The sequence below is a fragment of the Vigna angularis genome, chromosome 8 (assembly GCF_016808095.1).
Source record: "Vigna angularis cultivar LongXiaoDou No.4 chromosome 8, ASM1680809v1, whole genome shotgun sequence".
Classification (NCBI taxonomy): Eukaryota; Viridiplantae; Streptophyta; class Magnoliopsida; order Fabales; family Fabaceae; genus Vigna; species Vigna angularis.
The window spans coordinates 12,739,928-12,812,016 of NC_068977.1; the positions used below are offsets into that span (position 1 = coordinate 12,739,928).

General features: G+C 34.0%; 2 protein-coding genes across 2 annotated transcripts; one reads left to right on the top strand and one right to left on the bottom strand.

Moving 5' to 3' along the window:
* Window positions 1–7,643: 7,643 nt before the first annotated feature.
* On the bottom strand, window positions 7,644–35,440 carry LOC108343821 (ultraviolet-B receptor UVR8). Its single transcript, XM_017582215.2, has 11 exons — window positions 35,288–35,440; window positions 35,057–35,201; window positions 34,826–34,948; window positions 34,662–34,722; window positions 33,695–33,813; window positions 32,375–32,460; window positions 24,066–24,267; window positions 18,325–18,378; window positions 9,668–9,781; window positions 9,328–9,384; window positions 7,644–8,039 (listed from the first exon to the last, which is right to left on the bottom strand). The coding sequence occupies exons 1-11, from the start codon at window positions 35,314–35,316 to the stop codon at window positions 7,842–7,844; spliced, it is 1,188 nt and encodes a 395-aa protein (XP_017437704.1). The 5' UTR covers window positions 35,317–35,440; the 3' UTR covers window positions 7,644–7,841.
* A 9,197-nt stretch (window positions 35,441–44,637) lies between these two features.
* LOC108343948 (uncharacterized) lies at window positions 44,638–50,350 on the top strand. Its single transcript, XM_017582405.2, has 3 exons — window positions 44,638–44,826; window positions 45,058–45,205; window positions 50,078–50,350. Exons 1-3 carry the CDS (start codon window positions 44,772–44,774, stop codon window positions 50,160–50,162), a joined length of 288 nt encoding a protein of 95 aa, XP_017437894.1. The 5' UTR covers window positions 44,638–44,771; the 3' UTR covers window positions 50,163–50,350.
* Window positions 50,351–72,089: the final 21,739 nt, after the last annotated feature.

Sequence of the window (72,089 nt, forward strand, 5' to 3'; positions counted from 1 at the left end):
TGTATTGATATGAACTAATCGGTTAAATACTTTGGACAATTGGTTAAGTCTAGAAGTTGGGCCTTTTCAAATATTCAAATTTTCAAATGGGCCTCTTTCATTACTTATTCAAGGGTGTTGCTCCCTCCACCACCCCAAGTGCTCCTGCACCTCCCCACTATTTTCATTTATTCCAAAAGTACTCTACACCTCTCCACTATTTTCTTTTATTTCAAAAATACCCTACACCTTCCCACTATCCTCAACAATCTTTCTATTTCTCTCTCTGCATTAATGGAACATTTATATTCTCAACAATCTTTCTTTTTCTCTCTCTGCATTAATGGAGCATTTACATGGCTTAGATTTGAACTTGTGATATATTACAAAATATAAAATAACTTGAATATTATTTACATGACTCAAATAACTTGAATAAAATATTTAATTTATTAGATAAATAATATAAAAATATGATTAAATACTTAAAATATAAAAGAAAAGTTATTTGTTAAAGATTTGTAATTTATTTAGTTATTTCGTTATTATAAAGTTAGTATATAATAATAATAATATATTATTATTATTTACTATTAATATTATTATGTTTATTATTTTGTATTTGCATATAACTTTTAAGTTTATAAAGTGGAAGTGGTAGAAGCACTAATATTGAAGTTTCTCTGAATTTTATATTTTGCAATATATCACAAGTTCAAATCCGAGCCATATGAATGCTCCATTAATGCAGAGAGAGAAAGATTATTGAGGATAGTGGGGAGGTGCAGGGTATTTTTGGAATAAAAGAAAATAGTGAAGATGTGTAGAGTATTTTTGGAATAAAAGAAAATAGTGGGGAGGTGCAGAAGCACTTGGGGTGGTTGTTAAACTCTTTGGCAAGTGCACCAAATCGTTCAAGTAATAAACCGTGGTAAGACCAGGTATCGTTTTCCCAAGAGACTCGTAATACTAGAAAATTGTGCGATTAACAACTCATCTAGACTCAAGAACAACTCATCATTTAAGAATATGTGCAAAAAGATAAATTCACAAGTAATTACAAGGTTGGACTTTGGTATTGAAGGCACTTGGAAATGGAAAAGACTAGAAATGGTATGAAATGACATTGTTAAGGTTAGTTTTCACCAATGTACTCTTGTGTATAACCAATTTCATCTCCTCTCTATCAATTTACTAAAGTCAATCCACTAAAACACTCTAGCCCTAATCCCTTAGGTGAAAGAGCCTAGGTTTTCCTTATCAAACTCCAATCCCTTGGACAATCTAACAAGCAAACCCGCATCAAGAACTAGGATCTAAGACAACATGTGAATCATATCCCATCCCTGGCTCAATGACCCACAAGGACTCTTGTTTCAGTTCAAGATTTCATATCCCATCCCTGGCTCAATGAAACCCCAAAATCAAGTCATGAACGTCCCCATTACATGCAAGCTTTAAGATCGGAAACAAGAATACTAGTAATAGATAAAAAAGGCATTTATAAATACGAAACAATCATTCATTACACAAGAGTTCATAGGCTACATCTAACCCTAACAAGATGAATCTGGTTCTCCATTTCCATGGAGAACCCTAAAGCTTACAAACATGGAAGATGGAAGAAGAAGGAGACCCAAAGGAAGAGGAGGAGATGTTCCCACAAGCTCCTCGCGCCCTCCATGAGCTCCAGACGTGAAATCGCACCTCTAAAGAACCAAAGACCCTTTTTTCTTTCTACCTCGTGAGTATATATACTGCCCGAATTCTCGCTTAAGCTAAATTATTCTCGCTTAAGCGAAAATGAACTTGTTGGAGAAGATAATCATTCTCGCTTAAGCTAAATTATTCTCGCTTAAGCGAAAATGACTTTTTCAGCAATAACTTCCTGGATCACCGAGGCTCTTCAATGTAATGCAGGATCTTCCTAACATCGAAATAGATAAAAAAACAAGGGATTAGAGTATTATTTACGTAATGTAGCCCAAAATATAGATAAATACTAAAACTAAATAAAAGAGAGGATTTAAGCAAGTAATAAGCTAAAGAAGAGTTGATTTTGCTACTAAAATGATGCTTAGATAATGGTAAGAATTAGCATTATCAGTGGTGGAGGGAGCAACACCCCTTATTCAAATAGGTTAAAGAATTTAATCGATTAATTTGTTCTTTAGTTGTTTTAGAAACTAGATTCTAAACCCTATATGAGAGAGAGATTCTTTGTGTAACCCTGATTCTACAATGGCCTCTTCATCTTATTCTCACCGTGGTAAAAGAGCTGCACCATTTGTGAGGCGTGCCAGTCCCAATGGATGGATTAGTGATGAAGAAACTCTGTCAAAATTCATGTGCTACATGAAACTAATGGAGGTAACTTCTCACATGTTTTTGAATCTGCAATTCTTTAGAAATGAAGGGTTTCTATTTCAAGAGTGGCTAGCGTATCAAGGACTTGGCAAATTTGTTCAAATGAAAGGGCTACTATCCAAACCTTGTAGAAGTGTTCTATGCAAATATGAAAGTTGAAAAAAGTTTCATCTGCTCAAGAGTGAAAGACATTAATGTCAAAATTGATGAAGAAATGAGGACTTCTTTTGCTGGTCTTAAAGCAGAGGGATACAGGTCACACTTAAGCACTTCTAATATAAGCAAAATGGACATCTATAAAGACTGTTTAAGATTTCCAAACAGGCCAAGGGCTTTCTCTCTTTTCCTGAATGGAGGCATGAAAAGAGAAGAAAGATTATGTGCATTTGTACTAGCTTGGATAATATTACCTGGAAAAGGTAATCATGATCGGTTAACAACTAAAGATGTATATTTGATCCATGCTGTGAGAACCAAAATACCAACTAATTAGGTATCAGTCATTAGTGATCAGATGATCAACATAGCAAAACTACGTACACATTGTCTACCTTATGGTGTATTCATAAGCAATGTGTTAAGGCAATATCACATTGATATCACTGGTGAAGTCAAATTGGGATGCAACAAGGTGAATGAAATATGGAAACCAACACTACACCATATAAGACTAAAGAAAAATGAAGATGGTTGGGTATTCAAGGATGAGCGTTTGCCTATAATGGAAGAAACTATACCTTCAAGTGTCGATGAAACTCCGTATAGTTTCATGCCAAAAATTGAGTTTCAAAAATTTGTTGTAGATCAATTCCAAAGACATTCAACAAAGCTCTCAAAAATTGAAAAATCGGTGACCAGAATTCACAGAAAAATAGATGAAGCATTGGAAAACAATGTTTTTGGAAAATCTTCAGAGGATGGTACAAATGATATTGAGGACCAAACGGAAGACGAGTTTATGGAAATCTCAGACTCAGATTAGGAAATATAGTCTAGATTAGGTCCTGTTTTGGTTCTGATTTTGTTTTTGATTGGATTATTGTAAATTTGGCCATAAGGCCTTATCTTCTGAACAATATTACTCTATTTCTATTTTGAGCTTTACTAGTTAAATGAAATATTATGTTTGATTTCATATGTTGTGTTTACTTGTTACATGCTTTCTGATCGAATGATTGGATGAAATATGTGTGAATGATTGAATCTGTTGTGTATGAATGCAATATGATATTTTTACTGTCATATACATCATTGCTCATTCATACTCATTTGATATCTCAATTGCATCACAAATGTTGATTATTTCTGGACTAACACTCAACACCGTTGAGAAAAGTTGTATTATGCAGGTTTGATACTGATTTTGAAAGCTGTAATGATCTTATCTGTGTTACTGAACACATTCGCGAAATGTAATCGATTACAAAGGATATTTAATCGATTAACATTTGCCCAGCAAGATTTTAATCGAATAGATTATGAACATAATTAATTAAAAATTGTTTCATGGTTTGTATATTTATATCTGCTGATGTAACTGCTTAACATGGTCAAAGTGTTATTTTATAAAAATTGTTTCATTGGTTTGTATGTCATTATAAAATTAAGGCTTAATACCCTATTTTATCCCCAGTTTCGCTCGCAAATGTCAAATTAGTCCATCCTTTAAAAAATGCGTCAATTATGTCCTCACTTAATAAAATTTGCATCAATGAAATCTCTTCCGTTAAATCCGTACAAACAACGTTAATTATTTTGCATCAAGATAATTAACGCCGTGTGTACGGATTTAACGGAAGGGATTTAATTGATGCAAATTTTATTAAGTGAGGACGTAATTGACACATTTTTTAAAGGATGCACTAATTTGACATTTTTGAGCAAAATTGGGGACAAAATAGGGTATTAAGCCTAAAATTAAATAATATATCATCACAAACAAAAAAACTTAAATTTAAAAAAAATTAATTTTTTTTAAATAATTATAAACAAAAACAGTTATTTCAAATTAAATTTAAATAATTCAAATATTTATATAATTATAAATTCCTTATATTTCATTCAAAAAATTAACAAAATATCTTAAAATTTTAAAAAAAAGTTAAAAAACTATAAAACAAATCAAACTATAATTTCTATAAAATTAAAAAATTCAAATAAATATTAAATATTTACAAACTAAATTATTTCATTCAAAATAAATATAATTAATTCAAATATTTATGTAAATAATTAATAAAAAAATTTAATTAAAATAAATATGAAAAAACTATAAAAAATAAAAAATAATTCAAAACAATAAAATTTAATCAAAATATAAAAAATTAATTAATTAAAATTGTTGAGATTGTTGATAGGGGGAGCAAAGGTTTTAGCTCAACCCACAATCTCAGTAATATCTGAGTTTTTGATGATGACAACACATAATTAATAACATATGTATATTCTGTGTTACATGTTCCATATTTACATGTTATATGCTTTTGATAACTGTGTTAAATTTGTTCAAGCATAAAAGAGAGCATGTTTGTGTTGTTCATTGCATATCATTGTGTTACATATGTGTTTTTATGTGTGAATGCATGACATTTGATGTTGAAAAGGAAAACCACAAGCACTTATGTTAAACATTAAATGTGTGACAAAATAACAGTTTTAAGTCGATTTCATTATGGGGTGAATCGATTAAAACTCGTGTCTTTGCACAAACTATTTTCAAATGTGCTGTGAGATTTTTCAAAGAGAAAGTTTTTCAAAACTATGCTTAACACTGTTGCATAATCGATTGCATGTGTGTTGTATTCGATTAAGTTAGTTATTGTTTTGAGATACTGTTAATGCTTGACATATCTGTCTAATGGTCATATTTTTTATTGTGTTGACCAAGCATTAAATGATAGTCGATTGCATTAATTGCACATTCAATTAATTACAGTGATTGCTGGTAACTGTTATAACAGAATTATTGTGTTCGAATGCATTACTAGTTAAGTCGATTAAAATGCGTCTGAGATGAGTTATTCTATAAATTGACGCAAATTTGATTTCTGTAAGAACTTTTGTGATTCTAACATTATCATATCTTTTGCAGAAAGCTATGATCTTACAGAGAGTAAAGAAAAGCTCCAAGAAACAAGAGTGACCGTAGTGATCAACTACTTGTGATTTCTTGAAGAGCAAGATTGTTGTGTTTTTCAAAGGCTGATCAACTTGCACATTTGGGTGTCATTGAGAGATCATATTTTACAATCTTTTGAAGATTGGTTTGAAGTTCCCTATTGTGATTACCGGAAGAAGAGCATGCGATATTCTTGACTTTGAGAGTGTCTCAAAGGGTTTAGACAACAGAAGAGGAGATTCTTACTGCTGATCTTGTTGTGTATTGTCTATATTTTGATTAGAGGGTTAGAAAGATGTTTTATATTTTTGACGTGTAGTCGCTATAAAAGCCTTATTGTAATTGATCATTATAGTGCATTAGCTTCCTGCGGTTGGAAGGACACTAGATGTAAGCTTGACCGAACCAGTATAAAAACATAGTGTTTGAATTTTCTCATCCCTACTCTCTTTATTTAATCGACTACGTTCTGCATTCATTCGATTGAATTTCCGTTGTATTGAAAATCTTTTACCTTACGATTTAAGAAAAGTATCAAGGCATCATTTTTGTGAAAAGATTTTAAAAAAGTTTTACATTTCACCAATTCACCCCCTCTTGTAAGAAATTGAACCCTTCTATTTTAATAAAAATAAATATAAAAGCACTAAAAAAATAATTTAAAAACATTAAATTTAAACTTGAAATTTATGTAAAATTAAATCATTAAAATAAAATATAAAAAATCAAATAATTAAATAGGATTTTGAAACGCGAAAGGGTTATATGGGATGTTGAAAACTGATTCTACTTTTATCGGATTTTGATATTCGATGTAGACTTAATCGATTTTCAACATTTGATATAGTCTTTTCGTGTTTGAAAAACCGATTCAGTTATTCTAGTTGCAGATCAGTTATTATCTTGTCCAAAACACGTTGTAATCATTCAAATCCTAACTCTACAATCTTATTCTATATCTAGAAAAATACTATAAAATTGAAAACAAATAAAACAAACCAAACGCATCAATCTTTGAGTAGCGAAATCAGAGGAAAGAAGAGCAACACAAATGGAGAAGACGAAGAACAGTGTGTGTCTGAATCCACGAATGAAACGAAGTTCAACCTGCAAGAAGAAGAAGACAAAGTTGGCTGTGTGTGCTGAAAACAAAGCAGAGAGTGGAAGCAGAGCAAAGAATGGAGGCAGAGATTACCGAGACGAAAGAAAGGATGGAAGGAGAGAAAGTGAAATCCAATGCAAAAAGAGAAAGTGAGTTCTACAAGAAATATGAAAGCGTGAACAATGAAGCAGAGAGAAAGCGGTTTTAAGAATCTTTAACTAGATTCTTTTTGTTTTATAAAAATTAAAAACGTTTTAAATAAGAGTGTAATTAACATTTTGGAAGTGCAAAGTGAAACTTTGGAAGTGCAGGATGAAATCGCTCTGCATTTAATAGATTGTGCATTTAGTAGATTGTATGAGTCCTCAAGACACTTCCATACATATTTTGAGTTTCCCTATCAATTCAAGTTATATCATATTAAGAGAAAAGAAGGGGATGATAAAGAATAATTATCTCGTTGACGTAAAAGTAACTAATTCCTCTCATAATAATATTTATATTAAATTTTATTGCATTATTTTAGAATAACACATTAATCTACAGTAAAATATTTTGTTTTTAATATAACAGAAAAAATACGGTATTAATATAATAATTTTAATTTTAGTAATTCTATTGGACTGAATATGTGTTTTATCTTTATAATTATCACATATATTTTATTAAAGAAGAAACCAATATAGAGATATAATTAATCATATAAAAATTACTAAAAATTTTAAATTTATAAAACCAAAGCAAAAAATAAAAAACTTCCTATAATTTAACTCCATTTTAACAAAATTAAAAATTTTGTACCACAACTATAATTTTTTTTTCTTATCATACTAAAAACAAAATATGTAATACTTGTCACTAAGAAAAGACTAGGTTTTGAGAAACCAACAAATTTAAGTTAGTTGATGTATAGTTTTATTAAAAGAAAACTTAATGTCTCTATTGCATTCAAAGGCAATGTTTTAAATAAAAAAACGATCTTATGCCAGTAAAATATTTTAAGAAATAACATAAGAAAGTATTAAATAGTTATTACCAAAAGAAGATCATACCAAACTCAACACAACAGAGTTTCAAATGAGTGATTAGCCAGCATCATCCACTTCTTCAGCTTTTGCTTTATCTTATACCAGTAAGAAATAACACAAGAAAGTTTTAAAATGGTATATCTATTGAAGTTACTGGCAAAAGAAGATCATTCCAAACTCAAGACAACAGAGTTTGAAATGAGTGAGTGATTAGCCTTTTGGTTTATCTTTATGATTTATGAATGAGTTAAGATGATCTGTTTTTCCATTGTACTATTGCCAAGGTATGTCTGCCACCACAGGCAACAAGTTTGGCTATCCAATGTCCCTCAGCTTCAGTGGCAGTGAGGTTGTGTGGAGGAGGAAGGTTTATAGGTACCTCCATTGGTTGACCAGTCGTCACTTTCCTACCATATCCAAGACGTCCATGGTCACCTCTACCAAACTGCAAACAGTTCAACCCAACAAATAATATACTTAAATCACTGTTTTTTAATTCATTCAAAATCTCCATTTTCTTAATGCACACTAGCAAGAACAAAGAAGAAAAGAAGAGTCCAGATTCTATACTGGGTTTTTTGATATTGTTCTCTGCTGGGCATTAACAATACATTGGTACTTTAAAAATCTTTTTATATATTTTAAAACATCAAAATCAGTGTCTATTAGTATATATTTTTAAGGTACAGCAGAGGATCAGCACAGCAAAAATCCAATAGAGAATCCAAATTCAAAAGAGAAGAGAACAAGGGGATACTGAATTTCAAGTGTTTATATTTTCAGACATATGTATCACAATACATCACTACTGACTACCTAACATAAAACACAAAACCACACATTTTAAGGATAGGTTGAATTGCAATGTTGAACCCTTTAGTTAGTGATAAGGGATTCCAGTTCTCCTATTTTTCTTGTGATTATAGTCATTCCATTTTGGAAAATCACAACTTTTGGTTCAATCTTTAATATTTAATTTTGCATACGTTTTATTTCTTTTATTTTGGTCCAATTGAACATTAGATCTAGCATGTTCAGTCAAAGTCCTAAACAAATACTTTAACTGTCACTAATTAAAACCTGAAAATAAGACAAATAATGGTAAAACGTGTTCAGTCATTCTGAACTTTGTAAATTCAGTTTTAATCTGTAAAAAATTTTGTCCATTTTTAATAATACTTAATTTTGAAAGGAATCAATGTTAGTCCTTGGTGATTTAAACAACGCTAAATAAGAAAAATGGCTTAGTGTTTGAAGAACCAAAAGTAGTGCATTTAAAAATAAAGGAAAAAAAGGCTGGCTTAGTTACCTTTTAGTTATATTATTCATTCATTTATTTATTCTTGTTCAATTTAATCCCTTTCTTAATAAAAGATTCAATCAAGTATCTAAATTTTAAATATATAAGTGTTAACTATTTAATATTCAATCAGGTCCCTCAAATTTTTAAAATAAAACAGTAAGGCTCTTTCGTGTGTTGAAATTGATATATGGATTTTATAAACTGTCTATATGGGAATTAAAATCTACAGTATTTGTTTACTAACTATTTTAATGTTAATTGGATTAAAATTGATCACAATATTACGTTTTAAAAGATTGAAAGACTTGATGGAATATTTTACCAATAAGAAGACAAAATTGAATAATTAATATATTAAATCTGTTTTTGAATGATTCTATATGACCAAATCATAGAAAAGAGAAACAAAGATGGCATAGAAAATACTTACAGAAAACATGCGGCCATCGCGGGTTAATGCCACTGAGTGAGTACCTCCACAAGATACCTGACAACAAATCAATAATCTTCATATCAGAAAAATGATTACCCATAAAATTTCCTCCCTTAAAGTGTCATGATTAGTACAAGATATGAAGCAACAACAGGTTCATGTGATGTGAGAAGCTAAATATACATCTTCAGAATTAAAATAGTTTTAGATATTTTGGTTCTTCATTTTGGAGCATCAATGATGTCAAAGTTAAAGGCTAGAAATTTTTTGTCGACATTACCAAGCCATGACACTGACGCACTATGTTTTGTTAGTGTAGAAAGAAAAAAAAAAGTACCTGCACAATATCTTCTCCAGCCAAAAGTTGAACCTTCTGGGGTACCATTTTACTGCTCTTGTCACTATCACCAAACCCAAGCCTGCCATGTTCCCCCCTTCCCCAGCCATATACCTGAAATGATATTAACAAAGATAAAATTATAGCCAAATCACCACAAAAATATTAACAGAAACAAAAAGACCAGACAGAAGGAAAGAGTGGTAGTATTAAGTATCAAATATCAACAAAGAAACAAAAAGACAACTGAAAGGTATGGCCCCTCTTACTCCTTTACTACATAGAAACCTATAACTCCATGGAGAATGACCACTTGCATCCAATGGGCTTGTGATAGGTTCAAGGGAAACATTTATGTTAGAAGAAATAAGAGGGACAGACGGGTTGGGTTTGTTGTATCAGACTATTATAAAGTCTGTTTGGAAGGATGTTTTCTTTAGTTTTCGTCATTCTTGGTATTCCTGTAAAGAGATAGGTGAGGAGAGTCTGGTCCTCTCGAAAGACCAAAGGACTGTGTTGTGTTTGGTTCCTCCTCATTGGTGAAATCCTTTGGTGTTGTTCTAATAAAGACTCCAAGATTTTGTGGGTTTATTTGTATCAGGTCTGAATACCTATCAGCTTGCAATTTAGAGGAAGAGGAACAAGGGACAGAGTTTCATTCGGTAAAGCTGCACACTTAGTTAACAAGTAAACTGGGGTGAATGTGATGCATAACAAGGCCCAACGTGGAATGGGTTTGCATAAGATGAATATTATGGGAAAGTTAGAAGGAGAAGACAACTGACTCGAGGGACTAGAACTAATCAGGCAAGAAAAGTAAACGGGATTTGTTAGGAACCCATAATTGAAAAGAGAAAGAAGAGTAATATTTTTTATTGTATAGAACAAAAAGAACACACAAATAGGAGAGCACTCTCTCCTCCAAGGGTTTCCCCTTCACAAAGAGCTAAAGCTCAATCTACAAAATTATCCAAAAGTGCCTAGCCTACCAGGACCCCCAACTATATAAAGGAAACCTCACTCACCCTAACAACCTAACTAACAACTACTCCTTAATTTGTTTCCTCCTATCATACACATTATATCCTATCATTACACGCCGCTATAGAACAACCTTGTCCTCAAGGTTGGAATAGTGAAGCTTGATCCCATGGCTACAGCCTGCAATTTCAAATCTGGAGGCTTGGGTGGTGGTTGACATGAGAGTGGCTTTTGTATACCAGATTCTTAACCCAGTAATGTGGAATCCCAAAATTCCAATGTCATTGATGTTCCAATCATTATCACTATTAGGATATTTATCCTATTTTATCATCATTATAGTGTGTCAAGGGTTACCCTATTTATCATGATTATATTGTGTCTAGGATTACTCTATTTATTATGTACTTTTGTATCAATTTATTCTTATAAATAGAAGATCATGAGAGGCATCAATCAAGCCCTCTAGAATTATTTTAAAGTTTAATTCTCAAGTTGGTATCAGAGTGGGTCGATCCCGCTCTGGTTTCTGTCTCGTAATATCTGTCCGGCGCCATAGTCTGTCGCCGCCGGCCACCGTCGTCCGTCGCCGGCCACCGTCATCCATCGCTATCACAGTTCCGTTCGTCTAAACCCTTAGGGTTTTCTTGTTCCTCGCTGGTACTATTCGTCTTCTTCAGAAATGGCGTCTGGCAGTACTCTTTCCTTCTCCGGAAGTCCATCAATTACCTCCGAGAAGCTAAATGGAAAAAATTATCTATCATGGTCTGCTGCCGTTGAAATGTGGTTCCTTGGCCAAGGGCATTATGACCACCTTGAGCGAGATGGAAGCCATGTGCCTACTGAAAAAGCTAATCAGTGAAAACAAGCAGATTTCCAGTTGTGTGCCCTGTTATGGAAATCAGTGGAACCCAAACTTCTTGTATCTTTGAGGGCTTTCAAAACTTGTCACTCCTTTTGGGAGAAAGCCCAAAGCATTTATGTCAACGATATTCAACGTCTCTATGACACTACGAACAAGCTTGCATCTCTTAAAATGGCAGACCATGATATGGTGTCCTTCATGGCTGAAGCCCAATCTGCTGTCGAAGAACTCAGGATGTTTTTGGAAGCGGACCCATTAGAGGATATAAAAAAGAAACTAGATAAATTTTACATGGTGTTGATCTTCGTGCCCTACATCCCAATTTTGATCATCTCAGAGATCAACTTCTAACTAGTCATGAGGTCCCCTCCATGGAAACATTGACCACTCGCCTTTTGCGTGTCCCGGTACCTCAAACTCAAGAAGCGCATGAACTAGTGGAACCATCTGTCATGGTTGCCACACAAGGAAGAGGAGGACGTGGCACTAGAGGAGGAGAACGAGGAGGTCGGGGATGTCCTCAATGCACATACTGTAAAAGGATGGGTCACACTCAAGAGAATTGCTACTCCTTATATGGTTTCCCTTCCAAAACCGCCAATATTTCGAAGACTGAAACTTCCACTTCGAAGACTGAAACTTCCACTTCTATGTTTTCTGAGGATGAATATCAAGAGTATTTAAGGTTAAAGTCCAACAACTTGGCACAACCATCTCAATCTCCCAGTACATCAACAACCTGCGTTTCTCAATCTATGGAAGGCCAAAATTCATGGGTAATTGACTCAGGTGCTTCTGATCACATTTCTGGTAATACCTCTTTGTTTTCATCTATTTCCTTTCGAGAAAAACCTCATTTCATAACCCTTGCAAATGGATCTAAAACTTCCTCCAAAGGAGTCGGTCATGTTTCTTTGTCTCCCTCCCTTAATCTCAACTCTGTCCTTTTTGTCCCTAATTGTCCTTTTAATTTAATTTTCCTAAGCCAGTTGACCAAAATGTTAAATTGTTCAATAACCTTTGATCATAAATCTTTTGTTATACAAGAGCGTGGTTCGGGGAGACAGATTAGAGAAGGATATGAAGCTGGCGGATTATACCATTTTGGATCTCGTCCAAGGGTGTCCTGTGTTGCCGCTCCTAATCCTAAAGTGCTACATGATCGACTTGGCCATCCTCATTTGTCCAAATTAAAAAAGATATGTCCTGAACTTAGTGGTCTCCAAACCTTAGAATGTGAGTCATGTCAATTAGGAAAACATGTTAGATCTTCCTTTCCTAAAAGGTCTCAATCAATATGTAATTCTAGTTTTTCCATCATTCATTCTGATATATGGGGACCTAGTCGTATCTCCTCCTTTGGTTTTAGATATTTTGTTACCTTTATTGATGAATATTGAAGATGTACTTGGGTTTATCTTATGAAAAATCGTTCTAAATTGTTAGCTATCTTTACATCCTTTTTGAATGAAATCAAGAATCAATTTGGTCAAGTAATCAAAATATTAAGAAGTGATAATGCAAAAGAGTATTTTTCATCCTCCTTTTCTGCCATCTTGAGTTCCCATGGTATCTTACATCAGTCTACTTGTCCTCATACACCGCAACAAAATGGTATAGCAGAACGAGAAAATAGATACTTGGTTGAAACTGCTCGTACCCTTTTGCTTAGTGCCCATATTCCTGTCCATCATTAGGGAGATGTCATCTTAACTGCATGTTATCTTATTAATAGGATGCCCTCCTCCTCTCTTGATAATAAAGTCCCTTTCTCCATTTTGTTGCAAAAGGTTACACTCAGGTTTATGGTCTTGATTATTGTGACACTTTCTCTCCTGTAGCCAAGATGACTACTATTCGCCTCTTCTTTGCCATGGCAGCTATTCGTCACTGGTCACTTCATCAATTAGATATCAAGAATGCCTTCTTACATGGTGATCTTGAGGAAGAAGTTTATATGGAGCAACCTCCTGGGTTTGTTGCTCAGGGGGAGTCTGGTATGGTATGCAAATTGCATCGATCTCTATATGGCCTCAAGCAATCCCTATGTGCTTGGTTTGGAAAGTTTAGCTCCATTGTTCAAAAATTTGGGCTAAAACGTAGTGAAGTAGACCATTCAGTTTTTTACTGTCATTCTTCTCTCGGGAAATGTGTTTACTTAATAGTGTATGTTGATGATATTGTCATTACAGGAAATGATGCTCTTGGAATATCTCAACTAAAAGAGTACTTGTGTAGACATTTTCAAACCAAGGATCTTGGAAGTCTCAAATACTTCTTAGGCATTGAAGTAGCACAATCAAAAGATGGAGTTGTAATCTCTCAAAGGAAGTATGCTCTTAATATATTACAAGAAACAGGCATGATTGATTGTAGACCGGTAGACAATCCCATGGACCCAAACCAGAAATTAAAGATAGAAGGTGAATTATTCTTCGATCCAGAGAGGTATAGGAGGCTGGTTGGAAAACTGATTTATCTCACTATTACAAGGCCAGATCTATCCTTTGCAGTTGGAGTGGTTAGTCAGTTCATGCAGACTCCATGTGTTGACCATTGGAATGCTTTCATTCGCATTCTAAGGTATGTAAAGAAGGCTCCCGAGCAAGGATTATTATATGAAGATAAAGGAAGCATTCAGGTCTCTGGGTATTGTGATGCAGATTGGGCAGGTTCACCTATTGATAGACGGTCTACTACAGGATATTGTGTTTTTCTGGAAGGAAACATTATTTTATGGAAAAGTAAGAAACAAAATGTAGTAGCTCGATCAACTGCTGAAGCTGAGTATAGGGCAATGACGCACTAACATGTGAACTTATATGGGTGAAACAATTCCTTCAAGAGGTTAAATTCTGTGACATCCATACTATGAAGATGTATTGCGACAATCAAGCTGCTCTCCACATTGCATCAAATCCAGTGTTTCACGAGAGGACTAAACATATAGAAATTGATTGTCATTTTGTTCGTGAAAAGTTGTTGACTAAAGAAATATGCACTGAGTTTATTGGGTCAAACGATCAACTCGCAGATGTATTGACCAAGTCACTAAGGGGTCCTCGGATTGAGTTTATTTGTTCCAAGCTTGGTACATACAATTTGTATGCTCCAGCTTGAGGGGGAGTGTTAGGATATTTATCCTATTTTATCATCATTATAGTGTGTCAAGGGTTACCCTATTTATCATGATTATATTGTGTCTAGGATTACTCTATTTATTATGTACTTTTGTATCAATTTATTCTTATAAATAGAAGATCATGAGAGGCATCAATCAAGCCCTCTAGAATTATTTTACAGTTTAATTCTCAAACATCTAAGTTCAAGCATGAATTCTTATTCATATTACATAAATCTGATTTTGGGAAAAATTGTTGCTTGGCTACATCTCCACCTTCAACTCTCTTTATTGTTGCATCCCCTTCCTCCTCCATCATACTATATTTTTCTGTTAAAAATCTCCCTTTTCTTTTGGTTTTTTCGTCCTTACAGAGGGTGTGATTCTTCATTGCTGGTCTTTCTTCCACAACTAGAGCAATTTGCATATCTCTAATTAAGTCCTTTAAATCATGTTGTGGCAACCAATTGTGAATGTTAGATTGCAGCCCTGCAAAGAAATATCCCTGCCATTGATCTTCTGGTGTTTTATTTGCTTGTGACACTAATATCTTGAATACTTGGATGAATTTTTCCCCACTCTCAGTCCATGTTACTGCTGCCAAACTCTCAAGTAAAACTCTCCAGGCATTTCCACCATCTAAGGGTTTCTTTGCTTTCTTGATATCTTGCAGACTATTTTTCTCACCATCCATACCCAGCTTTACCTCATTCACAGACCCTTGGCTATCCTCCAAACTTCTGTCTGACTTCTTGAAGTTTTTCATAAGAACTCCAATAATTTCCTTGAGTTCTTGCTGCCCATCTCTTAGCTCCTCAATTTCCCTTCCAAGAGTGGACAAGGAAACACCAGTGAGATGAGTACAGCAGGGAAACAGGGGGCCACTACTACAGGAATATCCAAGACTGGCAGTATTATGACAGGGGATAACCGTAGCAGAGGGATAAGAAACCTGCCTTACCCAGAATACATCTGAAGGAGGGAAGAGGAAAGGTGTTTTCATTGTGGAGGTCCCTATAGTCCAAGCCATAAGTGCCCTGAAAGGAGTATGAAGATTTTGATTATGGTCGAAGATGAAGAAGAAGGTGAGGGGAAAATGGAGCAGAAGTGTATGGAGCTGTCAGCCTTCTCGACAAGAGGATTGACTCAGACAAACACTATCAAATTACAAGGATGGGTGAAAGGAAAAAGGGTGTTAGTGTTAATTGATAGTGGCGCCAACCACAATTTTATTTCAACAAAATTGGTGGTTGAATTAGGCCTGGAGGTGGAAGAAAGCCCTCCCTACAAAGTATGCTTGGGGGATGGCCCCACGAAGACTACTAGTGGATGTTGCCCCAACATTTTGGTCGTCCTGAAAGGAGTAGAGGTCAAGGAGAAATTTTATCTCTAAACTCAGAGGAGTAGATCTGATACTGGGGGTATCATGGCTAACTTCATTAGGGGAAGTCAAGATCAATTGGAGAAAATTAACTATGAGTTTTGCCCAAGGAGAAAGGGAGGTGATGATTAGAGGGGATCCTATTTTGGCCGGGAAAGTGGTGGCTCCGGAGGCTGTTCTAAAGGAAACAGAAATTGAGGCTATGACTTTAGTTTGGAGTCTGGAAAAAACAGAGCTGGAAGAAAAAGAGGGAAGGGTGGATGAATTATCACCTAGGCAGTCCATAGAACTTAAGAAGATCTTAGGATAGCATGAGGAGATTTTCAGGTAACCAGCAAAGCTACCACCCAGGAGAGACCAGGATCATAGGACCAATTCCCAGATTTGAACCTTGAGGACAAGGTTGTTATGAGGCCGGCGAGTAATGATAGAGTCTTAAGGGTTTATGTCAAGAAAAAGGGGGGAGTTGGTTAGGCAGTTACGTTAGGAGATTGTTTTAGGAGTTAGCTAGGATTTAGCTATATAAGTGGGAATAAGTGTTTGTCAGGGGATACATTTTTGTATTGTTTGAAGTTGAGACAGGATCTGCACATCCTGTGAGGGAGGAAGACAGACTTCCTTGATAGTGTTGTACAATTGTTGTGTTTTCTGAAATAAAGAAACAGGATCTTTGTTGTGTTTCATTTTCTGGAGTTAAACCAGAATAGTGTTCCAGGTTTCTTGCTCTTAAGGTTTCTTGCTCTTAAGAAACCTAACAATGTTTGTCCATAAAAATATTGTTAATGGACAGATTGGATGGTTTTTAACCTTTTATTATATGATTATGAGTAGAATAATTTTTTTAAAAGCATATTCAATGGATCAAAATAAATTATTTTTAATGTATCCATTAGGATGCAACTAAAAGTTTGTCCAATCTATTTGTTTGTATCCTACTCTTTATCCTCTATCTCCTCAATAACACAACTACTCACCCTTATTCTTAGCATGATTCGATGCCAATGAAGATGAACTGATGTGGCTTCAATGTTGACTTGAGCAGCATGTAACATGACTGCAAAGGCATGTGCATGGGAGGGACTGTTGCTAAGAGGTTTGCCATACGACATTGTTAATATGGTTATTAAAGTTATCAAGGATAGAGAAGTCGGTTTTGACCTTGTGACATAGTCCTTGCAATTTCCATGGTTAAGTTATAATTGAGATGTCTTATCTAGGCAATGCGTGTACCACATATCCATCTTTCTCAGTCCTTAATAATGCACCTCCTTGTCACTTTTCTTAATCTCCCTTCGTGCCATATCGAAACAACAAATTAACGACTCTATAAAAAGAGGATGAAAAGAAGAAAGAAGTGAAGGCTGAAAAGGAGGGACTTCTTATAGAGACCATGATGACATGCATAACTACCAATCAACAAGGAATTTGATTGTAATAGATAAATAAAAGATAATGATGCATATTTCTCTTTGGTCCTACCATTGGTATCCTCCAACCCATCAAATTGAAGGATAACTATAGCAGCACCAAAGAGACTGAAAATAAACAATATTATTTAAAACTTCCCCTATTTACATTTCTTTAGAAATGCATTTACTTTTAAGATGTACTTTTTATTCTTTCATAAAATATAATAATTTGTAGTAACATATCTAAAGAGGATATAATATTGTTTTGAATGTTTATCCTTGGCCCCTATGCTTACCAATTTTTATTTGACTAATTTTATAAGAATATTGAACTGCAGAGATCCAATTCCAAACCGAACCAATTCATTCAAAATTGGATTACTTTGGTTCAGAGAGGGAGTAAAGCCTATTTTGTAGGCTTAAGCCTAAATCATTTTAGAAGATCATATCATAGTATAACCTAGATCCATTAAAAGGGTCACTCATCATATTACACGAACCAAGTCCAATAGTGCTGAATGTGAAGGGGTGTACTGGGAAAAACTCAAGTCCCAAAATGACTAGAGATAGTGGCCAAAAAGTATATATATATAAGTGATGACAATCTTTACCTTACATGTCGTTTTGTAAGGTTATGTTAGGTCTAAACAACTTTTTAAGAGGATAGATCATCTAAATTGCTTCTATTAAAAGAGTATAACAAGCAGCTTACTTTATTACAAAAGCTATTTTCAAAAACAATAATTTATATATGGTTTTCTCCTATAACAGCTATTTTCAAAAGAAACAGAAAACTAAAAAATTTAAAACTATGAAGTTAAATGTAGAGTTCAAATATTTGAATGGTATATCTTCAAATTAAAATTTAAAACCAATAGATTCTACACACAAAAAGAGTACCTCTCCTTCTTCGGTCAATGCAGTAGAATGCCATCCACCAGCTGCAATATCAACCTAGAGTTCCAAATAGATTTAATAAAAGAAATTAGATATTTAAACTATAATCAGAGATTGAAAGTTTGTAGGGTACAGATGTATAACAATCCTTAACTCCTATGGACATCCAAATATAACCCCAAGAGAAAGAATATGTTAGGTTTCACTTCCTTAATTGATGGCTAAGGGAACCCCTGAAGAATAATAAGAGAGAAGAGAGAGATATTTGAATTTCCAGCCCCTTTTCATTCATTCGAAAGGCTATATATAGCCATTACAAAAAATATTCATATCATAATTGGTTACAATCAAAGGGTCTTCCTGATTTGTTGGGCAAGGAAATCTACAAAATCAAAAGCAATCTACCAAAACGCATAATTGAATTATTCTGGGAAACATGCTGACAAAGAGGGATTCTATGGAACATAATCCTTCAAATGGGCTGGTGTGGTAGTAATCCTTTTGGGCCTTGCCTTATTCAGATGGCCTATTGTTTGCTTGCTAACAGAATACCACTGGAAGCAAGGAGCTATACCCGCAAGTTGGTAAAATGGAAATAAATGAAAAATAAAAAGAAAATTAAAGGGGCTTTGGTAGAAGAAAAAAAGAAAACATATGAGTAAAGAGATAGAGCGATAAGTAGAGATAGTGAGAAGTAGTACATTGGATCCCACCAATTTTAAATTATCTTTCCTCTTGTTCTTCCCCACCAAACTACTTATACTAATTCTATCTTCATTCATCTTATTAATTTCATTAATACCAAACAAAGGCTAAGCATTTTTAATAATCTAGCATTCTACCTACATGCATAAACTTAATATTTGCTTGTGCACCAAAACAGCTCACAAACACACGCTTGCAAGCGTGGACACACACACACACACAAGTTGTAACACTGATATATGCCTGTGTTCTAAAGCATACATCTAATTCTGAATCACACAAGTTTATAAAGAGGAATATTCAGATATCACCCAATAATTTGTCTCATTAATTATCTATTTGATTTGAGATAAAGATTTCTTTTCATTTCCTATGTCCTTGAACCATAATAAAAAAGGATCTTGTTTTCACTTTATCTCTTGTTTTAAACGTGTAGCAGAGGTAATGGTGAAAACAAATTCTTGTTTTCACTATTTATTACACAAAATCATTAAAATAAAAAGTATGAAATGTGACTTTTTTATAATTATTTGTGAAAAAAAAATCTCAACCCAAACATACTATAATACACATTATATTGTTGTCACTTTGCTGACATGCAACTAGATACAGACTGAGGAAATAAATTTGACACCACAACTCATTAGAAGGATAAATTTACATTATTGAGTATATATTATCACACATTTTAAAACTACAAGGAAAATTAGGCAAGCCATCCTAGCCCCATGGTTGTTCTATAACTTATATTTCCTCTTCGCCAATGGTAGTTTAAGAAGCACTACAAAAGGTATGACAGAATCATCCTTTTGTTAACCATTGTAAAACAAACTTGACAAAGGAAAAGGGAAAACAAAAGGGGCACAAGAGGTAATATGCACACAGTTATATTCAATGTTGTCAAACTCAAGGATAATAAAAGGAAGGGGAGATAAAAGATCCTCAAACTTGACTTGTAAGAGTTTACGAGGATATGAAAAACTATATTTACAGACCTGTGCATGCATTAAAAATAATATAGACAGCTAAAATAGATTGCCATGTCATAATTTACTCATAATAACTAATAAATGGCAGAAAGATTAGAAGAACATATGATAGGTTTCTGAATTGGAAACCTATCTAATTAGCACTAACACACACTCAACAACCAGAAAAGAAGTATAAACTTTATATTTCTCTATTCAGTATAGCAGCCAAACAACCTCCAAGGGAGCCAAATTCTCCCTCCACAGGATAAACGTGATCTTGTCTATACAGTATACAATTCCAAAAAGTGTCTATTACTCAAATACATCAGCTCTTTTATAGGAGCTTTATTTCCCGCCCAAGCTATGATTATAGTTATAACTACCTCATGCCTCTCCCCCTCTTTATTCCCTTTTTTCTTCCTTTCATAAACTCTCCATACCCTATCAACATATTACTAAGAAAAATTATAGAACAGAATATAGTTGAAGTCCAAGGCAACAATTGATGATGATAAAAGCAACACCAACGGTGTTGATGAGAGAATCGGAGACGGTGACACGAACCTTGTTGATGGTGAAGCAATAATGACAATAGCATTAGTGCTGCAATGACGACCATAATGATGGGAGTGTCATCAATTATGGGCGTCATCGAGCATAATTGTTTGGTTTTTATTTGCTATTGGGAATCCTAGGAGATAAAGAACCATCCTTTTTAATTTTTTAAATCGGGTCATCACAAGCCCCATCTAAAAAATCCCAACACATGAGTTGGATAACTCAAACCCTAGGGTTGACCAACAACTCACTTGAGATTAAAACAAAGAAATATATTTCCATAGGGCTTAAGGAACCCCTCTCATAGTTCTGTATTTATATATATGAAGGTTGATACAATAGGAAGACTAAAAGGCAAAAAGGCTACTTGGACAAATAACTAGGGGCAGAGGTTATCGAACACTCAACCTCCTGCCTTAGACTTAATGATGACATGGATTTTCAAGCTATTTCAACACTCCCCCTCAAGTTAGAGCATATAAGTTGAATGTACCAAGCTTGGAACAAATAAACTCAATCTGAGGTCTCCTTAAGGACTTGGTCAACACATATGCAAGTTGGTTATTTGATCTAACAAACTCAGTACATATTTCTTTTATAAACAACTTCTCACAAACAAAATTACAATCGATTTCTATATGTTTAGTTCTCTTGTGAAATGCTGGATTTGATGCATTGTGGAGAGTAGCTTGATTACAGCAATAAATTTTCATAGTCTGGATCTCACAGATGTTAAGCTCTTAAAGAAACTGCTCCACCCATATAAGTTCACATGTTAGTGACGTCATTGCCCTATATTCAATTTCAATTGTTGATCGAGCCACTACATTTTGTTTCTTACTTTTCCATGAAATAACGTTTCCTCCAAGGAAAACACAATATACAGTAGTAAGTCGTCTGTCAATAGGTGAACATGTCCAATCTTCACCACAGTACCCAGAGACTTGAATGCTCCCTTTTGTCTTCATATAACAACCCTTGCCCAGAGCTCTTTTTGATGTACATTAGAATGCGAATGATAGCATTCCAATGACCAACACATGGAGCCTGGATGAATTGACTAACTACTCTAACTGAAAAAGATAGATTCGGCCTTGTAATAGTAAGATAAATCAGTTTCCTAACCAGCCTCTTATATCTCTCTAGATCAAAGAATAATTCACCTTCTTCTGTCATTAATTTCTGATTTGGGTCCATAGGACTGTCTACTGGTGTACAATCAATCATACATGTTTCTTGTAATATGACAAGAGCATACTTCTTTTGGGAGATTACAACTCCATCTTTTGACTGAGCTACTTCAATGCCCAAGAAGTATTTGAGACTTCCAAGAATCCTGGTTTGAAACTGTCTACACAAGTACTCCCTCAGTTAAGATATTCCAGTAGTCTCATTTCCTGTAATGACTATATCATCAACATATACTATTACCTAAACACATTTCCCAGAAGATGTATGACAGTAAAAGATCAAATGATCTACTTCACTACGCTTTAGCCCAAATATTTGAACAATGAAGCTGAATTTTCCAAACCAAGCACGTGGTGATTGCTTGAGACCATATAGAGAGCGATGCAACTTGCATACCTTACCAGACTCCCCCTGAGCGACAAACTCAGGAGATTGCTTCATATAAACTTCTTCCTCAAGGTCACTATGGAGGAAGACATTTTTGATATCCAATTGATGAAGTGCCCTATGACGAATTGTTGCCATTACAAAGAAGAGACAAATAGTAGTCATCTTGGCCACGGGAAAGAAACTGTCACAATAATCAAGGCCATAAACCTGAGTGTACCCTTTAGCAATTAATTTTGAGCCGATCAACTTCACTGCTAGGGTCGACTTTAATTGCACACACCCATTAGCAGCCAACTGCCTTCTTGCCCGGCGGAAGGGGCACGAGCTCCCAAGTATTAATATGGTCATGAGCATGCATTTCTGTAATCATGGCTTGTCACCATCCAAGATGATTAAGTGCTTCATTCACATTTTTGGGTATAACCATAGAGGACACTGAGCATAAATGAGAATAATAGGCAACTGAAAATCTCTGATAGCTAAAAAAATTATAAAGGGGATGTGGGTTTCAAGTGGAACAATTACCTTTTCTGAGAGCAATAGGCCAGCTTAAATCATCGTCACCAAGAGTCGTGGTATGAAGTGACGAGGGAGAAGAATCTGAAGTAAGGGATTCACCATTTTCTTGGAGAAGTGGACTCTCCATCGAGGTCTTGTATCGAAAGATATCAATATGTGGAGATGAGGGTTCAAGAGGCTTTTATCAAGGCTTAGATGGACACGGACATTGGAAATATTGGACGCAGCTATGGGAATAGGAAGGACCTATTATATGATATGAACATCTTGAACAGAGGAAGAGGGAGAGAAGTAATAGTTACTCATTTTCAAGCTCCTGCTTTAGACTTAATGATAACATGGATTTTCAAGCTAATTCAACAAGCACTACATGATGCATGACCCGCTGGGTAATAGTTACTCATTTTCATCACCATGGCAATAGTTACTAATTACTTCTCAACAATACAATATATTGAAAGAATGGAATTGAACGAATGAATATCTTTTATTGATGGTAATATCTAAATAAACAAAAGTAAACAATAATTGGGAGTATAACCTCCATCAATTATTTGGGAGCATAACCTCCCTCACAAGACAATAATGTCTGTCACAAAACTCAATAATCAAAAGCATGCCCTTAACCCTAGACTCTAGCTTTATTTATACTAATTATTTCCCGCCCCATCTCTTACTAATTATTTCCCTAGAATATATCTGCATTTAATATAAATATCTCTATATTTAATATAAATATCCCCCATATATTATCTTAGCATAGATCCTTAATTATAAATATCTTATATTGAATATTTCCCTAGGATATATATTTATTTACTCTAATTAACTTATACTAAATATTCTCTCCTATTGTGGCTCCTTTTACTGCAATTAGCTCTCACCCCCCCTAACCACTGCGCAGTTAAGATGATGATTCTTCAACCGTTCGGCTCAGGTCCTTCCCTGCTTCCCACCGTTCGGCCTGATCGCTCCCTGCCTCCCACCGTTCGGCCTGGTCGCTCCCCTTTGTCCACCGTTCAATCTGACTGTTCCCCCTTGTCTACCGTTCGGCCTTACCTCTCCATGCCTTCCACTGTTTACCGTTCGGCCTCACTTCCCTCCTACCTTTCTTCTCCTTCTCATTACCTCCCACCTTATACCCTAACAGAAGCTCACACAACTTTCTATGAACAAAAACTCCTGATAAATTACTTTACTTCCTTTTGTTCGGGCATAAAAAAAAAATAATCTATTGTGTCACCTACTACTTGCTATAAAATTTAAGAGTGAGTTCCAAAAATCATCTTGGAATGTCATATTCCTGCAGAAATATGCATCAGTGTTCACATACCAAAATATATTATTTATTCTGTCTGCTGACGCAGAAGCTGAAAATAACAAGGTGTTTTCAGAGAATGATATACTAACCAGAGTAAGATCAGAAAGTCCTTGGACAGGAATGGGTTGTGATCTAGGTTGAGTATCTCCAGTTCCAAGTTGTCCATATTCATTATTTCCCCATGCCCATAAAGTTCCATCCTCTTGAAGAGCCAAATTATGAAATGCTCCAACAGCAATGAGCCTCACACTTTCAAGACCTTGAACCCGAACAGGAACTGAAATCTGTTTTCTGTAAGATAAAGCAAAAATATTATAACTCAGCAAAATGTAGAAACTGTTTGGTTACTAAAAATGCAGAAAAACATCTGAATAAGTAAATTAAGTTCATATTTAGATAATAGGAACATAGTATTATAAAGAAAATGAAAAGAGAAACTGTTAGGTTTCTTGGCCAGATTTATAATTCAATTTAAGAAATTAACACACAAATCTTACTACACAATGTAAATAAATAATACTCTAATTCTGAAAAACATAATTCAAGAAAACATCCAACAGCTTCCAAGGGAAGAAATTCCCTTCTAGGACAAGCCCTGTTCTAAAACAAAATGCACACCACCCCGGGAACTAGAACACCCCCTCCTTAAAAGACAAAAGCTGCCTAACTATGAATTAAAACTTCCCTTAACTGTTGTTTAAACTCCTCCTAACTATCCCTAACCACTTCATACTAACTTCTATGTTTTATTTTTGCCAAACTATCTAAAAACTGTCTACAAACTGTCTAATACATTACATATCCTATCATTACTCGCCGCTGCAAAACAATATGTCCTCAAGGTTGTAGTCTAGAAATTGGTCCTTAATCATTGTGACAACTTCCCATGCGACTGCCTCAAGGCTTCCTTTTGGCCGTTGGCTTAATCCTTGAATCTGCAAAAATCTAACTTTGACAACATAATATTTTGCAAACAAATGCTTAATAAACAGTATGACTCGGGTTCCAAAATCAACAAGTTTATTACTAGAGTTTGCTAGCAATCGATTTCCATAACAGATAAGAAACCCAAGACAAAAGGGAGATGGTCTAACTTTCTTGTCCTTCTTGCATAGGGCCTACTACTTTGTCAAGAAATACTCCACCAATTGGTTTTCTAATGTTGGGTATACTAGAGACACCAATATCTTGAATTCTTGGATGACTTTTTCCCCCTTTCCCTGTCCTTATTACTGCTGTCATCCTCTCTAAAATTTCCACACTCCCCTACTGCCAAACTCTCAGATAACATGTTCCCTTTGTTCCCTTCAAATATCCTTAGTTGAGGTGTTGCAAGATCTTCCCAGAAAGGTTCTGAGATTTCTGTTGCTAGGTCTTGAACCCCTTGACTGCATTTTTTTCCATGTTATTGATGGTTAGGAATACTTTTGTTGTTCCTGTGATATTCTGGACTTCAAAAACATTTGTTGTCCCAACACCAACTACTACCTTTGAACCATCCACATTCAAAACAACCTCATCTTTTACTTTAGTCCCAGAAGTAATAGTTAAAATGTTCCCACCACATTCGGTCGTCTTTCCTCTGTCTTCACCCTCCTTCACTGTTTTGACATATTCACCAAGACCTACCACACTATCCCCCTAAAACCAGCAGCTTTTGCAACTTCATTCTAAAAAGCAAGAGTCACAACATTCCCATCACAGTCTTGGTCTCCACATTCCTCTTCACTGATATCCTTTTCTCTTTTCTTCTCCCAATTGATGGAATTATCTCCTCCATTTGAAGGTTTCTTGGCTTTCTTGATGTCTTGTAGATTATCTTTCCCAACAACCATACCCTTCTTTACCTCTTTCTTTCCTTTCATGATGTCATGAAGAAGTTCCCCTCTCCCTCCTTTCTTGCTCTGTCAATAGATTTATCCCTTCCTTTAGAGTCCCTTTTCTAAATCAGGACATCCAGAATCCTATTACATTCCCTTATCATTTCTTCCAATTATTAGAAACTTTTCTCATCTCTTGACACCATGCCCTCACCTTTTCCAGTTCACTGGTCCCCCTCTCCAAACTATTGAATTCCATGCTTTCCCTCCTTCTTGATCCGGTAGGTCAAACCAATTTGTTAGGTTTCTTGGAGATAAGAAACCAGATTTATAATTCAGTTTAAGAAATTAACACACAAATCTTACTGCACAATGTAAATAACACTCTAGTCCTGAAAAATATAATACAAGAAAACATCCAACAGCTTCCAAGGGAAGAAATTCCCTTCTACACATGACAACACCCCTCTCTCCTTAAAAGACAAAAACTAGCTAACTACTAACTAAAACTTCCCCTAACTGTTGTTTAAACTCCTCCTAACTACCCCTAACCACTTCATACTAACTTCTATATTTATGTTTGCCAAACTATCTAAAAATTGTCTACAAACTGTCTAATACATTACGTATCCTATCAAAAACACTTTATGTAGATAGAAAAATAAGTGTGTAGAAGCAAAAGTGCCAAAGTTTTTCGTGGCAAAGTGCCATCTTTGCTACAATTTGAAGCATTTGTTTGGAGCAGAATTTTAGTTTTGGAAGCTTCTTCAGCATGTCACTTTATACGTGTGATTTTGCAATCTAATTTTAAGAAAAAAAATACGAATAGATACCTTCAGAGATTAGGAATTGTGGTAATTAAAGGAATTATCTATAGAACCTTCTTAATTAGAGAAAATATCTATAGAATCTTCCTATTTAGAGAAAAATCATGTATGATCTTCTAGATTATTTTTTAGTACATTGTTTCCTTATTTCCTTTTTTAGAAGATTAGATTGCTACAAATAGGGGTAAGGAGAATATGATTGATATGAATGAAAATAATAAAATCATTCTCTTTTTCAAGTTGGTATCAGAACTCCCGATCTTGGGAGCTTCGTTTCTGCTGCAACAGTAGCCACCGCCGTCGTTGCCCGACCACCGTGTCTGCCTTAATCTAGTCCTTCACAATCTAGTCCTTCACCACCACTAGATCTTGATAGGAAAGCTTATAAAGAGGAACTCGAGCACTTAAAAGCAACGGTTGAATCCATGAGTAAGCCCTATGGATCATGTACTCTGTCCATGTAAGGTAAGATTTGTCTCAATATTGCTGCTCTGGGAATATAATTTTGGACTCATCTATTGTATTAAAGGATGTTTTACATGTTTCACAATTAGCTAATAGTCTTATCTCTGTGTAAAAACTCAAAGGATTGAAATTGTTTAGTAACATTTTTCTAAACTTATTGTGTTTTTAAGGACCTTGCCACGGGGAACACGATTTTAACTGTTAAGGAGCATAGTGGGTTGTATCTTTTGGAGTGTAATGACCAAAGCAACACAAAAATCATGAGTAAACAAGCTACATCTGAGACGTGAGTAAATGCCCAAATATTGTTACATAATCATGGGCTTGGGCATCCTTCATTTAATCTTATCAAGTCCTTATTTCCCATTTGTTTAACAAGGAGTCTGTTGAGTCTTTTAATTGTGATATTTTTCAGTTGTCAAAACACCATCTTGCATCTTATCCTATTAATAATAAAAAGAGTACTCCTGCATTTGATTTAATTCACTAGGGGACCTATAACAAAATCTATTTATGGAGCCAAATTGTTCGTTACCTTTATTGACGATTGTACACGTGTCATGTGGACATACCTTATGAAAAATAAATTAGAAGTTTTTCAAATTTTTGTTAATTTTTTCCATCTTGTCCAAAATCAATTTGGAAAAAATATCAACAGAATCAGGTCTGAGAATGGTATTGAATGTGAATCATGAATTTCTCAATTTTTTGTCTCATAATGACATTGTTCATGAACTAACATGTGTAAACATCTCTCAACAAAATGGGGTTGTAGAAAGAAAGAATCGTCATCTTCTTGAACTAACTAGAACTCTTCTTTTTCAAATGTTTGTTACAAAAATTACTGGGGGAAGCTGTGGTATATGCCACATATCTCATCAACAGGTTACCCACTCATATCTTAAATGACATTAGTCCTATAGAGTCTCTATTGTATTTTGTTCCTTCTTCTCCCCTAATAACGAATCTACCTAGTTGAATCTTTGGATGTGTTGTTTTTATTTTGTCATCATCCTAATCCTAGTAAATTAGATCCCAAAGTTCTTAAATGTGTCTTTATTGGGTATCATTCTAATGAAAAAAGGGTACCAATATTATCATCCTCAAAGTCATTGTGTCTTTATCACCATGGATGTCACCTTTCATGAAACACAATCATTTTATGTCAGTCCACCACTTCAGGGGGAGAAAGCACTTGAAGTGGAGGAACTCTCCTTCTTGTCATTACCATGTTTATCTTTGCAGAATGCCCAAGATCTGAGCAATGAAGCTATCATAGTCCACAGTGAGAAAGACGAGGAAGAAGACAATTTTTTTGGCAAAAAATATGAAAGAAGAAAACAACTCACTTCAACTCTAGAGCAAGGAAAATTGTCTAATCCGGAGGTGAGGATCCTTGAAGATATTAGTGAGGAGGTAAGTATTACTGAGGATTTACCCATTGCATTGAGAAAGAAAGAAGATCATGTGCTAAATATCCTATTTCGCAGTATGTTTGCACTAACAATCTCTCTAATAAGCACAAAAGCTTTATTGTTGCCATTGATGCCACAGAAATACCTACCTCAATCCAGGAGGCCATGAAACTTGAACATTAGATTCAAGCCATAAAAGAAGAGATGAATGCATTAGAAAGAAATTCAACTTGGGAGATTGTTGATAAGCCAAGAAACAAGAAGGAAGTCGGGTGTAGATGGATATTCACAATGAAATATACGGCAGATGGGACAATAAAAAGATATATAGCTAGATTGGTGGCAAATGAATATACCCAAACCTATGGGATTGACAATGAGGAGACATTTGCCCCAATGGAAAAGCTGAATACAGTTCGAGTTGTTCTCGCTTTGGCAACTCATTTTGGATAGGACTTACACCAGTTGGATGTGAAGAATGTATTTCTTCATGGAAATCTAGAAGAGGAAATGTACATGGAGATTCCCCAGGTTTTGAAGTGAAAAATGAAAGAAAAAAGGAATGCTTCTAATACATTGTCGTTGAAACTATCAAATTAAAACTACTTTACAAGGTACCTTCAGTATTTCCAATTTAGTAGTCAACAAATTAGATAGGGTTAAAGTAACCGAGTCGTTTCCCAACAAATACGGAATTTATTTTCAAATACATGACTCTTATGAAGACTTTTAAAAGTCAATAGAATGCAATGCAATGCTTAATAAGTCTATCCTAATGATATTAATGTTAAAGAATGTTGTGAATTTAATTAAAGAACAAATGAGAAATTTAAAAACAATAATAATCAAATAGGCTAATTCCACAACTTTTCCAAAATAGATTCATCATCGGTTATCCACATATTATTGTTCAATTGATCATTGTTTGAGTTTCAAATTAATTAAAGTACATTTTTAATTAACTCAAGGGCGATTTTACAGTTAATCAAAGTAGATTCTCAATCAAAAGTAAGACCTTTCTAGATTATTCACAATAAATTCAACCAAAATACATTCTCAATCAAAAGTAAGACCTTTCTAGATTATTCACAATAAATTCAACCAAAATACATTATCAATTAAATCATATTGTGTTTAATCGTAACTATTCTTAAATCTTCTAACCAAATTAAAAGTTAATTAATCAAAGTACATTCTCAATTAATTATTGTTAAAGTACTTACCACTAATCAAAGTACATTTTCAATTGGTAGCAAAAACTCATTCAATCATATGAAAGTTCATAAATTCAATCAAAGTACATTCTCAATCAAACCTAGAAACCCTTGAACTCATATGATCAATATGCATGAAGATTCAAACATCTTATAATGTAAAAATCATTACTATTAACATGATTGAGAAATGAAAGACATAAAACAAGGATAACCCAAATCAATAATCAAAAGAAACAAATACATTAATTCAACATAACCTCAGAATCCATAATAAAATTATAGTGGAATAGCTCTAGACGCTTATCCCTCCATGAATGGAGTGAAATACATGATCAAATAAAAGTGAGAAGAGTGGTGGATGATTACTTTCCAGTGGAGGAGTCTGGGTAAATGCATGATTGATTTTCTGCTTCCCCTAGGTTTTTTTATATAGGAATTGTTTGGACTTGGATTTTGAATATTCTATTGATAAAATCTTTTATCTGTTACTATAATATCTTCCAAATAATTAACAAATTTAGATAATTATAAAAATATTTGGGAGATATTTTATATTGATAAAATCTTACTTGATAATGTAATATCTCCCAATTATCTTTTAAATGATCCAATATCTTCAAGATATATTTGATTATTGTGGAGATCTAAAAATATTTGAGAATATCTTTTATAGATTCAAAAATATTTGGCAAATATTATCTTTTGATATTTACTAATATAGTTAAATAAGGTAATTATTTAACAATATCAAATAAAATATCTTAAGATATATTTTTTCCAAATTATCTTTTATCATAAAAATTTATCAATTATCAAATCCTTTTTGTAGAAAATATAAAAAAAAAACCGCAAGATCCAATTTTTGTTGCCTCTTCCCTCTTTTTGGCTTAGCCAAATTTCTTCACTTTTTCATGTTTTGCTTGGCTTGACTTCTTGTGGTCTTGATTATTTGCTATTCTTGAATTTATCATTAAGGTTTTCATGTTTTGGTTGGATTGACTTCTTGTGGTCTTGATTATTTGCTATTCTTGAATTTATCATTAAGGTGTCATGAAACTTTAACCAATTTATTTTCATGCCGTAATCAGTTCAACTTAGTTGTAGTTGTACTAACACACCAAAATAACCAAAGAATATTTATGAAACTAAAAAGCTATTTTTATCCTGTTTAATAAACTCAATTATAACAAATATTCTTTTAAAGTATAAAAACTAATTAAGAATTCAATATTAAAAGCTAAATGAGATCATAAATATGCACTCATCAGCCTCCTAAAGAAAGCATTATATGTCTTAAGCAATCCCCTAGAGCATAGTTTGGAAGATTTACAAAAGCAATAGTTTCCTTGGGATACAAACAAAGCCAAGGAGATCATACTCTATTCATAAAGCTCAATATTAGGGATTGATAGGAAAATTGATTTATCTATCACACACAAGACCAGACATTGCTTATGCAGATAGTGTAGTGAGCCAATTTATGCATGACCCAAGAGAGAGACACTTGCAAGGAGTTGACAAAATTCTCCAATACTTGAAGTCAAGTCGAGGAAATAGGCTATTATTCAAAAGGGAAGACACATTGACTATGCAAATATATACTGATGTTGACTATGCAGGCTCTATTACTGACAGAAAATCTACTTTTGGGTATTGTGTGTTTCTTGGAGATAGCCTGGTAACGTGGAGAAGTAAAAAGAAAGATAGAGTATCTCGTTCTTGAAGCTGAATTTCGAGCTCTTGCTCAAGGAATGTGTGAAGGACTATGGATGAAAATCATTTTGGATGACCGTAAAGTCAAGGTGGATAATCCTATGCAACTAGATTGTGACAATAAATCTGCCATGAACATAGCCCGTAATCTAGTACAACATGACAAGACCAAACACATTGAAATTGATAGACATTTCATCAAAGATAATCTAGACAGAAGCTTTGTGATTACAACTCATATTCCTACAGAATGTCAGATAAAAGATATTTTTACAAAAGGACTCCCTTCGAGTAGATTTCAAGATCTTATGGGCAAGTTGGGAATGATTGATATTCATTTACCAACTTGAAGGGGAGTATTGTAATTAAAGGAAATATCTATAGAATCTTCTTAATTAGAGAAAATATCTATAGAATCTTCTTCATTAGAGAAAATAGGTATATGATCTTCTAGATTATTTTTTAGTATATTGTTTCCTTATTTCCCTTTTTTAGAAGATTAGATTGCTACAAATAGAGGTAAGTAGAATGTAATTGATATGAATGAAAATAATAAAATCATTCTCTTTTTCAAGTGGAACCTTTATCACTTAGATTTTGTTGGAAAGTCTCATATAGCTGGTCTCAAATTTGGAAGTGCGACTTATATCTATTTGTTGGACAACTTTACCTAATATCAATTGGTTTTATGGTGAAATATGGTATGGTATCAAAGCCTATAATTCATCTTCATACCTTGACACTTAGACTGCAACTTATATATCAATTGAGTAACTTTGCTTAATGTCAATTGGTTTTAAGATGAAATATGACAATTTTAACCATTTTCATTGTTGTTTTTTGTTTTGTTTTTTGAATAGGACTCTTTATCTTGCTTTTTCTATGCAGTTCACTCCTTTCATCTCAACAAATTTATTTTTTAAATCTAAAATGAAAATTACATGTCACCCGGAGGCCATGGCTGACCCCATGTCCAAACATGGCCTTCACACGTAAGTACCACTGAGTGAGTTCCTCCTGCAGCAACCTGCACCCCGAATGAATTAGAAAAACATTAAACTAAGTAAAACCCATGCCATCCAATTTTCAAATGATGCATCTGTTACAATACAAATGTGGAAGTACCAATACAAACTCAAACAAAGAAAGCATTTATTGCACAATTACTTTACCAAAAAGAATCAAATTCGACTTATTAAGCAAGACTACATGGGTTAACGGCATAACAAGAATTATAATCAGACATCATTCAGATTCACAACATGAATAACAAATTAAAATGAACAATTAAAACTTTCTGGAGCTATAAATGATTTTTTCCTTGTCACATCATCATCAAAAAGTCAAGGTGATAGAATTACTCTTGCTAAGGGCAAAGCACATATCACAATTTTAACTTTAAAAATTACTGGGATTAAGCATTTAAAATAGAACTTAAGAATAGGTAAACTAAAACAATTATAGGTTTACCAGTGTATTGCTTACTGGAACATAGGCCATTGTAGTTTGAACATGTCTCACAGGGCCTTGCATGGATCAAGAAACTCTCAAGTTTAGAAGGAAATGATTTCCTTCACTTATTATATCACAAACATACATCCGATATGTATACAAAGATTTGTTGGATAGTTTTGGAAATAAGAACAAACTATTCTAGGGAACAAATCCCTGAGATTGCAGGATTGTTGTGCTTGTCATAAAAACATGATACAGAAAATATACAAAATCAAAAACAATAGGAATACTATCTGAAGGTTTCTAAAATATATTTTGACAGAAACTAAAGAAAATCTCAGATGTATACATCGCTTTCCAACATATAAGAAGCTGTAGCTTGATCTTCACTTAAAATATATGTATAAATACAGTATTTTTTTCTTGCTCTGTGGTAAGGTTACTAGTAAGCATTGAGCAAAAGCAACTTAAACATCTCGAAACTAAATCATTGGCATGTCTGACATTCTATTAAGGTTACATGGGAATTGTACAATAATAACAACAAATTACAAGGACTAAAAGCTACCATAACGTTCTGTCATAGACAAAATATTGACAGTGTCACTCACATCCCCTTTTCACGAATTCAAAAGGATGATGAAAGGTAGATGAAAACTTTCATACGAATTATAGTGGCATAAAAAACTAATGATTTGAAGGAAATAAATGCACATCTAAAATTAAAGATTGGCACAGAAACAAAAGTAAAGGCAGACCGTTTTTGTTCCACCATAGCATTCAAGGCATTGGAATACATAAATTACCTGCCGAACAACAAGCTTAGGAGCACAACGTTGAGGGATCTCTATATCTCTCCTTAAAGGTTTGCCAGTATCATCCTTGCGCTCAGGTTCTTCACCACACTGCCCATATTCATTTCCACCTGAAAACAATTATACCAGCTCTTAGAAGTTTTATAATATATACATCAATTAAACTGAATCAACACTCTTTCAGAATTTTGGACAGCTAAAGGGAAAAAAATAATATGGCCTTCCACACAACTTCAAATTTTTATCTTAACATAAATTAATAGTTAAGAAGTATGTAGTACATGTACACAATTCATGTAAGTATACAGTTTGTCACTTTATACGTGATTATTACGGGACTTCTTTTAAAATAATCTGGTACGCAGTAAGTCAGTAACTATATTATGACATGGTTATTTTGTCCAAAGAGTCGTTGAACTAATAAGTGGATGGAACGGTATAGATTTAAAAAGTAATGAAAGGAAGGCATATTGCAATCTAAGTGGAAAACGAGAAGACATTTTGGTGTGTTTGGATGAGCATTGGAAAAATTAATTTTGAAGTGATGTGATTTTAGTTTGGATGATTTTATAATTACAAGTTAATTGTAAAACTAAGTATAAAATTTCTATCCAAAACAAATCCTATTTAAATTTGCACTGATTCAGAATCAATTCATCAGCATGAGATTAAACATGAGAAGATTTAATGTGATTCTAGAAAACCTAACATGGAGCTAAACGCGCAATTAGTATGCTTAATGACGTTGCCACTTTTTGGACAATGCTAACTCTACTGATCACAAAATAATAAGAATAATAATAGTAGTAGTAATAGTAATAATAATGATAATAAAAAAATGATGATGATGACGATGATGAAGATGATCATGATAAAAATAGTAAGAACAACAACGTGATGGAGAAATGAAAGCAAAAAGGATTTATGGTGTGGAGTGAAATGAATAATAGAATAATACCCCAGGCATAAGCTCTGCCCTGATCATCAACAGCCAAACAGTGCCATCCCCCAATAGCCGCCTAACAACCACAAGTTATTCACTATCAATATTAACAAAATAAGCACACCAAAAAGAATGATAATCATGAATTGAAGAGAATGAACGAATGGATAGATGTATACCTGGACAATCTTAACACTGGAAAGAGCCTTGACCTGGCTGGGAATGTTCTCAATCTTGTTCTCAGACTTACTCTCAGCTGGATGCCCAAGTGTGCCCCTTTGGTTCCAACCCCAAGTGAACAACTACATCACCCAAGTAACCACCACCCCACCAAAAAAGATGAGATTTTGAACGATACACACGATTTATAACAACGAAAAAGAGAAGAAGATACAGAGAGATTAAGATACCTTGCCGTCCTCACCGATGGCGAGGGAGTTTCTGCTGCCGGCAACGACGGAGCGGAAACGGTGAGGTTGGAGAGCTTCGACGAGACAGACCCATTCTTTCTCTTCGTTGTTGCCGATTCCTAGTTGACCATCTTCACCAGAGCCCCTGAATGAAAAGAATCGATCACACACGCTTCTTTGAACGAGAGAAGAAAAAGAAAGAGGAAATGGTGATAAAGAGACAGAACAAACCATGCAATAATACAGGAATGGGAATCCATGAAGGTTGGAGCAGAGTGAGAGAGAGTGTCGAGAGAGTATCCAATAAAGAGAAGATTATCACAAACACTTTGCGTGCGTGGAGCTTACGAGTTAGCGTTTCTGTACACTTTTTTAAAATGAAATCACTCAACTAAATCCATTAATGGACCACTAATTTATTCTCACGAATCTATCTCGATTAAACTAAAGGAATCATATAAGCAATGTTCCAAACGTGAACATATATTTGAATTTGTACCTACCCTTTGTCCGACTACAAAATAATAAATAAATATAATTATAACGAATATTTTAATAATATCTCACAATTAGTAATAAATATAATTATTTTCCTTTTAATTTTGATAATTGATAATACATTTTGATTTTGATAAGATATACTTACTTTATCTCATTTTTCTTTACTTTCTTTTTATCTTTTTACAAACTCGAGTTTCATAAAATATTCTCCAAATAGATATTTTTTAATTCTATTTATTGATTAACATTAAGTCATTTAACATTATTTAAGAGGACTCGCGCTCTAATTTGATAAGAACATTCAATCCCTCTCGTTGGACTTGTGATTTTATTTTCGAACCACAAACTCTTATGGTTTTTACGAGAAGTATAACCATAATGTCATCCTCCACCAACATGTACAAGCCTTCAGCTAAGCATTTTATCCACATAGATATAAAAGCACACAATAAACATGAACTTTAGCATGCCACAAGAAGCATTAACACATCAACAAAAATACTTAGATATCGTTAGTTTCCTTTTTATCTTCCAAGAGGCTTCTTCGAGTCCTCACACCACATCGAGATCCTAAGAGAAAAGGTTTAGGGAAAAAGAGAAAACATAGTGAAATCTTGAGAGAAGAGAATGTAGTGACATGATACCTTATAATATGACATAATATGGCTCGCCTATGCTCCTTAAATGACACAAAGCTTGCATTCCCAACGTGCTCTAGACCTTTGTCCCAAATATAAAGCAAAATTCTACTATAGTTATGTAAGCCTTTATACTTCTGAAAAAGGTGACAATGTATCAAAGTTCAAGTCTCGACAATATTTTTCTTTTTTTTTTCTTCCACATGTCTCTTTAGGGTCAACTACACACATTCTCAGCATACAAAGGAGCACTTAAGTGTTTTAGACTCGCTCAACCCATATGGTATAAGATCTCATCTGCCCAACACAACCTTATGGCATGTAATGCTCATGAGTGTTTATTGCTCTTAAGCGTCTACTACTTATCTAAGGATGGTGAGTGATTTACAAAATGTAAGCTCTCAACCTAATTCACTAATTACTAATGATATGACAAATTCTCAACACCTTGATCTTATCAGAGCAAAAGTGTACAATTAGCTCATAAGTTACAACTTCACTTAGTAAATGATTTACAAAATGTAAGCTTTTAACCCAATTCACTAATCACTAATGATATGACAATTTCTCATCACTTTAATATTTTTTAAATAGCTTCATTGATCTTCTCGTATATTGTTGCATCCTTTAAATAGTTGTTATATTTTCTAGTATATGAGAATTCGAATTGTAGTGCTTCATTATATTCTTTATGATATGGAATGACTTGGTCAACTCTTTAATTTGGTTTTTTAGCTTGAATCTTCAACATCATTCTTCAATACTTCAATTTTGAATATGTTGATGCTCTTTAGGATATCTTTTTCCTTTTATGAATGAGCTCAAACTTGATTTGAATGATGTTCTTTCTTCAATATCGCACATGTCCTATTAAGGAAACTATGTAAATATGTTTTTGCATTTAAATTGTTAGATCAATAATATTTTTCAAGAAATTAAACAATTCATTTCCTAATTTACATATGATTTGAACACTTTATTAAAAAAAAATTCTTCTAGAATGTAATTATCACAATATAATTTTCTTAAATGTTATAGGTCATAATTACTTCTCAGTTTCAAATACTCATTAATGTATCAATTCACATGATCAATCAGAGATTAACTCTAACTCGTTTAATGTAAAACTAAGTTCTATTGTTTAGGTTGTTTAATGTCTTAATAGTCTAATGACTTAAATTACCTTGGGTAATATAACCCTCTAAGTCTTCTAACACCTTAGTTGTTTAATGTCCAAACCTAGAGATAATATTGTTGTTGGCGCAATCAAATTAATACCATTAGACTATAGCAACTATAGTATTACTAAGATAGTAGCAAAAAAAAAAAAATAGAAAAGGTAAATTCAAACATAAGTCGTCTCTGAACGAACACGTAATTGATTTGTATCAAATTAGTTCTTATAAAACGTGTGGCCATGGGTGACCAAGCAGTTGAGGCCAACGTGTGGCCGAACACTTGAGGCCAAGATTGGCCAAGTACCATTAAAGCCATGTGTGACCGAGCAATTAAGGCCAAGGTAAGGACAAATAGTTGAGGAGGAACATTAGAGGCAAAGATTGGTCGGGTACATGTGAGGTCATGGGTGGTTGAGCAGTTGAGGCGAAGGTAAGGTCAAACGATTGAAACCAAGATTGGTCGAGTACTAGTGAGGCCAAGGTAAGGTTGAATAATTGAGGCCGAATACTTAAGGCCAAGGTAAGGCCGAAAACTTGAGGCAATGATTGACCGAGTACATGTGAGGCCATGGGTGGTGGAGCACTTGTGACGAAGGTATGGCTGAACACTTTAGACCAAGATTGGTTGGTACTTGTGAGGCCATGAATGGCCGAGTAGTTGAGGCCAAGGTGTGGTCAAACACTTGATGCCAAGATTGGTCAAGTACCTATGAGGCCATGTGTGGCTGAGTAGTTGAGGCCAATGTAAGGTCGAACAATTGAGGTCAAACACTTGAGGCAAGATGGCCAACTACTTGTGAGGCCTTAGGTGACCAAGCAGTTGAGACCAAGATTGGCTGGATACTTGTGAGGCCAACGTAAGGCCGAACACTTAAGGTTGAACACTCGAGACCAAGGTAAGACCGATCACTTGAGGCCAAGATTGACCGGGTACCTATGAGGCCTAAGGTACCTGAAAAACCTTATAAGTGGGGGGAACATTTTGTATAGCACGTTTGTCAAGTTTTGGATTTGTTAAATGAGTTCTTAACCGTTGAACTTGTAAATGATAATAAAAGCTAGTTTCTGTCAACGTGTTATTTAGAATGTACACTGTAGAGTTTATAAGAACTTCCTTAGTTGAATAATAAATGTTTAATGTAGAAAGTTCTTGTATATAAAAGTAAAAACGCAACTACAAATTTTATAAGAGAATCATTTAAACAAGAGAGAAATAACAAATGTATAGGTATTTTTATACTAGTTCATTGTATTAGGTTACATTCAATATGCTCCATAAAGTGTTCCACTATAATTTTCAACAAGATTACAACTGAGTATTTGTATCACTCCTAGTCTTCTCATTCAGCGAATAAACTCCTGTTACCCTAGAGTGGATGAGTATTCTCATCATTCATAGTCTTCTCAATCAATGAATAACCTCTTATTACCCTAGACTGGATGAATATTCAAACCACTCCTAGTATTAAGCAACCTTGCTTAGATTTCCTTAACTCAACTAAGTTCAACATGTGTTTTAATTCTCTTCAGAATAGCAATCAGCAATTGCTTACAAGTCATTCAGACTATTACTCTCGTTGAGAGGATGTGATTACAATACAATGCAGTCTAAACACAAGCAAATGTTTCTCTCTTTTCTCTTTCTTTCTTTCTTATAATCAATAAGCAAATATTACAATAAAGCTCAAACGTATTGTTTTTCTTGTTTTTTCTTCTTCTCTTTTTCTACTCAGATATTCTCTTTTTCTTGAGCTTTTTTTGTGCTTTTTTTTGAACGCTTCTCAAAAGATGAATATTTTCATTGTATGTTATCCTCTTGATTTTTCATCTAAATGATCTTCTATTTAAAGACTCTTGGGTAAGTGTCCGTTAGACTAAGTTCTTGGCAATGATTCTTGTGTCTTCTCTTTTTTTACGTATAACAGTCGTATGTTAAAGTTAACTTGTTAGAGTGTGCATATTTTTTAGTACTTTGCTTGAAGTAGGTTGTACTTTGTTTTAGACATCGTCTCTAGTGAAGAACATTCTGTGAATATCTCTTTTGTCTCTAACATCCATTTTGATATTTTAATTTGAAGTTTGTGGATGCATGTAGAGTAGATTATATACAAACAATAGAGTAGATTGTGCGAGCAACAGATATGTCTTCTCTCGTATCATTTAAACGTTTAACATTTAATGTCATTTAATGCTTGCTTAGAACAACAAAATGCTTTTTAATTTTCTACTGTTAGGGTAGCGTTTAACAATTTAGCTTTTCTTCTAAAGATACCAAGTGTTGATTAAAGACTTCATTGTTGGACGAAGTAACAGTTTAACTCATGGTATCGTTTAGATTGATGTAAACGTTTTTTGTGATATTGTCTTTTTAAAGCAATAGTGTTTAGCATGTTATATTTTCTTTGGTGTTTTAAGTTTTAGTCTTTTAGAATGTTTTTGTCAACGACATTGTCATGACATTGTCTCGTTTTCCCGAGAGTTAAACTGAATACCCCTTGGGTATAGTGAGCTTTATGCGTTTAGCTTCAACTCTCTTAGACGCTTTGACTTAACAGTCGTTTAACATAGTGTCTGGGTGTTTTGACTTAGTTGTTTTCTCATTTCCTAAAATCCTAAGTTTTTTCTTAACATGTTTCTATGTTGGAGATTTTGAACCTAAGTCTTGTGTTTCTTCTTATGATATTTTCAGATTATATTATTTCGTTTAATTTATTTGGTTAAACTTCAAAACATGAGAGCGTTTAGGTGTATAGACGATTTTGTCTTAACAAGGCCATGGATGACTGAGTAGTTGAGGCCAATGTTTAGCCCAACACTTGAGACCAGGATTGGTCGAGTACTTATGAGGCCATGAGTGGTCGAGCAGTGGAGACCAAGGTAAGGCCGAATAGTTGGGGTCGAACACTTGAGGTCGCACACTTGAGACCAAGTGTAGCCGAGTGGTTCAAGTAAGTTAACACTGAACAAAAATATTGAGGCCAAACGATTGTGCAATTTAGGTTTGCCAAAGTACCGCTCGCTGGTTCCTTATGGCTACAATGGTGGATACTCACTCAGCCCCACTGTGGATGCCAAAATATTTTGGGAATGAGGTTGAGGTCCCTTACTCAAAGCACTTCAAGTTGTCCTGAAGACGGATGAGCTCCTTAAAGGTCCTCCTTCATCCAAGTTACGTTGTTCATTCTTCTTCCTTCTTTTCAAAGTCATGCGTGTGGGTGCTTTTCAAAGGCACTCCGACGCTCAAGTTAGTAATATGACTGATTGGTTAGCACAACAACTAATGCATATTATATGCATTCTCTCTTTAAGTCATACATGTGACCTTTTTTTATAATAGTTATGATGGGCCTTTATCTTTCGCTGGCCTAATGACGGCCCAATCACACCTTAACTTGCATTAGGGGCTTAATGACTCATTACCATTGATAATCTAACCATCTTGTTAGGTCATACTGGGCATGACCTAGAGGAACTTGGCATAGAGCATCTCATCCTTGAAGAAGGACGGCTTAGGTGGCTGGCCTATGTGGACGACCTGGGTGGTCGGCTTAGGTGGTCAGTCTAGGTGGTGCTCGGTTCCAAAGGACATCGTACGGTACAAAAACCTAACAAAAAAACGCTAGTCAAATAAAATAATTGAAGTAATAAAAGAAAATAAAAGATTAAAGAATAAAATAACAAAAGATAGAAAAAAAAATTTATAAAAAAATTTAAAGAGATAAAAACAATGATAAAGAAAATATGTTGATTTCACAACTTTTTCAAACTAGGATTCATTATTGTTTATCTAAATATTATTGTTCAATTAATTATTATCTTAGATATTCAAATTAATCCATGTAAATTCTTAATTAATTTGTTAGTGTTCTCACTATTAACTAAAATACATTCTCGATTAAAAGCAATAACTTTATAGATTACTCATAGTAAATTTAACCAAAGTACATTTTCAATTAAAAATTGTTATACCTAATCATGTCTATTCTTTTACCTCTTATATTAAGTAAAAATCTAATTAACAAAAGTACATTCTTGATTAATTCTTGTTAAAGTTTTTACCACTAATCAAAGTACATTCTCAATTGATAGCAATAAATCATTCAATCACATATAAGTTTCTAACTTTAATCAAACTAAATTCTCAATTAAAATTAACATCATGCTAACTTGCTATAATGAAAAAGTAAATTCTTTTACTTGATTAAGAAAAAAAAACATTGATAAAAATAATTCACAACAAGGATAAAATCAACCTAGAGGCTTAACACTCCATGAAATGTTGAAATAACATAAAAAAAATATAAGAAAAGAGGGTGGAGAACATGAAAGAAGAGATAAAGGAAGAAATTTGAACCCCAAAGGGTTCCTCAAGCTCTCCTATGTGTTTCCCTAAGTCTCTTTATATATAAATTGGATTAGACTTTGTTTTAGGCTTTTTTTGTCATTGTAATCTTCTTTATGATAATGTAATCTCTTTCAATTATCTTCTAAATAATCCAATATCTTCAAGATATATTTGATTGTTGAGATTTAAAAATATTTGAGAAGATATTTGCTAGATTAAAAAGGATTTAGCAAATATAATTTTTTGATATTGATATTGTTAAATAAGGTAATTATTTAACAATATCAAATAAAATATCTTAAGATATATTTTCCCTAGATTATCTTTTATCATAAACATTTATCAATTATTAAAGTCCTTTTTTAGAAAAAATAGAGAAAACTACAAGGTCCAAAATTTGTTACTTGTTCCCTTTTCTTTCCTTAGTCAAATTTCTTCACTTTTTCATATTATGCTTGAATTGACTTCTTGTGATCTTGATTATTTGATATTCTTGGATTTATCTTTAAGGTGTGATGAAACTTTAACCAATTTATTTTCATACCTCAACGAGCTCAACTTAGCTTCAGCTACACTAACACATATCAAAATATCCAAAGAACTTTTATGCAACCAAAAATATATTTTTAATATGTTTATGTATCTCATGCTAAATAAACTCAATTATAACAAATCTTAATTAAAATATTCTATTAAAGTACAAAACTCATTTAAGAATTCAATATTAAAGGCTAAATGAGGGCATAAATATCCACTCATCACCTCGTGATTACCATTTGTGTACTAGTCTAACACACAGACTTGTCTACTACCTAGACTCGTCTAACATTTAAGACTTACCCTTTGCCTTTTCGAGATTTCTTGTTTATAATATCATACATAACGTTCAAATACCATTCATTAAGCACATAAAAAAACATAAGTACAAATAATATATTTTAATCTTCGAACCATATTGATCAATTACTTAACCTCATTATATCGATTAAATATTCTTTCTTTGTCATCTAACACTTTCACTACTAACCTGAGACTTTCCCATCTATTAAAGTGACTATTTTGTTATCATTAAAACCTTATTGGTTAATGTGACTTGTCTATTTTAATACACTAGAGGAAGAAGAGTCATCTCTTGAAAAGGAAGGGGAGAAGAGTGGTAACTTCTACCTCACCACTTGGCTTTAAGGTCATGGTTCTCTTAGTAGGATTATAAGAAGCAATTTGTCACATCCCTAAACATTTTATAAAACTTGACTTTTGAGAAGTGTCATTAGCCAAATTGGTCTTAAAGGGTGGCTCTTGGTGAGACTTGGAAGTGGTCATTCTATGAGTGACTCCTCCTTCCCCCTCTTTTCTTTTAATTGAGTTTCTTTAGGACAAATTGCAAAACATGTTCAATAGTGGAATATATGTTGAATGTCTCTTCTCAAACTACTCACAAACTTAACTACTTGACTTCATCATTTCATCATGTCCGTAAACCTTAAGTAAGGACTAAAAAAAGATTTTCTTATAATAAAAATGAATAAATCTAGGTACGTTAAAAACTTAATATCCCTTCACGAAGTTTTAATTGTTTATACAAATTTAATACCACTAAATTATGATATATTCCTCAAACTCAACTAGTACATCATCCTTTTTTAAAGCATTAATGTTAACAAATTATAAATTATAAAGTCATAATATTTATTAAATTATAAAATTTAAAAATAACATATGATATTAACTTAGTCAAGTGATTGTCAGAGCGGCTGCAGCAGAATAGTTAGCATGAAACAACAAACTAAGAGGGGGTGAATTGGTTCTTAATAAAAACATGTGTCTTTAAATTTCTACTCAATTAAGCTTTCTTAGCAATTTATAATAACAAGTAAACAGAGTAAGGTTGAGAGAAATTTGTACAGATGATTTTATTCTAGTTCGGATCTTACCAATCCTACGTCTAGTCGCTTATCTCAAAACAAGATATACAATTTACTAAGCACAAAACAATTACAAACTACAATCACAAAGATACAATTTGTAAAAGTTTAGAAAACACCTCTCTTGATGCCACAAGAGATTAACCTACACTTCCTTTGAATCTTCACAAAGGATGAAACACTTCCTCTCAATACTTCACGAAGGATGACTTCCTCTTCCGAACACTTCCTTAGACACACCAAGGTCTATTTATAGACTCAAGCAAAAGCTCTTCCATTTTTGTTTTTAGCCCATTCTGACGCTTGTAATCAATTAAAATAAGTTTTAATCAATTAAATCATGTAAGACAAAAATAGGGATAATTTCAACCGCTAGAAATTCCAACGGACGACTTTAATTAATTATTTCAAGCTTTAATTGATTAACACTAATTGATTAAACCACCTATAGATTATTCCAGTGTTATTTGGATTTTCAACATTTGCAGCAAATAATCAATTATTTACTATTTTCATCGATTAAGATTAATTGATTAATCTACATTTTAATCAATTATTTTACTTTTCACGTGAATAATGTTTTTCTTCCATGAATCGCTATAATAATTTTATCAAAATACTTTCCTTTTTCTAATTTAAGTCTTAAACATATTTCTAAAATAATTACAAAAACTTTCTCTCATAGTATAAGTTTTTAAATTATTTTGATTCTTTATTATTCTTGACTTGATTTAGAAATCATCAAAATTTTATCATCTGTTGATTTGTTAATAGTGATAGGATAAGAATTCTCTCATCAAATTAACTCACATCATACACTTAATAAAAAAATGAAGAACATAGACCCATTAGAATATATAAATATTTAGTATTCAATAAATCGTTAAAAATTTAATAAAAATTTAATTAAATTTGTTTAAATTTATCAGAAAATTAAACCTTAATTAAGTTTTTTTTTTCTTTTAACTTTTTCACTCAAAATTCTAGCAAAATCCCCGTGTATTCTATATTTTCTTTTCTCCTTTCCGCTGAGAAACCTGTGTTCTTCATGCTTCAACAGAGTATTCTGCAGTGAACCAATTAACTTCTAAAGCACAATCTCAATCTCATTGTCATATTCAAACCTCAATGGGTTACATTCAAGACGCACGCGAAAATCACGTTAAGAAGAAAGTGGAAGAAGGTACCACCTATTTTTTACTTCGTCCACAAATTCTAAACCCTAAACGTACCGATTACAAAAAGTGCGGAAAGTTGTGATTTCCGAGGAAGAAACGAGAAACCTTTTAGTTAATCGTTGGTTTAATTGAAATGGGTAGTTCTCATACGTATCCAAGATGGGGTCATGGTTAATATCAAGTTTTTTTTTTTTAATTGGTGAAATTAATGAGCTGGTGTATCATAAAATTTGCAGCTTTGCGCAGCAAAATGAAGCAGAAGGCACTGAAGGAGTGTGATCGTTACACGGCAAAGTATGCTGAATGCGCTTCCGGGAAAACACTGTCAGTTGTGTGGCGTTGTCGCCAACAAGCTAAAGAGTTGAATGATTGCCTTCATCAATTGTAAGCTCTGTTATGAAATGAATCATTGTTTGATTTCTTTGATTGAGTTCTTGGATTGTTTTGTTGAGAGCAAGAAAAGTTAATTTGATTTGTAGACAAGTTGAATGCATTTGTTAGTATTAAGTTATTTTAGATTGTCATTCCATCATGAATTATCGTTTCTCATGTATATAGTGAAAATTATACCACATACAATATTCAGTGTTGCCTTTCTATTTCATTCTTCATTCTCCCTTGTGTCTGTGCATCTTATTCTGTTTCTTAGAATTCTTGATATAATTGCTTAAGCAAAGTTTTAAGTTCTTAATGCTGTTCAGTAGGGTTTAATTCAGTGAAGATATATTGAAAACTTCTCAGGATAAGGGATAGGTACTGTCGAATTCAAAGGGACATGACAAATTGAGTTTTAGCCTGTTTTAGAAAAGGATAAAGTTTTGTTCCTCATTTGTCTTTTCAACTGTCCTGTTTCCATTAATGAGTATTAACACCGCCATGTTTCCACTCTATTTCTTGTAGTCAAATATTCTTATGCTGTTTTCACTGAATGCAATATGAATCATTGAAAACAAGAAACACAATGAAAACAAGGTATTTGTAATTAGTGATGAAACTAGAAAATAGAACAGGAAAATATTTTTTAAGCTAAATGGGCCTTAAAGACATTGCCAACCTTTATTTTGGTTCACGTCTATCAAGTTCATTTTTTGTGTAAGGATGGTTTTTTGGATCAACATTACCAATATTAATTTTCTGTTCAGAGTAAATTTCGATATTTTTTTCTAATTGGGGATGCTTTTGTTGAACCTTGGTTAGGACTGTTTCTGGACAATGTTGGCTAGGGGAATTTTCCTACCACATCAGTCAAAAAAGTCGGCCAAAAAATAACTTCAACCAATAAAATTGAAAAATAACTTTAATTGATATCAACCAACATATTGAATTTGGTTACATCTTTGATAGACTACTTTGGTAATAAAATTCTTTGTAGTACTAATGTAATAATACTCTCATCGTTGTAGGATCAATTTAAGGGTTTTGGTTTCTTATCAAGTTTACTTACCTTCATAGATGCTGAAAACTTGATGACATATATTCATGTTTTTGTCTCTTGTGTACATTAGTCATTAGAATCCTCCCTTTTCCTTGAATAACTTTTGTTAATTGAAAACATAGGAAAAACACTATAGAGGGAATAGTGTTTTTAAAATCCTTTTACAAAGCATCGTCTATTGACTTGTAAAGGAGATATATAATTGTAATATGTTTAGACACTAATTTTAACAAGATAAGTAAATGGAAAACGTTTTAGATAACAAAGCAATAAGCCACAAATTTTATACTAGTTCACTCAACCTAAGTTACGTCCAGTTTTCTCTTAAGAACTCTTAAGGGGTTTCCCTAATCGTTTACAAGATTACACGATATTATCACCACTTCTAGTTCCATAGCCAACACGACTAGTCTGAGTGTAAATTTACAAGTATTCTAACCACTTTTGGTTTCAAGTATTCTAACCACTTCTGGTCTCAAATATTCTAACCACTTTTAGTCTGAAGTATTCTAACCACTTATGGTCTTGACCCTATAGACAAGTGTTTTAATTCTCTTCAGAATTTACAACACAAAATGTGTTATTAGCAAAAGTAGAGATAATAACTCTAAAGGAGAGGATATAAACAGTACAAAGATTTATGTGATTTGCTCAGGTTTTTCTCTCAAAAGAAATTTACAATGTCAGACGATATATGAGCACAGGAAGCTTGAGTTCACTATATTTCTTATTTTATCCTTCTTGTTATCATTCTTGTCTTCTCTTCAAGCTTTCGTCTATATATAGCTTCTCTTAAAAGATAACCATTAGACAAGGAAGTTGACTTTAGGAGAGCAGTTAGCCTTTAGGTAGGAAGTCATACTTTAGTCTTCTTTGTAGAGGTCAGAGCTTTATCATAGCCTTAAGAAAACTGATCTTGTACGATGTGACAGAGCAAAAGGCTTCAAGGGAAACATTCCCATAATGTTCTTCTTTCACAACGTCTTTTTCTTGGGTGCAGTGATTTTGATCATATCTTTTTGCTTTAGTGATATGCACAAATATCAAGAACAAAGTATATAAGCATCAACACATTTAATCGTACATGCATTAAATGTTGGTAAGCATTAAACTGTATTGCATGTTCAAATCATCTTATCATTTTTCACCGTCATTCATAAATGCATCGTTTGATAAAACATACATGTATAATCATCTGATAGTATAATTATTAGATGCTTCTTCAAAGGTTATAGCATTTAGCGGTCATTCATTAGACAATGTATTCTTAAGACGCTTTGCTTTATATAACACTAGAATAAAAAATTTCTTTTAGCTTTAGTGTTATAAAAGAGATAGACTTTCTTGTTCATAAGACGCTTTGCTTACTCATATAGTGTATTAGATAATTCTAAAAAGAGACGCTTTCTTTGCTTAAACATTGTTCATAGTTGTAGTTCATTAGATAGTTTGGTCTAGGAAATGTTATTATATTTCTTTCTTTAGACGCTCTTTCTTTTAAAAGACATCTTTTCATGCATAGCATTATTTGTTTAAAGGTTTTTGTTAAACTGCAAAACCTGGGTTGCTTAGACGATTTATTCTCTTCAGGATCTTGTCTTAACATTAATTTGGTCATTTGTACTTGCCATCAAATTTGTTCATCATTGGAGATCAAGAAAAGGAGACACTTATGTGTGTGTAAGAAAGGATGTTTTACTTTAGTCTGTAATGTATTCTTTTGTTACCAGTTTATAATTATACTTGAATAATGTGTTAGGAATCAAAAATAGAAATGGGAAAGAAAAGAAAGTGTAAAAGCTTGATCTACAAATGATGAGCTAATAATGAATCCTCTACCCGCTTAATTCCCCTGTTTATATCTAATAAATTCTTATAACTAACTAATTAACTACTCTAACTGTCTGTTACTTATTTCCCTTTTCTTCTAGCTAACTCCTAACACTATGTCCACGTTGGATTAGCTTGTAGCTTATTAAAGCTTTTCAATTGAGATAAGTATTTGATTCCTAACTTAGAAAAGTCCTGATGAGAGCATGTTTAGGAAAGCTTTTTCCCTAACATTTAAGCTGCTTTCTAAAAAAAAACTAGCTTAAAATAAGCCTGCTGTTTGGGACATCTGCTTAAATTTTGAAAAAGGCTTTTGTTTTTTGGAAAATAAGCAATTTTTTTAATTTGAAAAATTTGTGATTCATAATTGTTAGAATAAATAGTCTTCAATAGGATTTATTGTAAGGTGCTATGTGCTTTGTGCTGAAACTAGTTCCTAGGTGTATCTCTTTGAATTCCCTTATTTTCCCTCTCATACATTGTATGTGGTGTATCCCAAGTTATTGTAAATATGAAATCCTAAGAGAGGGGAAGTTACTCTTATCTAAAAGCTGTTATTTTAATATCCAAACAAAATTAAATCTTAAACCACTGTTTAGCAAACTTGCCCTGACAAAAATTGTTTATGATTAAAAACAATTATTCATACGATGGTTTATGGAAATAATTTAATTTTCAAAGTTGGCTCAAACATATCCTAAACCTATAGGTGCTTTTGAAAAATTAGATGATAGAGCAACTTTTGAAAAAATTGAGGTGTATACGTTGGTTTGTTTTCTCAATGATAAATTTAGTTCATTTTATCTCATTGGTTCGTTTTATCTCAATGATAAATTTCTGGAAATTGGTTCTTTAATAAACTGGCTTCATCAATAACAGTTTACGAAATGATAAAAGGCTCAACCTCCTAATAAAACAAACAACTGTACCATTGTCCTGCAAGAGGCCCTAAAGGACTAAGTTAAAGTACCTTGAGGAATACAATTTTTATTTAGCAGTGTTGCAGTGAGTTGTAAACTTAGCAAGTTTCACCAGTTAATGTGACTAATAGGACGTTTTCTAGATTTGCTTGTTTTATATGTTTGCAAATATCAGCCCAACTATTAGAAGAAGACATTTAGGTTCATTTCTTGGTATCCCAATTTTGACATTCTATCTGTTTATCTGATTTAAACCATGTATGTTTCTGAACATTCTTGTCAATCTTTTACTCAGACAAGATATGTAAGATTTACTATATTCTTTGGTAAGAGGAATGATACATAAGAAAAACATCATACCTATTGGAAGAGTGATGACAATAAGGTGATTATTATACACTACAATTTTAAAAACAGTGTTATACATGTGTATATATACATTGCACGGGTTCTTCATGTTGTCCATGTTAAATCTTTCTATTCATTATGTGTTTGATAAAAGAGGGAAAATACTGCATTTTGGATCTTCATTTAGTGGTTCAAAATAATGACACTGATAATTATTAGCTATCCTTTATTTTCAAAATAACCACACATCTAATGTACTTCCCAATTATATAAATAAATACTTCAAAATTTCCATCATGTCAGCGACCAAAGAGGAGAAGCATCAGTAAAGCATTAATTATTGTTTATCATTCTTCTTATTCATGTAAATTTGATCTCTTGCTGCTATTATCATCTTCAGCTTACAACCAAAGTTGTATGTTGTGAACTATGGGAGATGCAGTTTAGTATAATTGTGTTGCTTGTAGACAACAAATTTACTTTTTGAAAAACTGATTTATCTTTGTTGTTGTTGTGTTATTCGTGCAATCAACAATACATTTTATAGACTCACATATCTCTGACCATTGTACTCAAAACAGATAAAAATGAGTAACACATTAACTACTTAAAAGACTCTAATGATTAATACATTAATTTTCCATAAGACTCCTACAGAAGTTTATTCCAAATCAAACATTGCAATGTATGTGGAATTGATATCTTCTGTTAATTCTTTTACAGCACCAATGATTCTGTTTTGGAGGAAATGAAGAAAGAATACATGTTAAAACAAGCAGAGGGCTCTAGTAGAATCCAGACCGCTTGATTGCAATGTGTACGGTACAGTTTATCAACATAATCTGACATCTTCCATTTCAATTTTTTAGACATTTAGGATGAGATGTTCATCATTGTGACGTATGTGGACCTTCATTATTACTCAAACCTTTTGTTTTTGCGAATTTTGTATGGATAATAGAACATTAATGCAAAGATATTGGTTTGTTACTACAACTTCTATTCAAAGCCATTTTTAATATGGTTTAAGTTACGAAGGATTGACTTTGAATGTGCTTTGTGAACCAGGAATATTGCAAAATAAATACAAAAACTATTAAATAATATATAACTAGATATTATATATAAATTTTTTTTATTTTTTAGATATTTTTTATATTATATATAATTTTGTTTCTCAATAGCTATGGTATTATTTTAGTTTAGAAAGTGGTTTTTGTAAGATTGAATTATACTAAATCTATTCCGTAAGATAATAAAAGTATATTCAAGTCAAGTTCATTAAATTATTATGTCATCTGCGATGGAGCTTCTATTATACCACCCACATATTTTTAATTATATTTGATTCTAATACCAAAAGAGTATAAAGTGTAAATAGATCAACTATGATGGTGTTATGAAGTTGATTTAATATTTCATTCGATTGGAAGTATATTGGGATGGCAAATAGGTTGAGTTTAAATTTGTTATTAACAATAAGTGCATATTTCTTTTTTTTGTCATGATATTATTATTTATTGTTGAAAACAATTATTAACACCGAAAAGTTTTTTGAATGCATAGAAGGTGGATATTTCCATGGTAAAATGATTTATTTTTAGATAAATACGTGCAATTCAAACAATTTTATTTATCTTTTTCATATTCAGTTTGTTAATAAAGGGGGAAACGGACAAATATTACAGTTAACATATTTTAGCATTATGCACCTAAAAATGTCATTATAGTTATGGCAGAATTTATGCTTTGGAATATATTTTTATTTGAATTTTAGTATAAAGAAAGTGTTTTTTTTAAATAATTTGAATAATTTTATTTTTCAAAAAATATGATAAAGATGTTTGGTCTACCTAAAACTACTTCAATTTTATTCTAATTGCTTCATCTCCAAGGGAAGACATTGGCATTTTATGCTTGGTTTACCCAAAATTTAAAGGGGATTTGATTCCACTTTTGTGGTAGTGGATAGATTTAACAAGATGGCTCATTTCATTCCATGCCACAAAGTTGATGATGCTAGTTTCATTGCCAAACTCTTCTTTAGAGATGTGGTTAAGCTACATGGTGTACATAAGACTATAGTATCAGATAGAGATACTAAGTTTTTGAGCCATTTTCGGAAAACTCTTTCGTCAAGGCTAGGAATCAAACTTCAATTTTCAACCTCTAGTCATCCGCAAATAAATGATCAAACCTTGGGTAGGATTTGATCATTTAAGCTTTTCACTAAGATACCAAGCAGTTGACGAAGACTTCATCATCGGATGAAGTAGATCGTTTGGCACATTGTATCGTCTAACCTATGTTAACATTTCTTTAAGTTTTTCTCTATTTCATTCAAGGATGCATTTAGCAATATGTCTTTAAACACAAGCTTTTGGAATATCATTTTAGACTTTTAGCGTGCTTTTCAAAAACTTCGTTTGACACTTTTATCTATCAAGATATATCGAGAGTTCATTTGATCATCGCCTATCAATATGTAACATTCATTGCATTCAGCAAGACTCTCATTGACACATTAATTAGGGAAATCGTTTAGTGGTGTGTCTGTTCATACCTTGATATTTTACTAAGGCTTTCCTTAAGGTGTTTAGATATTTCAGAGCATTTTACAAACCTTTTATATTTTAGTCGTATTGTTATTCTAATGACAACTCATATGCTCATTTTGTTTAATGTTGTTTATTAAACTTCAAAACATATGAAAGTGTTTAGACAATTTAGTTTTATAGACGATTTTATTTTAATAGTTATGGTGGTGATGTGGTGTTAAAAGAGAGATTGCTATACTCTTGATCTTAAGATGAGTAATATAGCTAAAATTGGGCAACATAACATTATTCAACATCAAAGATGATTACAAGGGAAGAGACACATTTATTTATAGGCTAAAGGTGTCTCATAAAGACCCTAAAAATAAAAACTTTGCATGTCAACCCTACCATGCAACTCTTGGCCAAAAATGGTGGCCCTTTGAGGAGTGAGCAAATGTCCACAAATCATCTCCAATGAAAGAAGGACATGTGACCACTCATAAAGCAAAATCTTCTCCATTTCTAAAGTGCCATGTAGTAACTACTAAAGCAAAATCGTCTCCATTGGAAGCATGAAACATGACACATACTTTCCACATAGTTTGAATGTTCAACTAAGAAAAAAAATCCTACAATAATTAGACTTTAATACAAACCTTAAACAAACCTACACTACATAGCCTAAATTATTCTTTATTCTCCATGATGACCCAAGTGAAGAAAAGCTTGATTTCACCTTTTAATGTTGGCTCTTCTTGCAAAAACTTGGTCATGCTTCTTGTAATAAGACTCTTGACTAAAAGTTTGCCATCAAGTATAAACAAATAACAAAAACAATAAAATTTAAGGAAATAAAAAAATGTAAAGTTTTTAAACATATTATAAAAATCATATTATGTGGAATTATTTTGCTTTAGGTAGATTTTACAATATCACATTTTAAAAGATTTCTTGCAATTTATGCTTCAAAAGTCATAAAACTAACTTTATATTTTTTATTTATACGTTAACTTTTTTAAGTTTACAATTATTTCGTTCTTATAACTTACGTTGTTAATTAAAAGCTAAAATCTTAAATTTCATGTGATAGAGATATTTTATAAAACTCAAGTTCTAAGTTAATTATTTTGACTATGATATAAATTGAAGATGCTAAAAAAGTATTAGTTGTAATTTCTTCCACTTTTCATTTTTACAACAATAAAATCGTCATGAACTTTTGTAAGACTTGGAAAAATAGGGTCTTAGAAATAAAGTAGTTGAAAGGAGATATAATTTTGGTGGATTTAGATATTTAAAAGGGATATTATTATATATAATTAGATATTATGACTAGATAATAATAATATATATAATTGATAGACTCATTATAATAAATTAAAATAAAAAGTATTATTATAAGTGAGAAAATATTAGAGATAGAGTTGATTTTTGGATAGTGGATTCTAGACGTATGGTTGTTCATTCTGATTGTTCGGATCGTCAATTGGAGGATTAATTTCAGAGAAAACAACCTAAACGAAAAGAGGAAATTATTCCCGCGTAACACAAAATCTACACTAGTGTTTTCGTTGTTGTGAAGTCGTTCACCGTTAGATTGGACTGTTTTTTGGACAGTGAGTTTCATACGTACGGTTCTTCATTATGACCGTTCAGATCGTCAATCGAAGGTCTAGTTTGGGAGAAAATAGTCTCGCATCAGCAACTTTGTTTCAGAGAATTTTCATCTTCTTATTTCTCATTTGTAAGAATTATACTTAGTTAGTTTGACTGATTGTAAACCTCATTTGGTGTTTTTATCGAAGACTCTTTTGCACCCTATTATTGGGCGTATAACATGTCAATAATCGAATCTAGATGATTCAAGTGATGTATTATGTGTGTTTGAGTATGTTTACATGGGTATGTGATGCTTAAATGCATGTATGATGTGTTAACTATGTTCCCACGTGATCTAGGATTGATGTATGTATGTTTGAATGCTTGAATCATGTCTAGGATGTGTTTGATTCAGTAATAATCGATTATCATTAGTTATAATCGATTATATGTGCATTGGTTTTGAGTGTGGTTTCGAAATAATCGATTATCTAGGATGATATTCGATTATCCCTTCCCGTGTGATGTTTCTGGGTAAATTTCACTAAGATAATCGATTATCTTAAGTGATAATCGATTATCACAATGAATTTTGGTGAAAAATGACGAATTTGATGAAGAATGGACGTGAACCAAGCATGAGGAGTTGTGGAACATGATTATAATCAGAGATTGAGGTTAGTGGCTATGTTTAGGGTCAGTTTGACTTGTGGTTGACAGTGAATCATGAGTGAGTGATGGGATGTACTTGAGTATGTGATTAATGAGCATGAGAGTAGGGAATAAGTTTACTTGTTGTACCTCGTAAATCCTGGTTCTGTATGCGGATAAGTGCTTCATTTTGCCTTGTGTGTGTCTTGTAGCAGAGGATACAAGTGGGTTATAGGAGCGGCTACAGTCGGTGAGGTAGGGTACAAGAGTGAGATGGACTCTTTCCACTATGGTATTGTGGTACGATGATGCTCATGGTATTGTTCATGACTAGAATAGTCATGATGGTGGTGTATCTATGATGATGATCATGGTACTTGAGATGCTCCAGGTTATGTTATGTTGATAGTGATGTTACTATAATGGTTATAGTAAGTAGTTAGCATGAATGCTTATGAATGGATAGACAAAGGGTCTATACGTGAGATGTTAGTGATGGCATTAAGGATCGATAATCAAAGTTCAAGGATTACGGATCGAGGATCGAGTAATTCAGTATGATTGAATTGTTTATGTTATAGGTTTATGAATCCTATTGTTATTACTACTATGTATGGGATGTTTGATTACGGTTGATATAATTAGAAGGTATGTATCTTGTTGTGTGTTTGATTATGGTTGATAATATCAGAAGATATGTATCTTGTTGTATGTTTGATTATGGTTGATATAATCAGTATTTATCTACCTTGTTGTCATGATTATTTTATCGGTAGCTAATCCTATACATGTTTGTGTGTTTGTGAATGAAATTGTTGAGATTGTTGATAGGGGGACCACAGGTTTAGCTTAACCCACAATCTCAGTGATATCTTAGTTTTTGATGATGACAACACATAATTAATAACACATGCATATTCTGTGTTACATGTTCTATGTTTACATGTCTGATGAGTCAATATTTTCTTGACTTCACTTAACTTATTGTGCTAGATTTAATTAGGGAATTGTGTTTGAATGTCCAGTATTTTCCCTTTTATGCTAATTGTGCTTAATTTGACCAGAAATTCTTATTTTAATTAATTTGAATTATCTGAGCTTATTATTTTCATTATTGATTGCAGGAAAAATTTTGGAAATACATTTTGGGACATTTGGAGGGATGCCACATAATTCAAGAGTCTCCACATAAACATTTTAGAATTAATTATTTTGTAATTTAGTAGTTTAGAATTTTTAGATCAAATTTTACACTTTAGATTAATTTTTGGCAAAGTAGACTAGGCCCAAAAGTGGGGGTAAGTGACTTGGCACCCTAGGTTTTTGGTGCAACACTACCCCACATAAAAGGGGTGAACTTGGATTGGAGGGGCAGCCAGCCGCCACCCTCACTTAGCCTTTTTTTTCTGGCTGGAACGTTTTTATTTTGAAGCGAAAAATGTGAATGTTGTTACGATTATCGAAAATGAATTGTTGATTTTGATTCCAGTGGACAATGCTTTAATTTTGCTTCCAGCGGTGATTTGATTCCAGTGGTGATTTCATTTTGCTTTTAATCATGGATGGCCCAACGCTGCACGTTACAGAGAATTTCAGCGATGATTTCATTTATTTTGGCTTTGAGAATTGGAAATGCTTATTTCATTTTGAAAAGCAATGTTACGTGGAGCAGAGGTGGAAAAATTGATTTAATTTTAGAAGCAGGGCAGTACGGTGATTTACTTTGGAGGTGCGCCACCAGTGATAAATTGTTTGGAGTGCATACATCTATGTGGAGGGAAAGGCGAGCTCCAAGCTGCAATGTTCAATTAATTTAGGTTTAATCCTTTTCGACATCCCTATTTATGTACGAATATCTCAGATGGGTCCTCGTTTTCTAAAGTGTATCAAAATGGTCCTTAATTTTCAAAATTGATATCAATTGAGTCCTTTCCGTTAAGTTGGCTAGACGGCGTTAAAAAAATTGATGAGTGGATGCTGAGATGACGAACGAACGCTCGTCCACAAGCGAACGAACGCTCGTCCACCAGCGAACGAACGCTCGTCCACCAGCGAACGAACGCTCATCCACCAGCGAACGAACGCTTGTCGACCCCCGAACGAACGGTCGTCCAGTGTGGAACGAACGGTCGTCCAACAGTAAGAGGTCGACGAGCGTTCGTTCGCTGGTGGACGAGCGTTCGTTCGCTGGTGGACGAGCGTTCGTTCGCTGGTGGACGAGCGTTCGTTCGTCATCTCAGCATCCACTCATCAATTTTTTTAACGCCGTCCAGCCAACTTAACGGAAAGGACTCAATTGATATCAATTTTGAAAATTAAGGACCATTTTGATACACTTTAGAAAACGAGGACCCATCTGAGACATTCGTACATAAATAGGGATGTCGAAAAGGATTAAACCATTAATTTATTAGCTAAAAGCCTTACTCTTTTATTCCAAGCTTTATTCAAGGTGCATTTAATTTGTTAACTCAACATTGCAATTTAAGAGCATCGAATGAGTTTCTTTTATTTATTTATTGCATTGCAAGTAGATCACGCACATTGACATTGAATGATTTATTCCAGAGTTTTCATTTACTTCAGTACTGTCTATTATGTTCAGTTGTGATAATTTAGTTGTAATGTTAGCTTAAGTTAGTTGGGTTGGTCATTAACAAAGTTACATTGTTTCTTTGAGATTTCATGGACTGTTCTTGTCTTTATTCTGCTCTGCCTGGCTTTTTATGAAATTTGATTGTGTTATTGCAATGGGTATACGCTTAGTTGCCCAATTGGTGATTGCATCTTCGCTTAGTTGATCAATCTGTATAGAACACATTGGATGGAATGGATGTATTGTGTTCGCTTAGTCCGCGATTATGATAGCATGATTGGTCTTCGCTTAGTTGATTCATTCATGTTGGATTAGAGGTTAAAGTAGTTTATTCATGAGACTCTTGCACTTTAATTATTATGATGTTGCTCTGATTTGGCTCATTATTCAATCTGTTTTATGCTTGCAATTCGGTATACGCTTAGTTGCGTAATTGGTGTTTAATCTTTGCTTAGTTGATTACACTATATAGTGCAGGACTGATTTGATTTGTGCATTGCATTCGCTTAGTTTGCAGTTTTGAAGACCAAATTAGCCTTCGCTTAGTTGGGTGATTCGTGTTGGATTTGAATTAGAGTAATGTGTAACTGTCGTTAATCTGTGATTGGAAGAATAATAATTAAGTTAATGACCAACCGTTTTAATTCTGTGTTTACTTCCGCATTTATATTCGTGTTTTAATTTAGTTCATCTGCATTCACAAAACTCTTCACCAACCCCCCACTACGTGTTTGACGTAATTCTCGAACCACATTTGGTCCTTGAGAGACGACCTAGGAGTCACTTCCTAGTTTATACTGCATTCTTATTTCACTTCCTAGTCTAGTCCCGATCAATGTCATATGCTTTTCTTTAATGTGTTAAATCTGTTAAAGCATATATGAGAACATGTATGAGCTATGTTTGTGTTTTTCATTGCATATCACTATGTGAAATATGTGATTTTATATGTGTATGCGTGACATATGTTTTCGGGAAAAGAAAAATCACAAGCACTATGGATGAACTTTAAATGTGTGGCAAAACAACAATTTTAAGTCGATTACATTATGGGGTGAATCGATTAAAACTCTCGTGTTTGCACAAACTCTTTTGAAGTATGTTGTGAGTTTTTTCAAAGAGAAAAGTTTTCAAAATTGTCCAAAAAGATTTCACTTAATCGAATGCATGCACTATGTATTCAAATAACTTAGTTGTTGTTTTTAAAATCTGTTAAATGCTGGTAACAACTAACATAACTATCATATTTTTAAATATGTTGACCAAGCATTAAATGATAGTCGATTGCATTCTGTTATAACTGATTGTTATATTCGATTACGTTAGTAGCTCAATCGATTAAAATGTGTGTTATATGTGTTATACTATAAAAGATTTGAATTCTATAAGGACTTTTGTGATTCTAACAATTTCATATCATTTACAGAAAGCTGTGATCTTATAGAAAGAGAGGAAAAGCTCTAAGAAACAAGATTGACCGTGGTGATCAACAACTTGTGATTTCTTGAAGAGCAAGACTGTTGTGTTTCAAAGACTGATCAAATTTGCGCACTCGGGTGTTACTACGTGATCAAATTTTGAAATCTTGTGAAGATTGGTTTGAGTTCCCTGTTATGACTACAACAAGAAGAACATGTGTGTTCTTGACTTTGAGGGTGCCTCAAAGAAGTTAGACGAGAGAAGAGGAGATTCTTGCTGTTGATCTTGTTGTTGACTGCCTATATTAGATTAGAGGGTTAGGGAGGTGTTTTATATTTTTGACGTGAGGTCTCTATAAAAACCTTGTTGTAAAAACATTGATCTTTATAGTGTATTGGCTTCCCGTGGTTGGAAGGACAATGGATGTAGACTTGGCTGAACCAGTATAAAAACTCAGTGTTTGAATTTTCTGATCCCTACTCTCTTTTATTCAATCAATTACTTTCTGTACTTATTCGATTAAGTTTCCGCTGCATTGAAAATCTTTTACCTTGCAATTCAAGAAAAGTATAAAGGCATCAATTTTTGGGAAAAAGATTTTAAAAGCTTTTGTTTTTTACACTTCACCAATTAACCCCCTTCTTCTTGGTGTGAGAAATTGAGTCATTCTATTTTAACAATTGGCACCAGAGCTGGTTTTCATAAAATATTTGAAAACCTAATCGATTACTATTTCCGTTTAATCGATTAATCTTGGAAAATGGCTTTGAATTTTCAAACCTTTGGTGAAGGTGCATCCACAAATAGACCACCACTATTTGCTGGAGAAAACTATGCCTTTTGGAAATAAGGATGCAAATTTTTCTTGAATCCATGGATAAAGGAGTTTGGGATGCAACTCTAAACGGTCCATGAACCCACTCAAATTGTGAATGGAAAAACTATTTTGAAAAACTTTTCAGAGTGGACTCAGGATGAGAACAGTAGAGTGCAGTATGATGTTAAGGCTAGGAATGTAATTGCCTCTACACTAACTATGGATGAGTTTTTCAGGATTTCCCAACGCAAGAATGACAAAGAAATGTGGGAAGTTCTTGAAGTGAGACATGAAGGTACTAACGAGGTAAAACGTGCTAGAAAGAACTCTCTTGTGCATGAATATGAGTTGTTCGGGATGAAGGCCGAGGATACCATCTATGATGTGAAGAAGAGGTTTACACACATTGTCAACCCTCTAATGGCTGTTGGGAAATCTTTTGAGAAAGAAGAGATTAACATCAAAATCCTGAAGAGTTTAAACAGAAGCTGGCAGCAAAAGGTAACTGCTATTTTAGAATCTAGAGATTTAACTAACATGAATATGGCAACCCTTTTTGGCAAGCTCAGGGAGCATGAATTAGAACTCGAAAGGCTGAGAGAGGAAGAAGAAATTAAGGAAAAGAAATTGATTGCTTTCAAAGCCACAAGCAAGAAATTCTCCAAGAAGGCTGAATCTGAAGCTGAATGAGATGGAGAAGTATCAGAAAATGAAATCATGAATATGATGGTGAAAAAATTTAACAAATTCATGAAGAATAAAAATTCTATGACTAACAATGCAGACTTTTCAAGAGGAGGAAAGAAGAGTTCAAGAAGCAACGTTGTACAATGTTATGAATTCGGAAAGCATGGTCATATCAAGCCTGACTATCCAGACTTGAAGAATAAGCATAAAGAAATCACCAAGTATCCTCAGGACAAGAGCAGAAAGCAAAGGAAACCATGCATAGTCTGGGAAAATAGTGATGGAGACTTTTCAAGTGATGATGATTGTAGTGTTGAAGAGGAGTCAAATTTATGTTTCATGACAAACTCTGCACACTCTGATGATGACAGTGACAGTGAATTCAAGAATGAACCAATAAAGGTCTAGTACCACATGCTGTTGGATGCATTTCAGGAGATTCAGGCAGAAGCCATGCGAATCCAGTATAAGGTAAACCGATTATCCTTTAAGAGAAGAGACTATGAATATAGAATTGATAATCTAGTAGAGGATAATGAAAAACTTGAAAAAAAAACTTGAAAATGCTTTAAAATCTGTAAAGATAGTTAAGCCTGAAATACAAATTGTTGAAAAAGAATGTGGTAACTGTATAATACACCTTGCGAAAATTGACTACTTAACCAGCACACTAGAAAAAATTACACAAGGTAAAGAAAATTTAGATGTTGTGCCAAGAGCTTCTGGAAGGACAATTAATAGGCAAGGTATTGGCTACAAAGCAAAGAGTAATAAGATTAATTCAAAGAAGTTTATTGATCTCCGTAAGCCTATTATTAATGCCTGTTTTTACTGCAACAAGATTGGGCACAATGTTAGAAACTGCTATTTCAGAAAGGTTGGAGTCCCGAAAGGAAAATCAAATGGATTCCTAAGGAACTTCCTCTTACAACTGACAAGAGAGGACCCAAGTTCAAATGGGTACCAGCGTCAAAATCATTTAATTGTTTTGCAGGAAAGTAGCTTGATAACAGTTGATTTCACCGTTATTTGGGATTAAATTTGGATAATAACTGAACCCTTTTTGACTTAGAAGCTTCCTTGTTCTCTTGTTTTTAGCTTATTTCGGTGAATAAGAGATTTGAGGTTATACTTAAAGATTTTATCACTCAATTCCCTTGATTTTGTAGGAAACTGGGATGAATTGAAGGAGGAGTTAAATGTCAAGAAGTTGGAACTCAGAAAGAACACCAGAAGAGAAGGCTGCTAAAGGTCGCAAGACGCTTGGGCGCCCTCCTCTAGGGCCCTCAACGTAGGAGTCTCGCATTCATGCTAGAGCGCCCTTTTCGGGGCGTTGAGCGCCAATCTTCGTGTAACGTTTGACGCCTCGACGCCCTTCCTGGGGCGTTGAGCGCCATCCTCTCGCAAGCTCACCTAAGTGCCCTAAGTAGGGGCGTTGACCGGTGTCAACGTTGGCCCATGATCCAATTCAGTCCTATTTAAGGATTTGCACGACCGAGAGGGGGTATCTCTTGACAGAATTAACACAAATTCAGATTTTCTCCAACTTTATGGAGGTAGAAGTGGATGCGGAAGCTCTCCTCTTCAGTTTTTAGGGTTTATCTTTCATTCTCATTCCATTGTTCATCTAGTTTCTCCATGAAAAGGGGGAACTAAATTCAATTTGTTGTTGGGGGATGATGTAACCTTATGAACTCTCATGTATTTGAACTGGTTTTGATTTATATATGCTTTTTTCATCAATTGTTAGGGATTTTCTCCTTTGCTCTATGTTTGTTATGTTTTGATCATTCATGACATGATTTTATGGTCTTCTTTGTTATTGGAAAATACCTAGAAACCACGATCTGGAGAATTTCTCGCAAAAGCAATATTGCCCAGGAATAAGGATAGGAGGGTTGGTCGACTTAAGCTTCTAATCGTAATGCAAAATTAATTATTAGGGATGCAAGGGATTGTGGTCTAGTAATTAAGGAATCGAGTTTTAAGTACTTTAGAAAGTGACGTTAACAATTGAATGAAGAAGATGAATTCTTATATGCATGAGAGTAAACTAGGTGAAATCTAAACCCCAACAACATACTCATCTCATAATTACAATATCATTCATTCACCTTTGTGTTTTTCTTCAATTGATCAATTTGCATTCATATTTACTTTCTTGTTTTGCATTCAAAAACCCTAAAATTGTTCTTCAAAATCTTTTTTAGTTAAGTAATTACATGACTATCTAGTGCCGTGAGTCTCTTGGGAAACGATACTTAGTCTTACCATTTATTATTACTTGATACGATTCGGTACACTTGCCGAAGAAGTCTTAACAAGTTTTTGGCGTCATTGCCGGAGACTCGTGGTTTAAACTATACTTTTGTGTGATTCTTAACTGATTAGACTTTATATTTTATTTTATCTTTTTTTATCTTTTTATCTTTTATTTTTAGTTTAGCTTTAATTTTATCTTTTCTATCTTTTAGTGCTAATTGTGTGCCTAATCGGACTAGAAGCACAAAAGTCTCTGAACCTCTTCTTGCAGGTCTGAACAACAGTAAAAGAAAAAGGAGAAACAAGACGTCCAGAGAACTTTTCCCTTTTCCTGAGACTCTTTTACAGCCATTACCTCAAAGATCTGACTAGGAAATAGAAAATATGGTTGAAGAGCAGAATGGTAGACCTACCTTGGCATATTATGCAACAATTATTGTCCCTCATAATTTTAATAGCATTGCAAGGTCGAGGGTTAATGGTGCAAATATGGAGATGAAGCCTGCTTTGATTCAATTGGTGAAGAGCAACCAATTCAATTAATTATCACATGAAAATCCATATGAGTATTTGATCACATTCAATGAGATATGCAATACTGTGAAGATCAATGGTGTGCTGGATGAAGCTATTAGATTGAGCTTGTTTCCTTTCGCTTTGGGAGGCAATGCTAAGATGTGGTTGAACTCTTTTCCAGAGAACAATTTTACTGAGTGGGAAGCCGAGGTTGAAAAGTTTCTAAACAAATACTTCCCACAATCAAGGGAGAACAAAGGTAAGTAGGAAATTTCTTCTTTCAGGTAGGGCATGGATGAAACATTGGGTCAAACATGGGACCGATTTAAAGGCTTGTTGAGAAAGACGCCCACTCATGGTTTTGATGAACCTATAGTAGTCATTCTATTCCTTGGAGGTCTAAGCTCACAAACTAAATTGATGTGATATATGCCTCAGCTGGAGGTAATATCAAGTGCAAGACTCCAGAGGAAGCTTATGAGTTGATTGAAAATATGGCTAGAAATGATAATGAGATGCATAGTGATAGAACTCAACTTCAACAAAAAGGAGTTCTATAATTACAATCTCAAGATGCTCTGTTGGCACAAAACAAGATTATGACTCAACAGTTGGAAACTCTGGTGAAGAAAATCTCTCAATTGCCAAAGGAATTGCATAATGTTTCTCAAGCTCAACATCAACTTTGTGAGCTATGTGGTGGAGATCATATCAATGGACAATGTGCTATGCAAGCTATTACCCAAGGTAATTAGGGCCGCCAAGGTAACTACAACAAAGGGTGGAAACCTCACCCAAGCATGGGTCAAGGGCAAGCTAGACAATTCAATAGACCACCACATCACAACCCTCCTTATATGACAGGACTACAGAGCTAGAGGAGACACTCCAACAGTTCATGCAAATGTCAATATTCAATCACAAAAACGCTGAAGTTGTCATTAGAAATTTGGAGATACAGGTTGGTCAACTAGCTAAGAAGTTGGAGGAGATGCCTGACAGGAGTTTTGGGACTAATACTGAAGTTAACCCTAAGGAGGAGTGCAATGCCATTATGATAAGAAGTGACACGATGTTAGATGAGAGAAAAGTTGAGAGAAAAGAAAAAGCTGAGCTGAGTGAAAAAGAAGAGATGAATAAAGAGTGAAAAAAAAGAGATTGAGAGAAAAAAAGGTGAGAAAGATGAGAGGAAAAAGAAAGGAGAAGAGGGTGAGAGGAAAAAGAAAAGAATAATTGAGAAGCCCCTTCTTTATCCAAAAAGTTTTTCAAATACCCGAAAAAGAGAAACAATTTGGGCGTTTCATGGAGATCTTCAAGCAATTGGAGATTGTTATGCCCTTGACCGAAGCATTGCAACAAATTCCTGCTTATGCAAAGCACATGAAGCAATTTCTCAGAAAGAAGAAGAAATATCTAGATGAAGAAATAATTGAAGTGCAGGGTAATTGCAATGCTATTATGTAGAAGACTCTCCCTCCAAAAGTTAAAGATCCAGGGAGTTTCACCATTCCTTGTACCATTGGAAACCATGATATAGGGAAGGCTCTTATTAATTTAGGGGCTAGTATCAACCTGATGCCCCTATCTATGCTTAAAAAGATTGGTGGTCTTGAAGTCAAGCCAACAAGAATGATGCTTTAGTTGGCAGATAGGTCCGTCAAATACCCTTATGGTGTGGTAGAAGACGAGGTGATGAAGATTGATAAACTTCAATTTTCAATGGACTTTGTAGTGATGGAGATGGAGGAAAATGCAGAGGTATCACTCATCCTTGGACGACCATTCATGAAGACAGCCAAGGTTGTCATTCATGTAGATGATGGAGTTTTAACATTGAAGGACCAACAGCGAGAGGTAACTTTCAATGTTTTTGAAGTTGGGCAGCCAATTCAAGAAAAGCATACTAGTCTTAAAACAACAGATGAAGTTCTATGAGTGACTAGTCTACCTGATAAAGCTGCCAAGTTGGTCAAAAAGAGCTTTAGTTGTTTCCCTATAAAAGTGGAAGGAGAGGACGAATAAAAGGAAGGAAAATTGGTTCACCAACACCCTGAGGTAAAAAGTGATGAACCCAAACCTGCACACCAGTGAAATTCAAGAACATGTTATGGGTTGTCAAGACTATCAAGGCAAACTGAGTTTTTGAGATTGAAGCTCCATATTCTAGAAGAGTCAAGATGGTAAACAAGAAATTTTTTAAGATAAGTTGGTGTGATAAAAGCAAGAGGAACACCAACATCAAAAGGTCAAACTACACTTTATGGCGTCAAGCTAGTGACATTAAAGAAGCGCTTACTGGTAGGCAACCTAGTTTCTGACTTTTTCTTTTTAATTGACTATTTGTATGGTTTGGGTTTGATTTTGCTTTGCAGTAATGACAACATCTACTGATGGATGCTGGACAACATCTACTAAGGGATGCTAGGAGGACTCATATGATAGCATCTACTGATGGATGCTAGGATGATTTAGATGATAACATCTACTGATGGATGCTACTAGGTTAAAACATCTACTGATGGATGTTATGATGATGAAGATTCCGATGAGAGCATCTACTGATGGATGTTATGCTACTAGACATCTACTGATGGATTTCACTAACAACATCTACTAATGGATGTCACTGACAACATCTACTGATGGATGCTACTAGATCGGGATTTATTTTGCTTATTTGAATTTTGTTTATTTTGTTGTTATTTTAGTGCTTATGTACTTGGTTTAATGAATTGTGCTACAATGGTTTGGTATGATGTGATAAACTGTTGTTTGTGATGAGTAATATTCTTGTGTTTGCTCTATTGTTCTATGATGCATGTTGAGTTAATGATTGGTGAGGCTTTTAAGCATAAATGGTGGTTGCTCATAGTTGTGTTAAAAACAAGATGCATGATGTCAATTGTGATTAATTTGCTGGGCAAGATGTTATTAAGTTGTGGAACTTGATTGAACCTGAGAGTTTGGACTCCAGAGTCTTTGATTGATTGAATGCTATTGCTTTGGAAGCATGATGATTTTGCCTAATTTTCTATTATTGAACCACTTGTTTGCTTGTTACAAATGATCAAGGCCATGTTTTCTTCTCCCTTAGAGCCAATGCCAATAAGTGAACCCAACAAAGAGCAATGATTTTCTTTAACCTTTGAACCTTGAGCCTAAATTCGAAAGTTGAAAAACCCTTTTCGAAATCCTTACCTTGAGTTAAGTAGAGTATGTTTATGTGGTAATGGAGAATGGTTCAAGTTTGGGGTTGTGAGAAACCGGAAAGAACTTTGTGAAATTCATTAAAGAGAATTGAGCAAAAGCAAAAAGCAAAAGGAAAGAAAGAAAAGAAAAGGTTAAGCTCAATGCAAGTAAAGTTGGGAATAAGTTCAAGATTGGTTTCTCAGATAAAGGAAGAAAGAAAGTTGATTGTTAATGAGAATAAATTAATTGTGCACTCTCTTAACTCAAGGATTTTGTTGTCTAGAAAAACTAATTTTCTTCTTAGCTCGGCCTCAATACAAGCCACCAAAAGTCCTTGTGATGATAACTTGTTTGTAAGTGGGTTCAATATGTGGTTAAATGAAAGGCAAAGTTGATTCATGTTACATTGTGATAGTAGAGTGTAAGAGTGTCACCTCACGATACACCTGTGAGTTTAAGTGGAACACTTTGGAGTGCTTGAGTGAAACACTTTTGAGTGCTCGAGTGAAACACTATCTTTTGGCAAGAATAGTTCTATACACTATAGGATAACATTCTTGCCTGACTGTTGATCATTCATGAGTTTGCATCTGTTATATATGATGAATATATGAGCACCACATTTGAGCTTGTTGACTAATGCATCAATGCATCTTGAATTTTATTTTTATGATAAGCAGTTATGAGTGATTACTTGTTCTAGAAAAAAATGCTCTATGATATGCTGAACCATTGAAGTGTTGTTTAGGCTGAGTCACATATTTTTTTGCTTGAGGACAAGCAAAGTTTCAAGTTTAGGGTTGTGATAACGTTTGATTTCATCGTTATTTGGGATTAAATTTGGATAATAACTAAACCCTTTTTGACTTAGAAGCTTGCTTGTTCTCTTGTTTTTAGCTTATTTTGGTGAATAAGATATTTGAGGTTATGCTTGAAGATTTTATCACTAAATTCCCTTGATTTTGTAGGAAACTGGAATGAATTGAAGGAGGAGTTAAATGTCAAGAAGTTAGAACTCATAAAGGACATAAAGAGCACCAGAAGAGAAGGCTGCTAAAGGTCGCAGGACGCTTGGGCGCCCTTCTCTGGCCCTCAGCGCAGGAGTCTCGCATTCACGCCTGAGCGTCTTTTTTGGGGCGCTGAGCGCCAATCTTCCTGTAACATTTCAGGCCTGGGCGCCCTTCTTGGGGCGTTGAGCCCCATCCTCTCGAAGCTCGCCTAAGCGCCCTAAGTAGGGGTGCTGAGCGGTGCCAACGTTGGCCCTTGATCCAATTCAGCCCTATTTAAGGATTTGCACGACCTAGAGGGGGTATCTCTTGACATATTTGACACAAATTCATATTTTCTTCAACTCTCTGAAGGCAGAAGTGGATGTGTGTCGCATCCGAGAAATCGCGACGGGACGACGATCCATAAAAGAAGTTATCTTGAAAAGAGATTTTGGAGTCGCCACCATAGTTTATTCTGGAAAACTACGGAAAAACCATAAAATGATAAGGCATGGTCAATTAGAATCAGATTCTTGGTTCGGGAGTCGGTTACGCGTAGGGAAGGTATTAACACCCTACAACGCCTGCCTGAAGGCAGTACCTTTAATTAAATATGCAAAGTCGATGTGGTTTTCAAAATGATTATTATTCCCCGAAAATAAGATTACATGACAATGCAAAAAAAAAAAATTATTTTTTAGGAAGCCCGACAAGGATTGACCTTGCTCCTACGTATTCTCATATGAGAAATCAGGGGTCTGTAGTTCTTTTAGAAATTGTTTGAGAAATTTGTTTGGAAAATTGTTTGAAAACTTGTTATGGATAATTTGGATTTTTGGGAGAATGAGCCTGACAAGGACTGGCCTTGCTCCTACGTATCTCCACTTTTGATGGAGAATCAAGGATCACGTAGTTCTGCAAGGCGATATTGTTTGTAGTTTGAAAAATAGATGTTTTTTAGTTTTTGAAGATTTTATATTTTTTTTTTGGTATTTTTTATTTAGGAGAATGAAAAGGTTTTTAGCACAAGGACGATGCGTGCGATCACACATGTGCCTAAACCTTTAAAACATATTTTTGTAATTTTATTTAAAAGAGAGAAAAGGTTTTTAGCACAAGGACGATGCGTGCGATCACACATGTGCTTAAACCTTTGAAACATATTTTTGACATTTTTTGATTTATCTTTTAATTTTGTATTTTTCTTTTTGTCTTTTATTTTATTTTTATTATTTTTTTTACTTTTTTTTTATGAACAAATGTGACAAAACATAAGATACAATATACGATAGTGGAGTTATACATAACCACGTATGAAAATAAAACAATCAAGTAAGAGAAAAAATATTAAAGAGCATAAAACAAAACCAATAAGGATAAAAATGTAGAGATAAAAACCAGAGGTGTGAAAAGAATTGAAGCTCTTTGGTTTGGGCCCAAAACCCCTCTTTTTTGTCTTTGCACCTGTCAGTGGTGTGATGATGAAATTTGGAGGTGCATCCTGAAATGTGTGCTCAGATCCAATTTTTTTATAAACAGAGTGGGCTTAAGCACGAACGAAACGGGGGTATGAATGGAATTGTGTATGTGGTAGGAAGAAAGAAGTAACCCACGCCGGACCCAAGGTCCATTTCTTTTTTTCAGAACAGAATTCTCACATTCTCATTCAAGCACAAAACCTAGAGTCTCGCCAACGGAAGTCCCTCCACCCAGTCACGTATACACGCCACTGTTTCATCTAAAAACGGCCGTCGCCAGTTGCAGCCAGACGCCGCCCAACCGGCCACCGCGCCAAAACGGTCACCGTGTGTCGCCGTCCCAGCTCTTCCACTAACCATTGCTGAATGTTTCGCTGATAATTTTTTCTTGTTTACTGTTTTGCTCATATTTTCCAAGAGAGCTCTAAATGCAACGAAACTTTTTGGGTTGGATTCTAGACTCAAAAGGCTTTCATTTGAATTCTCATACATAAATTTTGGATCTCTGGACTAACTGCAGCTCAATTTTGAAGAGACGAGTGAGAAAAAAAATGGATGATGACGGAAAGTATTTCTCTGTGCTAGCGGAATGGATGTCATGAAGACAAAGAGGAATCAATTTGTGTATGAGAGATGACTGTTGAATGTTTTCCCTTCTTTGTATAAAAATGGTTTTGAGGTTTTTGATAGTTGGAAGATGAGTTTGAAGAAGAAAGGGATGAAGATGATGGGTGTTGGAGGTGTTCGAGATGAAAAATGAAGAAGAAAGATGAAGATGATAGGTGCTACTGTTGGAGGTGATCACGGGTGATCCAGATGGTGAAGAGTAAGTTGAAGATTTTTTGTTTCAAAGATGAATACGAGGAGGTGATGATGCTGGAGGTTGAGTCTGGTTTGGTAAGGAATTATGAGGGGTGGAGAGTAGTCTGATAAGTGTAATGATAGATGATGGGTGTTTATGGAGGATAAGCAATTCCTAGTAGCGGTGGGCGTAGGGATGAAGAGATGGATTTGGGTCGTGATGGAGAATGGTCAGAGGTATCGGGATCCTCCTCGAAGATCATTGCTTCACTTCCTTAAATTGGCAGAAGGATGCCACTGTCGGCAGCTTTGATTGGCAGATGCTGAAGTGGGAAAATTTGTTAACTGTCTTCTTCACCAAGGGACCTCCTATCTCAGTGCTCAGAAATTCTTCCAACCGTCCAAGTGCACTACTATCTTAATGGAAACGATAAAAACAAACATGGACCCTCACCAATTGTTCTTAAAAATGAAAACCATCTCTGTGTCCAAAACGTGGGTGACTACGTTGTGTTTTTCTTTATTTTTTTATTTTTTTTAGAACAAACAAAAAAAATGAAATAACTAAATATATACAAAAAAAAGTAAAATTAAAACATAAATAAAAACGAAAGAAAATAGCTTAAAATAAAATAAGATAAAATAAACTTATTACGATCAATCCGGACGAAATTGGGTGTTGACAATGTGGAAGCTCTCCTCTTCAGTTTTTAGGGTTTATCTTTCATTCTCATTCCATTGTACATCTAGTTTCATCATGAAAAGGGGAAGCTAAATTCAATTTGTTGTTGGGGGATGATGTAACCTTGTGAACTCTCATGTATTTGAACTGGTTTTAATTTATATATGCTTCTTTCATCAATTGTTAGAGATTTTCTCCTTTGCTCTATGCTTGTTCTATTTTGATCGTTCATGACACGATTTTATGGTCTTCTTTATTATTGGGAAATACCTAGAAACCACGATTTGGAGAATTTCTCCCAAAAGCAATATTGCCTAGGGATGGGGATAGGAGGGTTGGTCGTCTTAAGCTTCTAATCGTAATGCAGAATTAATTATTAGGGATGCAAGGGATTGTGGTCTAGTAATTAAGGATAGGCTTTCTTCGCTGTGGGATCGGGTTTTAAGTACTTTAGAAAGTGACGTTAACAATTGAATGAAGAAGATGAATTCTTATATGCATGAGAGTAAACTAGGTAAAATTTAAACCCCAACAACATACTCATCTCATAATTACAATATCATTCATTCACCTTTGTGTTTTTCTTCAATTGATCAATTTGCATTTATATTTACTTCCTTGTTTTGCATTCAAAAACCCTAAAATTGTTATTCAAAGTCTTAATTAGTTAAGTAATTACATGAATGTCTAGTGGTGTAAGTCTCTTGGGAAACTATACTTGGTCTTACCATTTATTATTACTTGATACGAATTGGTACACTTGCCGAAGTCTTAACATAGTGGCGGCTGAAGCAGTATAGAACTCAAGAATGAACTACAATGCAGGATTCATAAGCTCTTGAGATTCAAAAAGTGGTAACTGTTAAAATTTTCTTAATGCATTATGCATCAAAATTGTGTGTATGAATGATTTTTAAATGCATGTTTGTTGTATGCCTGCTTGAGTGAATGTTTTCTATGAAAATTAAGTTGCTCGATTTTTAATCGATTCTATTAAGTATTTAGTCAAATATGTTATGGGCATGTGTTTCTCTGTTTTTAAGATCACGATGTTAAACATTAAGTCGACTTTGGATTTAATGAAACCGATTAATAATGTTTGTTATGGGCTTTCTTATTGTAAAAATTTGAATGGGCCTAAGTATACGTTTTTTGTTTGTTCGCGCTCTCATACATATCAAACTTGTAAAAATGTGTTAGCATTTAGAGTGTTATGTCTGTGTAATCCTCATATCCCTAGAACTGAAGAAGAGTGTCCAAGAGCTCATTATCACATGGCGTCTTCATCTTATCACTCAAGAGGAAGCAGAGGAAAAGAAGTAGCGGTTGAAAGAAATGCAAGTCCTTCTGGTTGGATATCAGTGACAGTACTGCCAGAGAAAGGTTCATGGGTTGGAAAAATGTCAAGGATATTGCCCCCCACAAATCAATCGAGTTGTCCCTTTTCAGAAATGAAGGGTTCATATTTCCAAAAAAACTTGTTCATCAAGGTCTATCCACCTTTATTGAGATGAAGGGTGACTGTTATCCAAATCTAGTTAATGTGTTTTATAATAACCTCAAGGTTGTCAACGGTGATATCCACTCACATGTAAAAGGGGTAGACATAGTGATCAATAATGATACTTGGCTACAGGTTGCTGGACTCAAGGATGAAGGATGCATGTCACACTTACCCGACTCGCTGCATAACAGGTTGACCACAAAAAGGAAAATGTTCAAGGATTGAATGAAGTATCCTGAAAAATACAAGAAAGAAAAAGGATTTCTGCATAGGTGGTTAGACAAAGAAGAGAAGATAATTGCATACATCATTGATTGGCTTTTGGTACCTGGAAGGTTTCATTATGATAAGTTGACATCAGAAGATCTGTATTTGCTAAATGCAATAGTGTTAAGAATACAAACCAACTGGGTATTTGTATTCAAGAAACATATTATTGATACTGGAATAAATAACTGGTATAATCTACCCTATGGTGTGTTTATCAGCAAAATCTTGTCACTCAGCCAAATTGATTTTACTAGTGAAATCAAGATCACATGTAACATAACCAATGAAATTGAAAAACCAACGTTAACATGCATTTGTTTGAAGAAAACTGTCTTGGGATGGATATTCAGTGATGTACAAACTACAACCAAAGACAAAGATGAAGTATTTGAGTCTGACAGTGAACAAATCTCTGTATCTCCTAAGTCTGAGTTTGAAAAAATTGTGGTGAACAAGTTTGAGAAAAGCTCCAAGAGAGTTGTCAAGTTGAAGAAATCTCTTATGCGAATGACTCAGAAAATGGATGAAATTATTAAGAATTATGTGGAAAGCTCCACATCAACAGAGAAATCAACTTATGAGAATGATGTGTCCAGTGAAGAGAATTCTATGGAAATATCTGTATCAGAATAGGGTTATAGGACTACATGTTTTAGAGTCATGTGATTATAGTTTATAGTCTTTGGTTGATGTGTTTTGTTTTCTGTGTTTCTTTTGTATTGCTGGCTTTATATG

Bases quoted from the DNA above. Each gene is read 5' to 3' on its own strand.
- LOC108343948 (XM_017582405.2), top strand. From the start codon at position 44,772: ATGGGTTACATTCAAGACGCACGCGAAAATCACGTTAAGAAGAAAGTG. The intron at 44,827-45,057 runs GTACCACCTATT...TAAAATTTGCAG, and splicing joins TAAGAAGAAAGTGGAAGAAG to CTTTGCGCAGCAAAATGAAG. The intron at 45,206-50,077 runs GTAAGCTCTGTT...ATTCTTTTACAG, and splicing joins AATGATTGCCTTCATCAATT to CACCAATGATTCTGTTTTGG.
- LOC108343821 (XM_017582215.2), bottom strand. From the start codon at position 35,316: ATGGATTCCCATTCCTGTATTATTGCATG. The intron at 32,461-33,694 runs GTAATTTATGTA...TTCGGGGTGCAG, and splicing joins CTAAGCTTGTTGTTCGGCAG to GTTGCTGCAGGAGGAACTCA. The intron at 18,379-24,065 runs GTTAGTATATCA...TTGGAACTCTAG, and splicing joins GACTTTCTGATCTTACTCTG to GTTGATATTGCAGCTGGTGG.